This window comes from Mus musculus, chromosome 14 (assembly GCF_000001635.26).
Source record: "Mus musculus strain C57BL/6J chromosome 14, GRCm38.p6 C57BL/6J".
Lineage (NCBI taxonomy): Eukaryota > Metazoa > Chordata > Mammalia > Rodentia > Muridae > Mus > Mus musculus.
Window position 1 is genome coordinate 118,232,472 of NC_000080.6, and position 72,089 is coordinate 118,304,560.

Below are 72,089 nucleotides of genomic sequence, written 5' to 3' on the forward strand. Positions count from 1 at the left end.
GGGGAAACATGTTTAAGACTTTTCTGGAGACTTCTCAACTCTAGGACTTGGGCTTCCCTGAGCTATACACACCCCCGCCGCCCTCGATATAGCCAATCCGTCAGTACACTATCATTTTCTTTCTAAAACTAAAATGCTTTATGAACTTGCTTGTCTCCAGTGGCATCTTGCCTAGAACTGGAGAGCCAGCCCTCTCTTTAGAATCTGTGATACTGAACTGTTTTAAAGCTATTAGCATGACAGAATAAAGCCCCAAGGAGGCCCAAAGTTGTACATTTTTGTTGGCACTGATTATCCTTCCATGTAAATCCTTGGAGTGCAAATAAGGAATACCCTAAAGATATGTGAACAAATTACACTGATTTAAGTGGTAGGGCTGTTCTGCAAACAAGATAAAGTGGTCCGGCAACTTTCCTCTCTGAAAATGTTACTGGAAACTGGTGGAGTGTTTTGAGCAGTCTAGATGTTTTTAAATGGGCTCTCTTCTACTGGTTCATGAATGCCACTCCCCCCCCCCCCAAGATAATGCAACTACTTGGGTTTTTTTCTTTTTTAAAATCTTTCCTATTCACGATTTAAAATGTGATAAATCAGGTTTTTGGCTCTGAATAACAATGGCTTGATTTAGATTCCCTAGTAAATCTATTCAAAAGTGAAACAAAGACTGCCTTTAGAGGATACCTTACACTTCACCTGGGCCAGGCCCCGTAAGGGCAATTCAGATAAAAATCTTGTTAGGAACTCAACAAGAAATAGAGGATTTTCTCTTTTCCCTGGTTCAGGCTTTATTTAACTCTTTGTTCAAAAAAAATGAACGGAGTGATAGTAGGGTTCTAATTTACAGATATAGCTTAGACGCATCTAATATTAAATTAGAAGATCGCACAAGAAAACCATTTACACATAAAAGTTAAAACCAATATTTAAACTTTTAAAACTTTATCTTACATAAAGCCAAAACGAAACTGAATACATGTTAGCAACTTCATTCACAAACATTAGTCAAAATATATACATTTAAAAGGGAACAAAAAGCTATAATTTCAGGAAGGTTTTTTTTTTTTCTAAAATGTGTTTTATAATTTGCAAGTGAATTGCAGGCTGTCTAGAAAATAAGCTAAATGGGAAGGGAGCTCTGAAAAACAGGCCAAAACAGTTCAGCTTGGGAGGAGTACTAGTTGGTGAGAGGCATCTTTCAAAAACAATTCTGTGCTTTCTTTCTGTCCTTTTTTTCCCCAGTTTTGCTAAGTAATAAATATATAATTACGGCCCAGACAAAAAAGTCTGATTTAATATTAGATAAAATTGCGATTCTGAAAGTTCCGCAATTCTTAAAAGTTAACTTTGACATTTGCTCAACATGTATTGAGTCTCAAACCGACTCAAATTTAGGGCAACGAAAATAACACATTTCCCAAGACTCAACGTTTTCACTGACATACACACATTTACAATCTTAAGGTGAACTCAGCCTTGAGGGGAAACAGCTTGTGTACTTTCCACGCGTTCGTAAACTGTGTCACAAGTCCAAGCCAGCGGACTCAGAGACTTCTAGCTGATATTTCAGGGGTAGAATATCGAACTGACAACTTCCACCTCACATGTATTTCTTTGCATTTCTTGTTCTTGGGAAAGAAGTAGAAGAAAAACCAAAAAAGGTCTTGCTTTGATTTGCACATGGGATGAAACAAAAGGAACGGCGGTCATCTCTCATATACAGGCCGGATTCGAGCTGGTCATTCACTGGTCAAGAAGAGATCCGGGCTGTGTTCTGCAGAGGCCTACAGAATTCAACAGTACAATCAGAGTAAGGCTGCCCAGAGCCACCCTACTCTAAAAAGCTAAAGACACGAGTCACCGGCTCTCCCCTTGGCCAGCTATTTCAGACCGAACATCAGAACCGAGCTCATGCAACACGGACCAAGTGGGACCGGGAGGGAGGAAGGATGAGACGCAAAAAGCAAAATCCAACCAACAAAACTGGAAAGCCCAACGTATCGTAAAGCACCGCCCCTCCCCCTCTGTGGGTCAAAACGCAACAGGTTCCGAAGTGCAAAGCAAACACCAACTGCTGGCGCTAACAACCGCTCTCCTTTAAAGTTGGCTGCAGAAGTGCGGCGGCTGGGGAATGATGCTGCGAAATCCACACGCTCTCTCGCCCGCGCCCTCGAAGGCTCGGCCTTTCAAGCCCGGACTGGCATCTCCGCCTCTGCCTGACACCTATACATCTATGTACATACAAACCGGGCCCCCTGTCGCCCGAGGGCGCAGCGGAAGGCCGCGAGTCTCGAACCTATACATATGTACACGTGTGTGCACAGGTCCCCGCGGGGTCATAGCGCGGCAGCGTAGGCCGCGGGGTAGGGGTCCAGCTGAGGCTTGCCCATGCCTGGCAGCAGGATGTAGGCGAGCGGCGGCTGCAGCCCCGGGCTGGGCCACGCGCTGCAGTTGCACGGGATCATGTAGCCGGGGTTGCCGGGACTGGGGTGCGAGTGCGTGTGCCCTCCGGCGGCCGCCGCGGCCGCAGCAGCCGCCGCGGCCGCCCCGTGGAAGGCGCCCGCACCCGCCGTGGGGTACCCCAGCGACGACGCGTACGGCAGGCCGGACGACGACGACGAGATCTCTGCCATCTTGGAGCCCAGGTCGAGCAGTGAGTAGGGGCTGCCAGCGGCGGCGGCGGCAGCGGCGGCGGCGGCAGCGGCCGCAGACTGCGGGAAGAAGACGCGCGCGGCGGCGGCGGCAGCTGCGGCGGCCGCCTTCTCGGGGTTCGCGAGCAGAGACTCGGGGACCAGGCCGCCGCCCGCGCCCGCGTGCAGCCCGGCTCCCGCCTTGAGCGCCGGGTGCTCGGCGTCCGCCACGCTGCCCAGGCCGTAGGGCACGGGGAAGGCGAACTTGTCCTTTTTGAGCAGCGTCTTGGGCTTGCGCCGCGGCCGGTACTTGTAGTCGGGATGCTCCTTCATGTGCATGGCTCGCAGGCGCTTCGCCTCGTCGATGAACGGCCGCTTCTCCGACTCGGTGAGCAGCTTCCACTCGGCGCCCAGGCGCTTGCTGATCTCCGAGTTGTGCATCTTAGGGTTCTCCTGGGCCATCTTCCGCCGCTGAGCCCGCGACCACACCATGAAGGCGTTCATGGGCCGCTTGACGTGGTCCACAGGCTTGGACATGCTGTCGCCGTGCCGCGGCTGCAGCCCGCCGCCGCCGCCACCGGGGCCCTCGGCCTCCGCCCGGAGGAAATCAATGTTGGCTGCCAGAGGGAACCGGCTCAGCGGGCGGCCGTGCGTCCCCGCGTCGTTCCCGCGCGGGAAGAGAGGACCAGACGACCAGCCCTGGGTCGGGGCGCTGCGTCCCGGACCGCTTTGGTCTGTCTGGTCGAGCTCTAAGAAAAAATCCTCTCCGGGACCCTGAAACTTCTCCTCGGTGTCCCCACTCCGCGGTGTCACTCTGCCCTCTGCTTTTTTGTCCTCTGTCCCGTTGCTTTGGCTCGCCAACTCCCTGCAGGTGGCCGCTGCCTGGTTCTGCTCTCCCCTCTCCTCTGTCTTCAGCGCCTTAAAAGCCAAGCAGCCCCGAAAGTTGAGCGGCGGAGGATCCACCAAGTTGAGCCGAGAAGCCCGCCGCCGCGTGCTGCCAAGTGCCAAAGGGGGCTCTCGGCGGCTGGAGTGTTTGGGTTCTCCCCGGTGACTTTCTCATTTGACAGAAGCAGATGGGAGTGGGGGAGGGGTGGCCGCGAAGAGGAAGAGGAGGGGTAGGGTCGGGGCGCGCAGAGCAGGGCGGCGGACAGAAACACAAACACTGCAGCGGCCCGTCTTCTGTGTCGGGGTCAGGGCGCGCTGATGGAACCCCCAATCCTGTAGTTCTGCTGAGGGCTGACGCTGTCCCCGGGCACCTGCCTGGAGAATCTTGCTGCCGGGCTTTGGCACAGGAGAGGAGAGGAAGGAGGCGGGCTGAGGTTTTGAGTTAGCCTGAGTCGCCGGGCCTCAGTGGAGACTGTCCGGGTTCTCCGACTCGCTGCTGCAGGCTGTCCCCGGGGCCATGCTTGCTCCGCTGGCTCCCAGCTTCCCCGGGCGCACTGAAGGTCTCGGGCTCCCGGAGCACTCCAGAAGCGGAGGGCTGCTCGGTGCGGCGCGGCCGGCCAGGCCCGGGCGCCTTCTCCCAGCTCCGGTCGCAGCAGCCAGACACTTGCAACTAACTTCTCCCAAGTTTCCGGCCCGGGCTCAGCCGCGCCCCTCTCGGTGAGCGCGCCTCCGAGCGTGCGCCCGCGTGGGTGCCGCGCCCGCGAGCCCCTGGGTCCCGGCTACTCCGGGCGCCGCAGGCTGGAAGGATGCAGGGATCCAGGTCCTGGAGGAGGACGGGGATTAAAGAAAACGTGCTATATCACCTCAGATCGCAGGTCTGCTCTGGGGCTGCTCCTGCTTTCCCAGCTCCGGGCCCAGGCTTTCGCTCCGCCGCTTCCGAGGCGACTGCAGCCCGGCTCAGGTGAGTGTCGCCACCTGCGAGTGTTGGCGCCGGCAGCGGGCGCTGGGTGTGCATGTCCAGCCGCGGCCGTGTGTGAGTGTGTGTGTATATCCTGGGAGTGCGGAGGAGGAGCCGGGGAGTCCAGGAGGGAGGAGGGACCAGCGGAGCCTCCTCCCGTCCCCCCTCCCAACACTCCTCCTCCTACTCTTTTTTCACTTTGAGTGCAGGTTTAGGCGAGTGGAGTGTCCGCCGCGCGCCGCGGAGTCTGCGCACTGTTTGGAGCTTGGTGTCGCCGGCGGCTCCCCTGTTCTGCCCAGCGCTGCTGGTGCTCTGCTGGCTGCTCTTCCGGGAGGATGAAAGCGGTACACCAGAGGAAAAGAGCTTCAGAAACTGGCGAGGAAGAGGGTTGAGCCTGGGGGTGGGAGTGGGGGAAGAGTCTTTGAAAGTGTTTGAGACTGTTCCGAATGGCAAGAAAGTACTCATTTTCCTTGGAGGGCCAGGTGTGACTCGCAACAGACGCCTCCGGCAGTTTCTTGCCTCATGGTTGCACTCAGAGGTAGTGGAGTGGAAAGTAGCCCAGGATGGACAGAACATTTTTGGCAAGCCTTTGGAAAAGGAATGAGCCTAGGTTGAGCCCGCATCCCCTTCTGAATACACAGCTTTTTTAAACAGTTGTCTTCTGTCTTGTTTTGCCTTCTTTTAATTCTGGTCGTCAGAGCTATCTCTGTGTTGTTTCTTTAACGTTTGCAGTCTCTCAACGATAGGGCAAAGCTGCTTCAAATCAAAAGCATAAATCATTTCTCTAAATAAAAATTTTAAAAATGTTCTACTCTGACAGTTTTTATGCTGTTGAGCCAGTTTTCTTGCTTGGTAGTTAGAGCTATTATAATTGACGCTATACACAATCAAAAATCAAATAGCACCCCCGAATATTCCTGGGGAACCCCCCTCCTCAGGGACTTTGTGTTTCAGGCAGATTACTTGTCTTCCTTTGGCTGTTTGCAAGTAACACATTCGTATACACGGTTAGCTTTTTTTAAAATGTCTTTTTGCAATTTATGTCCAGTTTGTACACACACGGGACCTTTGAACCATTGATTTGTAATCAGGGCATTAACATGAATTGGTTTGCACTCCTATTTATTTAAGAATTGGGCTTGTTTTGTTGCTCATTTAAATTGAAGAAGGCGATGGCTTTTGAAATGTTTGTTGTGATAACAGACATGCCAGTCAGCAGTGGCATGTTAAGTGGGTTTCTGTTTTCCTTAGCTGTCATGTTTGTAAATGCTTATTTTGTATTGTTTTTGCTCTCCTGTTGCTAAAACAATTGAACTGATTCCTCTAGAATCATAATTCTTTACCTCACTTTTGTAGACACTGTCATTCAGACTCTGGGTGGTGCGATGCTAAGACTCTGGCAAGTGTAATTACATAGACTAGGATATTAAATACACTGTTTCATGATGATAAACTACAAAATTACTGTCTCTGAGCTTTCAACCTACCAACTTGCATAATAGTTTTGAGACAAAATATTACCCACTGTCACACAAAGAACATATATATGGGAACACAATATATGAAAACTGTTATTCACTAATTCTGAATAAAGTTGAGTCTAGTAATGAAAATTATCTTGACATAAAAAGATTGAAGGCTGAAGAAATCAATTTATGTTGGTAATTTAAATAATTTATGCGCTTCAAATTTATCTTATAAACATGCAATAAATTATGATTGCATAGAAATGTTTGTATATATGACTGAAATCTATGCTTATGTATGCTATAAGTTGTCAAAAATCAAATACATAAAACTTTTGTGAATAACCCCAGTATAAACTATGTAACATTGCCCTTTTAGCAAGTGAGCCAAGTTAGAAAACTCAGTAGAAAGCAGAGACATCATAAAAAGAAAATAATTGTGTGTGCGACCTGTGTTCATGAAACAAAACTTAGCACAGTTCAAAATGGGCGATGCTTTGGTTTATCACTTCTGGATTTTTGGGGGGGTGGGGGGTCAGTATTCTTGTCCTGAGACCTTCACATCTGAAGAAAAGAGCATCCTCAATAATTGTGAGATAAAAGAAAATAGTTTCCCTGTTACCCATCAACCTCCAGACCCCTCTGGCATGAGCCCAGCAGAGCTTTTAATAAGGGAAAGCCCCAAACCTTTGTGTGTGTGTGTGTGTGTGTGTGTGTGTGTGTGTGTGTGTGTGTGTGTGTGTGCAAATGTAAATTCAGTTTTCATTTGCTCCCCTGTTATGTTCAGATCGGTAGAATGGCACATGCTTAAACAACTAGGGTGCAGTCCCTTCTGAATGATGAATATGTAGGTTATAGGAAAGGGAATGGCCCATATGAGGAATAGGTAAAAGACAAGGAAATGATAGAGACTTGTCAGTGCGATGGGTCCTGTCGACTCTTAGGAAGCACGCAGAGAGCAGACCACCTGGTTAGTTTCACCAGGAGACTCTGCTTTCTTTAGGGACACGGTAGTGCCCGAGCCACAGAAGTATCCAGTGGGAAACAGAGCAGACTTGCATGGAAAGTCTGTGGGTGTCCTGATACTGCCCTCCCCCGCCTCATAGCCTCCTTCATAATTGCTCTCCTTTCCCAGTCCCGAAAGCTTCACTAGGAGGCAGCAATGATGCTGGCAGGAGTCGAAAAGTACCTGGCAGCATCAAACCAGGCAGATCCACTTTCTTCTTCTCAAAGGCATAGGGAGGTCCAGGTCCCAGTGTGAACCTAGACGCCTCCCCCTCCCCCCCCCCATCTTTTCAACGTTCTCCTCCCCACTTCCTCCTCCTGCTTCTTCCTCCTCCATCTCCTCCTCTCCTTTCCTTTTGCTCCATCCTCACTCTGTATGATATTTTAATCTACAGGTTTCAGGAACCCAACCTTCAGGATACTTTCAACACTTAGAGGCCAAGCCTCATGGTGGGATCCACGTGGAATCGGGGCGTCTAAAACTATCCTTAAGAGAACCTTGGGGTCCAGCTCTTCAGCAGGTGCTAGGAAAGAGTCATCTTTCGCTCGAAATGCAATGCAGCTTGTTTGACCTGCTAAGAAGGGAATGATGACAGCAGCCAACCTTATTTAGGCTTTAGTGACAGCTCTGCTTTCCCAGTCTTTTATCCTACGGGGGGGGGGGGGGGGGCAGGGCGATACAGGTTCCAAATGGATTAAACAGGCAAGAAAAGTGAGTTACATCAGAGGGTACAAATATAGGCTTTCGTATCATTTTGAGATTTCAGTCCCCGATTTTCATCGTTTCTGCTGTGCTTACAAAGCTAAGGTTGTACTGATGAGGTTGTACAAGGAGGTTGGCACTGGCTAGAAGAGCTTTCCCTAATGACTACACTAGAAACACCAAAATTGTCTCTTTCTGACTCTTCGGCCCCACCCAAGGCCCTCAGCCCTACCCCCGCCAGGAAAACCTTTCTAAATTTAAGAGAGGCAGTTGCACAAAATCCCAATTTTAAGCTTCAAGAACCCTGCAAAAATAGCAGAAAGCTTTAATCTCTGTAGATAAGTGCTTTTAAGGGGGTAGATGGGGAGGGTTGAGGGTTGGTTGCTAGGCTGAGGCAAATCCAGAACCACAATCCTGTCATGTGACTCGTGACGTTGGCAGGGCGGGGCCACTCATCAGTTACATCAGCAGCGCGGTCTGTTTATTAGGAGAAGAACAAATCTGAGAGGATTCCTCCTGGATGCCCTTCCTTCTGACTGGGGACCTGTCTGTGGATGCCTTGGGGTTCATTCAGAGAGTAGTTTTCTTATTTCCCAGCTGCTAGGACTTAGTTCTTAGCCCTCTCTGCGCTTTTTGAGAAGTACTATAGAGTAAGAGTCACACCCCAGTTTATGGATTGGAAAGGCGCCTTAGAGTAGGTGATTCCTCAGTAGTCGTCCTATGGCAGGCAACAGAAGGACATCAGCTGCGCAGTCACTGCTGGGTGACTCAGTGTGCAGACCCTCCTGCATTCCTGTGACTGACTTAGGGCCGGTCCTCTGAGGGTCCATCTTCACAGCCCGATGTAGCTCTCTCCTGAGAGGCTCTGCCAGTGCCTGACAAACACAGAAGTGGATGCTTACAGCCATCCACTGGGCAGAGCACAGGGTCTCCAATGAAGGAGCTAGAGAAAGTACCCAAGGAGCAGAAGGGGTTTGCAGCCCCATAGGAGGAACAACAATATGAACCAACCGGTACTCCCAGAGCTCCCAGGAACTAAACTGCCAATCAAAGAAAACACATGATGGGACTCATGGCTCTAGCTGCATATGTAGCAGAGGATGGCCTAGTTGGTCATCAATGGTAGGAGAGGCCCTTGGTCCTGTGAAGGCTCTATGCCCCAGTATAGGGGACTGCCAGGGCCAGGAAGCGGAAGTGGGTGGGTTGGTGAATGGAGGAGGGGGGAAGGGGTAGGGGGCTTTTTGGAGGGGAAACCAGGAAAGAGATTAACATTTGAAATGTAAATAAAGAAAATATCTAATAAAAAATCTGATGTATCCTTAAAAATGATTGTTTTAATGTTCTAACTTGTGAAATTTTTATCAGAAAACTTTCATATATATTATCTATTGACTTCTTCCAGCTAATCATGCTGTTTGGATACATTGGTTTTACTGTGCATCCCTGCAGTTCACTCATCTTAGCTGGAAAGATTGTGCAAACGTGCCGCAGACTATTGCTTCCTTCCTTGTTGATGAGACATTTCCTGTCTTGTTTCCTTCTGTTTGCACAAAGTATGAAGGCTGTGAAGTGGGAAATTCACTTCATGCTATGTCTCTTTTCTAAGTGGGTCCTTTAGTGTTGTAGTTTATAGATATGTGTATGAATGTACATATGTATATATATGCATATATGTCTATTATATATAATTGTATATTATTTATATATATGACTATTGTCCTGTGTTCATTGTCTGTGGGATGTTTGATATACATAAATCAATTTCAACATCTCTCAGATGTTTGGTCTTGTAGAAATTATTCTTCCACTACCAGAATCCACCTGAAATTGATATTTGTAGATACCATGAGGTTCATTTATTTCCATATAGATCCTCAAGCTCAGAACTATTAGCTGCAAAGACTGTGCCAGTGCGCTATTCATTAGTGCTACCGAGCCCCAACTGAAATCGGTTTTTATGCTTTCTGTTTTTCATTGTAAGCTATTGCTTTGTTGTATGTCTGTTTTTTGTTTTTTTTTTTTTTTCATTATCTGGTATGGCAAATCCTCTCGTTATTCAAGAGTATTTTGAATACTCTCAGCCTTTGTATTTCTACTCACATTTTAGGACAGATATTTTATTTACAGGTATTCTTTAAGATCCCAACTATTTTTGAAAGCTTTTAAAATTAAAATTTCTATATGCCTGTATATTGAGAACTGGATATTTGTAATATTGGTCTTCTAATCCATGAGCCTAGTGTCTTTTCATTAATTTTTCACTTGATGAGATCTTTGGTATATGTGTGTGCGTGTGTATTTGGGTACAGTATCTATTATTTTATCTATTATTTGTTGGTTTTTAGTGTTTTTAACCCCCCTGTTATTTTTTAAGTTAGCATACATTGCATTTTCATATATTTTAAAATATTTAACATGTTTGAAAAGTATTTACTTGCTAAGATAAATAGTATATTGTAAGATGCTATCTTTAAAAACTGATGTATTTTAGGGACTTAATTTTCTGCTTATTGTCAGTATTTAGAAATCATTTGATTTTTTTTTATGTTGACTTTTAAATAGCAACCATGTGACACAGATGGAAAATTCATTCGTTTACCTACTGAGTTTTGAGACAGAGTCACTGTTTTTCCCAGGCTGATCTCCAACCAGAGACTGGTTTGTCTCAGCCTACGCCGCTGCACATAGCTTGAAACCCTTTAAATGATTTGTTTTAGCTTTTCTACATTAAAAGCATCTATAGATCCTGGGAGTTTTCATCTTCTTTCTGTCTCTGTGTACTTTATTTCACTTTTACTACACTGTCTACTCACTATTACTGATCAGAATTTAGGAAATAAAGAAACTTAGAAAGAAGGAATGACTTCATGAGTCTTTTGTTTCTTTGTTTCTGTTTGTTTCCAGAACTTGGGACTTTGAACAATCCAGTTATCCCTGGCTTTATGCCACAGAACCACACACACCTACACATTTTCCCATGGTTCTTCCTGGATATCATTTTCTTAGTTTAGATGCTGGCCAACCAAAACATCCATTCTTTATCCCTAAAGTAAGAACACTAACTCCTTTCTTTATTCCTCCCTCTGATATGCCTAAATTTTTGCCCATGAAGTTGGTTGCTTGGTTTTCTTCAATTTTTCTTAGACCATTGTGATATCAAATCTTACACGAGAAACCATAGCCACTCTTCCTGCACCAGTATGGAAACTCCAGGGCTTAAGAGAGTCCCCTTTCATTCCTTGCTTGGTCTCGCTCCAATGCCCCAAGTCTTGGAGGACAGGCCAGAGCCATAGATAGACAATGTACACACATGAACATCAGATACTGAAAACTGTCAGCTTAGACATACCTGTGACTTCAGACCAGCTACCCCTGACAAGTGACTGGGTCAAGAAAAGGGAAGCTGATAATTATCAAGAGGATAATCACTTTACAGGGTCCACACCTACTTCAGAATGCTTGCTTCACTCAGGTTTTTGTTTAGTTCATGTTTGTTTCCTTTCTTTATAGTCAGAACAAAAGAGTCAGAAAAAGTAAAGCCCCAATTCCTTCTCATTTCTCTTGCATGAGAGGACCATAGGCAGGAATTCGAATGTACTAAAAATTAGTGTTTGGTCTGATAGTGTCTGTACCTAATCAGTTCAGCTGCCTGAAAATTTGACTTATGACCTCAGTGGGCTTATCCCCTCTGGGTATTTGTAGAGATACATTGTATTTGAATGCTTTGTTGGCAGCAAATATTTCTACACACTTACTTCCTAGTTGACCTATCCTCTTGATAATTATCAGCTTCCCTTTTCCTGATCCAGTCACTTGTCAGGGGTGGCTGGACTGTAGTCACAGGCATGTCTAAGCCGTCAGTTTTCAGTATCTGATGTTCATGTGTGTACATTGTTTATTTATGGCTGTCTGATACTGTTATGATAAAATTCATCGTTGTTTATGCACTTAAAACAAAAAAGGCCCTCATTGTATCACAGGGCTTGCATTTTAAGTGAAATTCTCTCTTTGCTATGGGGATACTTGGGAGAGACTTGGGAGTCTGGGAACACCTGGACGAGAAAGTTCTATCAGATGCATTCACTTGCCACAGCTTCAAGTAACTCTTTTTTTTTTTTTTTTAATGACTCCACCAGGCTCAGTTAACTACTCACTGTTTAATCTTCGTATCCCAGCTCAACTACTATTCTAGTGCCAGTAGCTCTTGGTTATGGCTATTAACCCCTATTGTTTCCTCATTCAACTTTAAACACCCAAGGGCAAGGACTATATCTTTTTGATCTTTCTACCTCAGCACTTTGAGAGGTTCTTGGAATCAAATAGGTGCTTAATAAATGGTTGACGAATGAGTGAATCAGACATTGCTCTAAGTATGCACAGGCAAGAAGAAAAAAAAACAGGGTGAGGATTTAACCCCATAATTCACATCCAAGATTTCTAAACTAACCTAAGAGTATTAGACATGACAAGACTTAATGTACTCCCAAATAAAAAATCCACATCTTAAGCGCTGTCATCAAGGCATATCAAGCAAGGGCTGGAGAGATGGCTCCGAAGTTAAGAGCATTTATTTGTTGCTCTTGCAGAAGACCTGTGTTAGGTTCTTAGCATCCACACAGCAGCTCACAACAGTCTGTAACTGCAGTCCCAGAGTATCAGGTACTATATTCTGAACTCCCTGAGCACCTGTTCACATGCGGGGTGCATATACTGACAAGTAGACACATGTATTTACGTCTAAATAAAAAATAAATAAAAATAAAGACTTACCAATTGTAGTTTACCATTTCCTTTCTCCATGAACAATTTGGAAGTTATTGAACTTCTTAATTAAAACTTCTTTACTTTAACATTTATGTCTTTATTGTGTATGTATATGTGTATGTATGTGTGTTGGCAGGTAGCAGTGACATTTGTATGGAGGTCAGAAAATGGGTTCTCTCCTTCTACAATGTGAATGCCAAAGGTAGAAATAGGGCCTCAGGCCTTGGTAAGCAAGTGTCCCTGGCATCACCTTGGCACTTAAGTCTGCCATTTTAAGCTGTTACTAAGGGCAGGCTGGCTACAAAATAACATTTATTAAATTTGAATTATAAACATTGGATGGGTCTGTTTTTAATAGTTTCTTGACTATAAAGAAATTTATAATGTGAGTAAGTCATGCTTTTGCATTTTTTATAAAATGGATGGAGTGCCTAAAAGATTGTTGATTATCAACATTCTTGTTGGACTTATTCTTTTAAAAAAATTATTCTTGGAATACTTTAATTGTGAATGATGCAACTTTTACCTTTAAAATTCTTTGGAGCTGAGGCAGTGAAAATTCAGGGATCTCCCAGACATGTCAAGGTAAGCCCTTTCCCAAACTTCTGTTTGATCGCTTTCATTCTGAAGAAGGCATTTTCTTCATCTCTTTTAACTATGCTGATTTATTTATGTAAGTTTAGCAGCATCAATTGTGAGAAAAATTTCCCCCCACATATTCACAGTTGATTCCTCAAACTGTATGTACCAGAGGATGAGGCGACCTTCAGTTCTTCCTGCCTCTGCCCACCGAGGGCTAGGACTGAGAGCATGCAGCTTTTGAATCTGACTTACCTGCTGCTGGGAATTCAAATCTAGGCATTTGCACACTAGACAAGCGACTTCCCAACTCAGGTACAACTCTGGTCCTTGTTTGTTTTGGTTTTGAGACAAGTTCTCATTACATATTCATAACTGACCTAAAACTCAGAGAGCCTCCTGCCTCTGCATCTGTAGTGGTTTTCAAAGAAGGCATGTGCCACCACATACTGGTTCCAATCTTTTCCCTTTCTTTTCCCTTTCCCTTTCTTTCTTTCTTTCTTTCTTTCTTTCTTTCTTTCTTTCTTTCTTTCTTTCTTTCTTTCTTTCTTTCTTCCTTCCTTCCTTCCCTCCCTCCCTCCCTCCCTCCCTCCCTCCCTCCCTCCCTCCCTCCCTCTCTCTCTCTCTCTCTCTCTTTCTTTCTTTCTTTCTTTCTCCTTCCTTCTTTCTTTCTCTCCCTCCCTCCCTCCCTCCCTCCTTCCCTTCCCCCTCCCTCCCTTCTCCCTCCCTCTCTCCCTCCCTCCTCCCTCCCTCCCTTCTTTCTTTCTTTCTTTCTTTCTTTCTTTCTTTCTTTCTTTCTTTCTGTAAGTCTTATTTCTTAGGCAAGAAGACATCTGGGATGTTGGCTGGGTGACTGGCACTCTATTTGGGACCCTGAGACAGCACTCTGTTTGGGTGATGATCAGACAGGCAAATTTTGCATGAGGCGAAGGGAAATAGAACATCTCCTAGGAGCTGTCACGCTGTAGGAGTTTTGTAGAGTTCTGAGTCCACCCGGGCTTGTGATGACAGGGCAGTGCTCATCTCTGTGCTTCTTTGATTTTATGCTACAGAAGAAATGGAACTTTGTTTTCAGCCAGATGTGCAAATGTGCTCAATGTTCCAGACTTTGGAGGAGATTGGGGAAGGAAGCATGTCCTCTGTTAGCCCCTCATGAGAACTAAAGTCTGATAATTAGTTCACCCCAGAATCTGGTTGCCCTTGGTGACCTGCTTGACCAGTATGGTGCTGCAGAAGTGCCATTCTGGGATCTCTAAGTGTAGCTGTACTACAAGGCTTTGTAGCTTCTAGCTGCAGTCTCTGGAAGCCCTGGGCTGCTGTATGGAATTCGTGGCTATTTTGAGACTGCCCAAATAAGACTGTCATGCTTATCCAAACCTTTGGGCCATCCCACCTGGGGTATCAGTCATAAAACTGATCCTTTCTTGGAGCCTTCAAAATGGTTCCTGCACCAGAAAATTCCACCAAATGACTTTTGTCATGATGTGTGAGACTGAAGAACCACCCCACTGAGCCCTATCTGATTTCTAAAAATCATGGGCATAGGAAACTTCATGTTTTGTTAAGTCACTGTATGTTGGAACAGTTTGTTATGGAGCAATGGATAAGTAGGGCAGCCTTCATCAGAAATCCAGCATCATCAGCATCAGCCGACCAAGCTAACCTACTAGTTTACAAGTGGGCTTTTGATGAGGAATCTAACTCCTTTTGTCACCAGAGAACCGATCTTTACAATTAGTAACATTGTTACACAGGCTGTAGAATTTATAAGAGAAGACTTTTAATCCAAAGTAACAATTGCAAAAACCCTGTACTCCTTACCCCACCCCCATCCCCATTTTTGAATTAACCATGGGCAGTGTTTGTGGCAGCAGAAGGGAAATCCAGCCATCACCCTAATAGCTGGAGCTTTCTTGGAGTGTTTTCTGTTTCATGTTAATGGCCTTTCCCTTCCAATCCTAAAATATTTAAGCTTTAGTTAACCACCATCTATATAGGAATAAGTTCTGTTGCCTAGATTTTCTGAAGGCAGCAAACTCATTCTCCACTAGAGGTTTTTTTTTTTTATATACCTATATATATTTTTAAAATCCATAAATAAGGAGCTGGAGAGATAACTCAGTGGTTTGAGAGCCCTGGCTACCCTTGCAGAGGGCTTTGGCTTGGTTCCCAGCATCCACAGGGAAGCTCCCAATTGTCTGTAACTCCAATTCTAGGGGTTCTGACATGCTCTTCTGGCTTCCCCTGAGGACACCAGGCACGCAGCAGTGAACGAACACATAAGCAGACTATTCATGTAACATTACATCTTAAAAAGTTAAACTGCTACATAGTTCAAACCTGAAGTATTAAATTATCTCAATGAAAAAAGGTAAACACATGGAATCTAATGCATCCTCGATAATATTTCTCTGCAGTCTGGAAGATTCTGGAGTCACTCATCACAGCCCTCATTATAGAGCTTAGGTTAAGGCTCCCTCCTCTTATTCTTTTTAATCCCTTAATTTCTAATTTCAAAGTGTATGTGAGTAAGTTATACTCATTTTTGACTGAGAAAATGATGTGAGCTTACTCAGGGCCCAATTACACATCTAACAATGATAGTGTTTCAAAAAAAAGGGGGGGGGGAAATAGAAACAGACATGGCTACAGGATACAAAGTTTCACCCCCAAATTAACATATGGCAATACATTTGGATGACGGCTCTTTGGTAGGGTTCCATTTCCTTCACCATAGCCATGGGCTTCTGCTTTCATCTCTTTTTGGGCATACCTTAAGGAAAATATTAGTAATGTCTGTAGAGATGGATTAATACATTCCATTACCGACTGGACTCCTACTCAATCTCATGAATCAGTGGTTTTGTGGTTTCTGAAATCAACAGGGCCCATCAATTAAAACACATACTGCAATTAATGTTTTTAATTGTAAACACTGACTAGGGTGCTGCCCTAGAGAAGAAGCAATATGTGTTAAAGGGGCAGGTTGGAGCAGCGTCGTAGACGGAGCGCCACATGGAAAACCGGAGCGTGCTGTGTTTGCCTTCTCTGTTTGCTACGGATTAGCTGCCGACTCAGCTTCGAGAGTTACAGTCTGGTGAAGATGATAATGATGATAGATCTTTCAGCTAATGTGAAGTTGTAAACATGAAGGTGGCGACGCAGACGAAGGTTGAGAATTTCCGCTTCTGATAAGACATCTGTGAACTTCCTAAAGGTGACTGGAGACAGGTGAATCTGGTTCGCTTGGGCAGCGGGCATGATGGCGGAGCATTCTGACTGGGAGGGAGAAACTGCCTCTTATCCAGACAACTACAACTGGGACTTAAGTTTTTATTTAAGAACACATCTGAGACTTGCTTCCTCTGCCTTCCATAGTAACTTAGGACCTCAACATACTTCTCTTTTACTAGTTCCAGAGCTAATTAGCAAGACCAACCTCCTTCTATGAGAAGGATTTCGTTCCATCACGTCCTTACCAAGATGCCTTCAGGAGAGGTGGTCCTGTGATGGAGAGCGGGTATTATTCTCCCAGAGGAGCCAAACTGACTCCAACATGGTTGTCGGGCACCTCACAGCAGCTGACAGCTCTGCTCCATGAGTATCTGGTGCCTCTGGCTTTAACAGGCACCTGCACACACAGTTTAAAAATAATAAAAATGAATGTTCGAAAAAGATAATTTATATGAATAATGCAATTCGCTCATCCAACTCAATGTTTTTGCTTTGTTTGGTTTTTAGTTTAGTCAGAGAATGGTGTGACCACCACGGCAGTAAATTTTAGAACATTTTGACGCTACAAAAAGAAACACCGTCTTTGTTAGCTGTGGTTCTCCATTACTTCCAAGTTGTCCCTCCCTCCACTCAGCTGGCAACCACTAATGTGCTTTCTGTCTCTATAGCCTTGCCTGCTCTGGGCATCTCATTTGAACCAGATCGTAGGATATGGTTATGCGATGAGAGGCCTCCTTTGTATAGCACAGTGCTTCAAGGTTCATCCAAGTTGCATCGTGCAACAGTGGTTCATGCAGTTTTATTAGTGAATAGTATTCCATTGTATGCACACTCACATTTCACATAATGATCCATGAGCTGATGAACAGCTGGAAAATGCTCACAGTAGTGCCCATCTTAACTCAACTGATTAGTTATTTCCCGAAATGACCTTATTAGTGTAGATTCCTATTAGCAGGAGGAAGCGTCTAACTCATCCCACATTGTCAGGGTCATTAGAGAAACAGACCCATGAGGAGTTGGCTTGTGTAACTAAGAAGACTGGGAAGTTCCAATGTGTATTATTGACATGCTGGAGAGAGAACCAAGAAAGCCAGATGAAGAATTAAATGTGAGTCTGAAGGCTTAAGGCACGAGGGTGGAAATCCTAGTCCAAGTCCATCTATGAGGGCCTGAGAAGCAGGGACTCCTAGTTGTGAAGGCAGGGGAGGATGGATGGCCCAGCTCAATCAGAAGAAACATCCTTTCTGCCATTTTATTCTATTTGGGCCCTCAACAGGTTGAGTGATGCCTGCCCATTGGACATGGCAATCTTCTCTTACACTCAGTCCTTGATTCAAGTGCTATTCTCTCTTCCAGAAACACACACACACACACACACACACACACACACACACACTTTTAGTAGCTATCTAGCCATCCCTACCCAGTCAGATTGACACATAATATTAACATTCACTGGATGTGCCTTTTTTACTAAAACGGATCTACCAGGGGTTATCTGGTGTTTTGTTATTTTGTTTCCATTTGAGAGATGACTCACAAGACTCTACTTTTCCCTGTGTGTTTCTTGTACTCTTTAGGAAATCGTCTACTCTGATTCTTTGTCCATCTTTATTGGGTCATTTACCTTTTAGTACTAAGTCCTAAGAGTTGTTTGGAGTAAGTGTGGACCCTCCAACTTAGTCTTCCCAGGTTTGTTGTAGCTCTGTTTTGTTGCTTATATTGTCACATTCATTTTAGATCAGCCTGTTCATATTTACTTAAAAAGACACTGGAATTCTCACATGTATTATGTTCAATTATAGATCAATTTTGAAAGTATTGCAATATTAAGAATACTATATCTTTTGAAACATGGACTTTTCCCAAGATGCTATAGTTTCCAATGAAGTTACACTTCTTTTGTTAGGGTTATTCCTAAGCGTCTCTCTCTCTCTCTCTCTCTCTCTCTCTCTCTCTCTCTCTCTCTCTCTCTCTCTGATACATGTTTAATCCCAGCATTTTGGAGGCAGAAGTAGGTGAGTTCAAGGCCCCCATGGTCAATAAGGCCAGTCAAGGCTACTTAGTGAGGCCCTGTCTCAAAACAAACAAACAAGACCTTGATGAGGTGTTTAATTGTGCCAAATGGATTTTGCATTTGTTTGGATAGCAGTCTGACTTGGGTCTCTTATCGCCAAACCTTTCATTTGCAGAACCGAAGCAACCTTGCAATCTCAGCGTAAATGTCTACTGGTAACTAGATCTAATCTAGTTACACTTTCCTGGGCTCAGTTCAGTTTCCCTGTAAGTTCTGGACTCTCAGGGCCATGTTTATAGCTGTGAATGTCTGCAGTTAATGTGATTCATGAATCTGAGCAGGAGGAACATTGTCCCCTCAGACTTCCCTCAACGTTTATGTGATCAGTAGGCTGCTTGGGTCTGGATCCCATGTAGTGCTAAGACGATAGGAGCCGACCATCTTCCAAGATCATGTGGACCAATTCCTGAAAGCAAATCTTTTTTTTTTTTTTTTTTTTTTTTTAATGCATGTGCATACGCCTAGCTCTGATCCCCAGAGTCCCAGCTATACACAGAACCACTATAGCTCTGACAAGCTTGCTTAAGGATTCTGTTAACTTTGTTGGGTCAGCCTTTAATTGTTTTCTTGTCTCAGCTAAGTGATCTAATGAACTGGAGCACAATTCTAAGACTATCTTTATAATTCTTTAATTAAAAAAACCTATTATCATTAGTTTGGTGATAATGTTTCCTTTTAATTAACTGTTTTTAATAGTTCTAGTGATTTCTTTTGTTCCCAGTACAGATCAAGGTTTGGTGGTTTTGTTGATATTTTTAAAGAATCAAAGTATGGTTGATAATTTCTATTTTTTGGTGATCTATTTCCTTCACTTCCACCGTGAAGTTTCTTTTCTTCTGATTTCTTTAGGATTGTGCTTTGTTTTATGTCTCTTTCCTAGGTTGTTGGTAGAACGTTGGGCTATCAGTTTGAGATCTACAATCTGCCTTCTACCAGTTTTGCTCGAAGTGTGACCTGACCACAAACTATATTTGATTCAATTTTCCGTACTATAGATTGCAGTCTAATTCTGTATTCCCTTCTTTTCTGTCATTGGAACAAAACACTCATGACCTGCCTGGTGGTGTGGTGCAGGCCTTTCATCTCAGCACTGGGATAGTAAGACTCTGTCTCAAAGCAGAAACAAAATCAAACCAAACCAACAACAAAATGCAGACGAGACAAAAAAAGCTCCCCGCAGCGAAGGCAACTTGTGGAAGAGTTTGCTGAAGCTGATGGTTCCAGACAGTTAGAGCCACGATGGCAGAGTTGGGCAGAAACTAGAGGCTCTTGTTTTAAACTGTGAGCATGAGGAAGAGAGGGCCAACAGGGAGAGGAGGGAGGCTTCCATACCTCAGAGCCCAGCACCAGGGACACACTTCCTCTAGCCCTCCACCAAGGTCACATGACCTAAACCTACCCTTATAGTATTATCAACTGGGGATCAAATATTCTAACATCTGCAACCATGGGAGATATTCTCAAGCTGACCAAACGATTCTTTGTGGATTCTCAAAAGAAACTTTTGTTGTTGTTGGGGTGTTTTGTTTTGGTGTGTTTTGGTTTCTCAAGACTGGGTCTCTCTATGCATAACCTTGGCTGTCATGGCAATACCTTTGTAGACCAGGCTGACCTTGAGCTCAGAGATCCTCCTGCCTCGGCCTCCTGAGTGCTAGAATTAAAGGCGTGTGCCACCGCTGCCTGGCTTTGTTATTGATTTCTAATTTTACTTCCTCCTGGTCTGAGAATATAATCTGTACAATTTTGAGCTTTTTAAGTTTACTGTTGCTTCTTTTGTGAGCTAACACATGCAATATCCTAGAGAATGTTCTTATGTGATGAATGTGAATTCTGCTCTTGTAAGTGGGATATTCTACAGGTACCCGTTACCTTTGTTTACTTACAGTGTTGTTCAAGGTTATATTTCCTTGTTTGTTTGTTTTGTGGTTAGACTTAGGCCTTTACATTCTTTGTCTGGCATGTCAGGCGTCTCAGTAGCTTTGGATCTGATTTGTTGGAGTGCTGTGATCATTTGAGGAGGCGTAGCCCATGTTTTCCCTACATATTTCTTATGTTTTGTGTCACAATTGGCACACACAATATGTTGGAAATGCCTTCCAGTTTGCTCAGGGGTCTTCTTACAGAACAGCACACACCTGAAGGCAGAATCCCCAGTTCCAGTCAGAGGAGAAATTACTGTGCTGTAACAAGAACGACGGCAAGCCTGAACTGACAAGAAACACAGCTGAGATCAGCCTCCACCAACATGGCCACAGAAAAGAAAATGGCAAAAATGGTTTAACTTAAAATATGAAGATAAAAACTAATTGTGGTATGTCAATTATGCTAAGAGCCCACATTTCTTGAAGGATGGAATCTCTGATGTCACTTGCCATGAGTCATACATTGGGTCTGTACCTACTCTAGGAAAACACTAGTTTTAACACTGTCCTTTGGTTGTTCCTCCAATGTCCTTGCTAATCTGACTTCTTCTGTTGGTATCATACTCTCATGTTGGGCTCTGCCATTTGTGGACATGAAGCTTGACTGTTTAGACAAACAAGTAAACCAGGATATAGATTGCTCTGCGGTATGATACAGATATGTGTCTGTCCCTTTGCAGTCATCATCGTGTTTGAAGCCAGGCTCACACACATGTTTCCTCCCGGCTCTTCTTACCTGCCCCAACCTTCCGTTATCTCCTCTCTTTCCGGCTGGAATCACTCTTAGACTTTTGCTTTCTGCGACTTCTTTATTCCTAATTGCTATGCCTTAAATCTCCATTGTTTTTGAGATGCCCTCAGGCTTGAACTTTCTCAAGCTCTGCTTGTAGGTCACTAGTCCCCTAGGGGAACATTCCAGAGACTTCCGTGTGTTTTGTTTTTAGTTTTTAACATCTGCTTTTCCCCCAAGCAACATTCCTTTGTCACTCCTAAGGCCTTGCAATAAAGGACAAAGGCTCACTTCTTAGGACTCCTCCACCTCAGGGGATCTGAGGTAGCTCCTGTGGTATTCTCACCTATGTCTCTAGTGTGGACTTTGCAGCTAGGCCAATGGTAGCCATGGGCTCTGAGCCTTCTGAGTCTGCCGTGGAACCCTCATCCTATGTGTGCTGACTGATAGAGAAAGAGTCTCCAGGTCTCTCTGCACTTCCTCAGAGTTTACTCTCCCATGGTGGAAGGGACATGCCATGGCGGCCTCTCTTACAGAGGCACCAGAGCCCTTCACTGGCAGATGAGAGCAGGAATCCTTCATTTTCTTCATAACCACAGGTAACAAAGGCTGTGAAGTCACAGAGCTGAACTGACACCAACTTTTGCTCTTCTGACCTAGAGTTGGCGATGTTCCTTAAGTAAACGTTTCTCAATTTGTTTACTGTCATTAAAAGACTTTCTAGAGACTTTAAAGTGTCCTGCTTCTCTTTCAGATGCTCGCGGAACTCCCTCACAAGGTCTTCCCACAGTGGTCTTGTTAGCTCTATGGAACCAAATCAACACAAGAAAACCAAGGCTCTGGGTCCAGCCTGCCTGAGTCCTGAGCAGAAGGTAATATTTGCCATCTGGCCACCTCAAGGTAGTGGCTAAGAAGGGGTAGCTGTGTTTATGTAAATCTATCTCACAGAGTCTGTTTTCACCCATGGGGAGAAAGGTTAAATAAATAACAACAGAGACTATAATTCCTATGGCATGAAAAAACACACAGAGGAAATGGAGACCTTATTGTAGGTAAGAAAATGCCGCCGAAAGAGTAAGAATAATGCAATTGCACTAAGTGAGAGCTGACTGAAGAAGGAACATTTGTCTATGGAAAGCTGACATATAATTTATAAATTCTATTGGAACTCAAATTATCAGTTGATGTAATTATTTTCTTGGCGCTGGTGTAATCTATCAGTGCCCATGTAATTACATGGAATCATAAAGATTCATATTTCAGAATTAGAGCTAGGTTCAGATCTACCTCATCCTTTCTTCCCTCCCTCTCTTATTTGTTGGGTTGAGAACACATTGTTACTGGAAGTTTTGTGACTGGTGTCTCGAACAAAGTCATCTGTTTATTAGTACTCGAGGGAGACAGGATTTGTTCATCTGTAAAGAAGCTCTTTTGAGCTCTGAAGTTCCGCTATTCCACACATTCTGGTTGAGGCAATCATTCTTCAAATAACTCAACATCTATTCACTGATTATCTAGGTGTGACGTGCCGAGTTATAAAGAGTAAGTATGGTAGACACTATGCTTCTGTGAGATGAACAGACATTTTAGCACTTCTGCTGAGACGGGGAGGGCGGGTGATTAAGTCGGGTCCCTCCTCACCTCTGGAGGAGAGGCAAGCATTTCTGAGAAGTGCTTCTAACGGAATGACGTCCATGCTTACATCAATTCCTTCCAGTCATAAGAAAACAAAAAAGGCCAAGTAACATAAATAATGCAAACTTATTTTTTATAGTTCTGGTAGCGCTTAACCTTGGTTTCCAAGTTGAGTCTGATCATTACTGCCCCAGGAGGAGGAAGGACACCGCGCACATGGAGAAAGCCTTTGAGGAACTATTGCCTCCTGTTGACCAAGTGTAACAAGGATCCCATATAACAAAGGATTCTGGGAAGTGGCATCCTTAGAGGCCTAGTCCCAGCATCGTAGGAAGGACCTGGAGCTGAAATGTGTTGGGAACCCATGACCCTGTAACCTCGTTCCCCCAGAATCCATAGAGGTCTCTGTTCCTTACAGCCCAGATTTTGTCTCAGCGTTAGGAAGAATCTTCCCTTGGCTTTTAAGAACTTTCAAATCTTTCCCCAATTCCTTTAAGTAATCTACAATAAATGCCGATGTCCATTAGAATCAATAATCCACAACAAAACAACTAAACCCGAAATCCCACATCGTTCTCTTCTAATTGAGAACAGGCTTCTTAGAAGGAGAAGACTAAAGATTTACATTCCCTCCTTTTACAGACACGGGAAGTGAGAATAGCAGAGTGGCTGCCCTCTGGAACTAAACAGACCTCTAACTGTGGCCACAGTGGTGAACACTGACTGTTACGTTCAGCCAGGGCGCCCAGTGGTGTGCTCAGAGGATCCCTGGGTCCTGAGGGGATGTGACCTTGACTGACAAAGGTGGCCACATGATGTGAGGAGTCTATGGGTGCTGAGGTGAGGACAGGACCCTAGTTCAACGCCATCACAGCAGTCCTAAGAAGGACACAGGAGGGTAGGACTCCGAGATATGAACACAGATGCAGGAGCTGGAGTGATGGAAGGCCAAGAGTCAGGAAATGTGCATGGCTCGTGGAAACTGGAGGAGGCCGCAAATCAGGCTCTCCCCTAGAGCATCCAGAGGGAAAGGACTTGCTGGCACAATGCCAGCAGTTTCATTATAGAAGCTCTTTCAACATATAGAAATCATGTTTAACTCTTGTGTTGAATTGCTCTCCAGAAAGGTAAAAATCCTAACGGTAAAGCACTATCCAATATCTTCAAGTCACCATTTGTGGCAACCTGCCGTGCCAATAGTCGTAAACACGCACTGATCACTCACCATGTATGGTGGTCTGCCTAGGAGCGGCTCCTGTAGGCTCCTGTATTTGAATGCTTGGTCATTAGGGCATGTTGTTGCTTGACTGGATTAGGAGGTGTGGTCTTGTTAGAGGAAGTGTGTCACGTGTTCAAGCCTGGTCCAGCATCTCTGTTCCTGCTGTGGATCTATGCAGACGTGGATACAGCACCATATCTGCCTGTGTGACACCATGCTTCGTGCCATGGTGACAAGGGACTAAGCCTCTGAACCTGTAAGTGTTCCAGTTAAGTGGTGTACTTTATGGGAGTTGCAGTGGTCACGGTGTCCCTTCTCAGCAACAGAACACAGTCGGCTAAGACACCCCAGTTGAACTTTTCCCCTTGGCCGGGGCTGTACGAGGACTGTGCTTTTAATAACTGACTCACTCAGAATTCAATGAAAAAACGAGATATTGTTTTCATTATACAAATGAGTGAAAGTAAGTTCAAAGAGGTGAAATGAGTGTAATTTATGTACTGACATGAACTTGAGTGGAGGCAAACCTCTGCTGAATAGCATTTGTTAGTTTAAAATTTTTAAGAATGAGGAACAAGAGAAGTATAGCTTAGTGGTACAGTCCTCAACTGGCTTGCATGACATCCTGGGTTCTACAAACAAACCAAGAGACTCATGATGAGTGTTTGATGCTTAATAAGCAGAAAATACACTAATTAAAGAGAACGAAACAAGCACTAATGATTTTTAAGCCCATGCTGCAAAACTAGGAGGAGGCAGAGCTTCTGATGTGGACACAGGGACACGAAGTCACGGAGCACAACCCGGACGAGCGTGGGAGCCACAGCTCTGTGTTCTGCTTGAAGTCATTTTGTTTCCTGATGTGCTCCACCTCCAAGGATGTGGAGTTCAGCTTATGGAATTCGTTTGAATCACAAATTCAAGCAACTTCTTCAAATACTGTTCACTCTTCTCAGAAAGCCACTGCATGTTTTCACCTGACAGAGACAAACCCCACCCCTCCGCTTTCTGTAAAGCATGCGTTGCTCTAGGTATCGGAGAAGCACCAATCAGAGGTCTCCAGAGATGCTGAGCACCAATCAGAGGTCTCCAGAGATGCTGAACAAAGATTCTTCATTCAGCCAGGGTCCACAGCATGGTAGGTGACAGGACAAAACCTTCCAGAGAGGGAGGAGGAACTCGAAAAGGCAAACACACATACACATATGGACACACACACCTGCGTATACACACACTTGCACACATGCATGTGCGTGCATACACATGCTTGTACACACAGAAAAGCAAATCAAGAGTAGTAGTGAGAACGACTGTGCACCTTTCAACACTGCTAACATTTAGAAGGTGAGCAGTTGTCAAGGGCTGGGGAAAACAAGGCTCTAGACATCCCATTCTTCCTAATGAGAGTTAATGGATTCAACTCCTGTGAAAGCTTTTGTAAGTATCGATGAACTTTGACACCTATCATGGGACTTGGAAGTTTCTCTTTCTGGTTTCCCCCCACAATTACACACACACACACACACACACACACACACACACACACACACACACACACACACACATACACGCGTGTGCCTAGCAGAAATACTGTGTATTCCTGATAGTTTTCTTCATAATAATTTAGAGAAGAAACTACTCAAATGTCTGTGAACCTCAGGGTGAAAAAAAAAGCACAGTATGGTTTATTTCTTTTTTAAAAAAGTGGAATTCTACACAGCAATAAACACCTTTGAACATTGACGTTGAGTTTGCAGCAGCAATCTGAGTGACTGTCACAGAATTCTTGAGCAGGTATGTCGAGCCGTGTGAGAATTCAGAATCTCAATGTTTCCATTTAATTTCCTATGTGCAAATTTGCAAAGCTAACATCTAGTGTTAGAAGTCAAAAGAAAGGGAGCAAACGGATGCTGGTTAGCAGGATTCAATGGAGGTGTTTAGGGAGCTGGGGTTGGTAACATTCCATTTCTTCAGCTCTATGTTAATTAAATAAATGAGCTTATTAGTTTACAACTCAATGAGTTATACGACGAAGAGCCATGTCCTTTTGCTGGACGCTTTAAGGAAAAAGTTAAGAAAAAGTAACTCGGAATGTTATAAAATGCAATACAGCTTTTGGTGGGATGGGGGGCAAGGACTAAAACCATTTGTACCATCCAGAAACTTCCATCATCCCTGAAGCTACTGTGTAAACTCTGCAGTATAAGTAACAGTGCTTTTAGAATATTTCAGCAGGAACTGAGTCAGAAAAGGTACCAAAAGCTGGACAAAAATTTCCCCATGAGCAACATGTGGTGAGGGGGTGTAGTGTTTGAAGCGAGCCATGCTGTGCTGATGGGCATGCATCAAACTGCACAGGAACCTCAGTCATTATAACACTCACGGCGGCTGGAATTCCCATCAAGTGATCTGTGAGGGAATTTCCAGGTGGCCATGACGTGACAGAGCAGAATGACGGGCTACACGGGCTAAAGGTGGATATCCTGGGACTCAGACCCACAGTGGTGTAGAAGGTGTTATCATTTAAGTCTGAGCAGTCCTCACAGGCTCATGGCTTGAAGGACAAATTTAAAGATTGTAGTGGTGCAGGAGGTGAGGCAGGGGTTGACAGAAGAAAGGTCCACTGGGTGAACCTTTCAACATTACATCCACTCCTGGTTTTGGTCTGCTCCCTCTGTGTGGGCTGCCAGCGGCCCTCGGCTATCACTATCCATTGATCCACCCTACCTTCTCTACCATGGTGGACTGGACTCCCTCTGAAACAATAAGCCAAAATAATCTCCCGTCCATCAGGTTATCTCTATCAGGTGTTTGGTGCTGGCAATACAAAAGCCAGCAATGCAGACAATACAGAGGGCAAAAAGACTGGACAGATGACAGGTGCCTAAGCTCAAGGGAGAAGCCACAGATGGGGAGAGAGAGTTTTGAGGTTAAGGGGTGCTTTAAGAGCAGAATGGGGTATAGATTATGGAGCTGCTCTGGCCAGTAGTTTGGGATTGAGCAAGGACCAGTGAGCAGGGACCCTTGAGTAGACAGAGAGTCAGGCTTAGGGTTTGTTTTAGTGTCCTGAACTGTGCTGAACCATCTAGAAGCATCAGCATGCAGCACTGTGAGAGTCTGGGTACTGGGAAACAAGCCTTACTCTTCCATGACTCATAGAGAGCCCTGAGCTGCAGGGCTGGAAGGGACGCAGGAAGTTGTCCCTGGAGGTGCGGGTGTCTGATGCAGAGGACTTTACACTCTCCTTCTCATGGGAAGGGCTGGGTTTTGTGCTTGATTACAGAATGTCACAGCACATCTGGCTATTGATGAGAGCATTTTGAAAGCTTTTGGCTTCTCTGTAAAGTATTATGGAAAAAATCCTGTTGCCATATGTAATACGTTTTGTTATGATAATTGTGACATCTGAACCAATTATCTTCCTTGTATTTCCTAGATGGTTTTCACATCTCTGAATGTTAAGTACCTCAAAGTTTAGGCAAACAACCCAGATGTGTCTCGACTTAAGATAAAAATGGTTGATTTGTCCCAACAGCTAACAGGGTCCTTTGTCGCCAGCTCTTCTTGGTCCTTTAATTCCAACAGGAGATTCAGAGCTGGCACAGAATCCAAGAGGAAGCATGCCTAGTGTTAGGAGACATTCCATTTTCTGCCCTGGCTTCTGTTCCAACTGATACTCAGAATCATCTGTGGCAATGCAATCACCCCTGCCTGCTAGGAAATGAGTTTGTGTCTACCCTATCCCTGTGTTGAAGTTGTCCCCCCAGGGTGGTGGCCTTTGGAGGTGGGCCATGGGACATTATTAGGCTTAGATGAGGTCATAAGGTTGGTTCTTCTGGGGTGGCTGCGTAAGAAGGGACTAGAATTTGACTCTTCTCTGCCTTGTGAGAATATATGAGATTGTCAGCAACTAATATAACCCAGGAAGACACACAAACTCAAGTCAAGATTGAGAAAGGGGGAAAAATACATTCATAAAGAAATGACTGGGACATTTCTCCTAAGATGATATCTTCTCCTCAAATAACATGGTTGTTTTGGCTTTTGGAGACGGGGCATGGCGTACTCTAGGCAGGTGTCAAACTTGGTCTGCACCCAAGGATGACTAAAATCATGATCCACCTGTCTGGACCGCCCAAGCTCTGGCTCCAAAATTACTTTTCAGGCTTTTCTGAACTTTGAGAAGTATTTTCCATGATCAAATCGTATTTTCTGCGCCATCAGTCATACAGGGAAAGGTTAAGAGAGCCTGGGCAAGGGGGATTGATTGTTCAGGTTTTGAGTTAGCTTTGCTCTGGCTAAGCTCATGCTGAAAGCTGATTGGTAATGAAGCATGCTGGAAGGTGGTTTAGATACAGGGAGAGACGTCCCTTCTGTTGGGAAGGAAATCTTGCTCTCTGGCACAATTTGGCCTGTGGGATGCCAGGTGGTTATCGTAAAGTCTGACTGCCCATATAGTGTGTCTTCCTCATGCATTCTATCAACCATCAGTTTTCCACCATGAGCTGAGACCAGCAGGAGGTCCTTGCAGGAGCCATCTTAATTTGTAGGACCACACACCAAAGTAGAAACCTTTCTTATCAATTGTCTGGTCTGTTGCAGAGGCAGAAAACAGATGAATATGGTGATTGATGAAAACACAAAGAGGAAGCCAAGTGGTGGCAATGGGTGAACAGTGAGAAAACCAGTGGAGACCTGAGAGACGAAAGGAGCTTGTCACTCATGGGGACACTGTCTGACACCATGGACAGACAACGGAAGATCACAGGGCCACCGAAGGTCAGCAAGAGCGCCTCGAAAGATCACCAACGAAAGTTCATAGCCCCCATTGCTGGGTCTCATCAAAGTGTTTCTTTACCTGGCTAAAGCCACGTGAGGCTTTCCTTTCTCTTCATCTCCATTTCCAAGTCCATCATTTTCATTAGCTCTGCTTTTCATTAACCAAATAAAAAAAATTCAGTGTCTCCATTAGTGACAGGGCCCTTTCATTTCTTAGGTCATGTTAAAAACGTGACCTTGACTGTATTTTATTAGTGCTGTTCACAGCACATAATAGGCAAATGCTGAACAGCGACCTTTTGATGTTCTACATTGTATTCAAGTGCTTTTACCCTGTGTGAGACACACAGACAGACACACATACATGCATGCAGACCCACAGACTTGCAAGCCAAATGCAAGCCATTTTCACTTTTATGTACATAAAGACCTTGATCTCCCACTGTTTTAAACATGAACTATTCCTTTTTTAGTTATAATCCACACTTTCTTCTTTATATGAAATTAAATAATTTGTGTAAACTATAAATAGCAATCACACAGTTTGAATGGAGCCCTGGTTTTTCTAAAGAGCATTTGTATATGCTTGAGCTATGCGTGAGCCAGTTTTCAATGCCCCTGTGTTACGGAAGGATTAAATTATAGCTTTCCAGTAGATTAGGTTTCTTTGTGTTATTGTATTTACACATCTGGTTGGTCCTTTATGCGTTTTCTCCATCCCATCTTATAACATGATTAGGACATAACTCCTTCTCCATTGTACTTATAAGAGCCCATTGCAGTATGGATTTTAAAAGAAAAATTGAATACCTAAACCCAATTGTTGCATTGTAATTCTGACTATGGAGCTATCTACGTACAGTGAGCTTTTAAAAGAAAGTGCAATTAAAGGCAGATTGCCATGAACAAAGAACTGTATTCTACCAACAGCAATAAGTAAACTTCGCCCACTCATGACCCGAGGTAGACCGTCTTCCAGCTTTTCTCTAGGACAACGTGGACAACCCTCCCAAATGTTAGTACAATGTGTGACACAGCAGGACATTCATAGATTCCTCCTTTTGGCTTCACAAGCCAATTCTTTTGTGTTCTGAAATTATGGGCACAAAATCCTTGAATGTGCTGTTTGGCAAAAAATAAAAATAAAAATAAATAGAAGTTGAGTATGCTCTTTTTGTTTGTTGAGGACTCTGCAATATTAAAGTGTAATATTTAGTCTTAGCACTAAGCAATAAGATGTTATTCGGTGGATAATAGCCTTTCCCAGTTCCCAGCTTCTGTCTTTTGAGTTAAGGACTTAAGTTTAAGTTTAGGGTAAATTTGTATAGAAGTGAGGGTTCCAGGGAATCTTTTCCAGGCAGTTTTATAGCCCTGGCTGTGGAAATAGTTCGGATGCCAACTGAGAACCTAAGCTGGGAGAATGTAGGCAGCAGTAAACATTTAGCTACAAGGAAGACTCCCGGAAGTTGGTTCTGTTTGAAAGTCTCACCATTCCTCATTTGAAAGTGGTAAATACAATCACAAAAGGTGGCTTCCGCTCTTCTTCAGGGATTTTTACTCCTGTGATTATTTCCCTTCCCGGTTTTGTCAGGGGCAAGGATCTCACAGCCCGTACCAGGCCAGCTTAGAGCATTGGACAAGCAGGCGTGATGGGCGTGGCTGGCCATCTAGAGCATTGAACAAACGGGCTGATGGGCGTGGCTTAAAACATTTTTTATTTATTAGAAGCGCTGCGAGTCAAACCCAAGGTCTCCTGCATGGTAGGTAAGAGCTGTACCAGCGGGCTATAGCTACAGGTTTAAAAACATTGTTTACTTTGAAGCGGAGTGTCACTGAGATTAGTCAGGCTGGCCTTGAACTTACTCTGTAGGCCAGGCTGGCCTTGGACGTGACATTCTTGTGCCTCCTAGGAAACTGATTTTCAAGACTTGTGTATCCGGCCCTGTTAAAAGTACCCATTTAGTTCTGTCTATGGACTTGCTGAGCCAAGCTTTCCCTGGTCCTCACTCATCATAAATACTCGGCGGATGAATTATTGCCTAAGACCAAGACGAGAACCTGGAGGACCTCAGATGTCACCAAAAACAAATTCGGTTTGAAGACTGGAAGTGACCTAAAATGTAGAACTAACAGACTTTCACTTTCCAGTAGCAAGATTCAGGCGTCCCAGGGGCTTTGAGTCCCACTTCAGGAGGGCTCACATTCTTGGAATATGGCCTGCAGTGTCTCACTTTGCTTTTTCTAGCTGCAAAATCTGGAGAATCCCAGTTAGGGCTGGCAAGAAAAAAGTTTAGTATTCAACTATCCATTTATTTTATGCCTGTTCAGTTTTTCTGGTATGTCTTTTCCCATTTCTTTCCTTTCTCATCAACCCCTTTCCCACCAGCCCCTTTCCCATCAACCCCTTCCCCATCAATCCTTTTCCCAGCAGCCCCTTTCCCATCAGCCCTTTCCCACCCTGTCTCTCTAACAGCTCTGTGGCAGAGTTTCTCACTTACGAGAATGTGCATCCAACCATGACCGGCAGAGTCCATAGTATTGTTCTCAGTGTGAAAAACCTACATGGGTACTAGGGACTGTCAGTATTACCATTTATCATTAGACCCAGAGCTTTATGAGTAGCAAAGATGTACATTCATTTTAACCTTAAGCCTCAAGTCTGATTCTTGTGTGTGGGAAGCCAGCAATGGGAGAGTCGTGTGATTGAGAGATACATTTCAATTAATTCTTCCACCAATGCCCTATCTCTTCTGCATCAGAACCTTTTATAGTGTTAAAATTAACAATTATGCAGACGACGGCTGGCTAAATCCACCAGGGGACCAAAGAGCTTCAGATAACATGACACACACAGATTATTCAAGAGAACAATTCATGGAAGAAAAGTTATCTGTGTTAGGAATGACATTGGAAGAGCCAAATAGGAGTCAATGGGAAGAACTGGCACTTAGTACCATTGTCCATTTCAATTTTCTTTTAAAAAATGTGTCATAATATACATTTTTAAAATTAATTATCCATTAGCTGCAAGATAAATGTCTCTTCCTGTGCTAAGGAAATAGTGGCCTTGGAGGAGACAGACTCCTTTATGCAGAGAGCTCTACTAAAGAGAGTTGCTCCCAAATGAGGTAGGAGCATAGTGAAGAGTGACAGGCAAGCCTATGTTGACCAGCTCGAGAAGAAGTCCTGATGATGAGTCCACTTGTCAGCGGTAGCAGTGGAGGGATGAAGGCCAAGAGCACTGTCTCCAGGGTACAGAGATGACAAAGCAGCGAGATGCCCAGAAGAAAGCCCCATGGATGCTGGCTCTGCAGATCACCAAGTGCTGCTTCAGGCTCCTCCATTCTCTCCACCAAAGCCTAACAGAAGCATTCTTACTGTGGATTCTCAGCACATTCTTCAGCCTCATGAAAGATTTCTCTCTCTTTGTTTTTAGTAACTATGTCACTCTTGATGAAGATAGCACATGCATGCTCACACACACTGTGGGAACACCTGAGTTTTAGGACTGACTGCCAAATGCTGTGGCCTCACAAGTTTTAAATATTTAACTTTTTGCATAAAGATATTCTTAATGTATTTCATCTTAAAAAAAGTCACATCTGTGCAGCCTCATTTTGCCTTTCATGGCTGTAGGTTTTGAGTAGAAACTTCACTCACAGTTAACAGGAACACTTGGCTTGCGTGCTCCAGGTGTAGAACAGGACCGGTTAAAAGCTTTACCAAGCACTGGCGGTGACAAAACTGCATAGAACTTTCATTGCTTTAACACAATTCATTCCTGCCCCCACCTTGCATACTCTGCACACAGGAGAAATAAAAATCAAGAAAGAAGAAAAATGGTATCTTTGGACGTGGTTCAATAACTGCATCATACAGTAGTGAACTTATTATTATTCACAAGTCTTTCGTGAAGTCTGGATTATGCCATCCTCCATGTTGCTTGAATGAAGAACACTCAGGTAAACATTGTTTCCTTTTGCCACTGTGCCATTGTGTCTAAACCCTTTCACAGTGACACACAATGTTTCATTGTTTGCTACCCTGAGGATATTAATTATGATTTTGTTTGGATGCTTTGTTCCCTAGGAAGATGTAAATTGGTACTATCAAAGATTGGCAATCAGTATTGATGCAAACATGTTTGTGTAAAGACATTTTTATTAAATGTGAAAATTTATTAATACACTTAATACATAGACCTAACCATTCTGAAGCCAACATCATGAAGATGTTGACAGTTTGTCACGTGGTGGGTAATCAACTTAGACATAAGAGCATTTGTCCCAGAATGGAACCCACTCCTTGAGATGGCTCGCAGGTAAGAACACTTGCTATTTGACCACTCAAGTTTAACTTTCTGGAACCAACATACTGGAAGGAAAGAACCAACTCCCATAAGCTGTGCTCTGAGGGAAAGAGTACACACACACACACACACACACACACACAAAAATGTAATAACAATGAAATGTAACTCCACCAACATTTAAGTGAAGAGAAACTGGGGGAAAATATCAAAATTGCTGAGCTGCCCCTATAGATTTACTACACTGGACATTTCATGGAAATGGAATCACTGGGTGCAGTTTCTATATGTGGCTTCTCCAACTGGGCACTGTTGTTTGTGTGTGCAGCCTGGATGAAGGCGGGAAGGAGGGCAGAGCTCACTCTCAGGAGACTGTCATGGTAGAGCCACCTTCCTGGATAAGGGCACAATGTGCACATATGAGCCACACCTCTGTGTCCTCCTGAGTCTGTCTCCAGTTTTCCTAATGTACTGTTTATGGACAGGAAAAAGGGACCCCTCTTGTCACTGTCAGGATACTCTACTCGAACAAACCAGAGCTGGGGCCTCAGTTCATATCTCACATGCTTCCATCTTTATGTTCATGATTTTTGCACTCTTTTTTCTCTCTTTTAATATCCAAGGGAGGAACTGGTGGTAGATATGAACATCTGTAGACATGTCTGGTGTCAGACAAATTTATAAAAATTAAATTAAGATGACACTGTTTCAAGCATTTGTATCAATCTTTCCAGTTAACATCAGAGCAAGTATATTTCCCCACATTTTGAAGTAATTTCGTTAAGACATGATTTTTAATATCAGCATAGAGGCCTGGCATGGTGGTCACACCTTTCATCCAAGTACTCCAGAAGCAGGAGTTGGCAGATCTCTGGGAGTTTGAGGCCAGCCTGGTTTATATAGCAAGTCCCAGTCCAGTCGAATCTATACTGTGAGACCTTGTCTCAAAAGAAATTCTGTGTGTGAACTGTGGCTCATTTCTGTTGTTTTCTGGTTTGCTTTCACTATTAATTACTACTACTTCTGCTGCTACTACCTACTACTGCCACTCCCCTAAACCAATAACATTTCTAACTCTATTCCAAATACTTATCATTATGCCCATGGGTTGATTTCATTCTTATTTCTCAACAAAGCTTATTTTTCTAGCAAATGGACACCATTACAAGAAGCTACAACTGGTCTACCTGCAGAGAATAATTGATCATGGAATGCCCAGTCCCTGTTGCTACATCCACAACACAACTGCTGCATCAAAGGCTCAGGAAACATGGAAGAGGGTGTAGAAAGAGTTAAGAAGGTCAAGACATCTGCTGGGAAATTCAGATTTCTACTTAGGATAAGGAAGCTGCTTCCAGAAATTCTCAGCAATTTGATATCGTAAACAAAACCTTAACAGTGACAAACCAGTTAACATGCCTTCGTGCATGGGAATTTCTCAGAAGGCCATACAACTGGATGAAGAACTATAGGAAACTAATGATTGCTAAGAGTGGGGGAGCCAGCCTTCCCTAAGAATGAGACCCCTAAGTGATTATCCAATAACCTGCTCATCAGCTCTAAAAACATACATATGTATATGATCAACATTATACAACAGCAGGTTACATGTCTATATTAAATGTATGCACACATGTGATAATTATAATTAAAGCAAACTATAGAGATAATAATGAAAGTAGGAAGAAGGCTTGGGAGTAGAGGAAGAGGAAGCGGGAGGAAGATGCTGAGTGTGGTGGAAGGAGACTGGAGAGGATCCGAGTAACTTACATACGTATATAAAATGTCACGATGAAGCCTGAGACTGGAGAGGACCCAGGTAAATTATGTACACATAGAAGATCTGACAACGGAAAACTGAAGGAGGGAACTCAAGTGAGCAGCAGCCTCATGATGGAAGAAATTGACAGGATGATAGTTCAAATGCGCTTAAAGGATAGCAAAACTGTATTAATTTCAAAGACGGAGTTGACCGATGTGCAGTTCCAGAAGCTAAGAAAGCACTTCGAGACAGACTGTTACCCTAATGAGGAAACTCTGCAGGCCTTCGCTGAGGAACTCAAACTACAGAAAGATGTCATCAGATCCTGGTTCATCACTCAGCGTCGAAGAATGATGAGGTACAGATGGTTTTTCACGAGCTACTACAGGGATTGGAAAACGTCCTGTGAGTACTCTACAACAAGAAGATTCGACAGGCAGAAGAACTCCAAGGAGTGCTCCCAGAATGACCCTGGACTCCCCGAAGAGTTGGAAGCCTTGAAGAGGCTCAAGCTCTCTTCTGGGTACCAAAGCAGAGATGGCATGTCACAAGATTTCTGACTTTTCAACTTCTTTGTGGGGGCAGGCGTCTGTCTATGGGAGAAGGTACATTAATAATAAATCTTGCATTCATAGAGTTGAAAAAAAAAAAAAAAGAAGATCTGACAACGAAGCCTGTCAGTTTGTACAATTAAAACATGCTCATCAGCCGGGCAGTGGTGGAACTTGCCTTTAATCCCAGCACTCGGGAGGCAGAGGCAGGTGGATTTCTGAGTTCAGGGCCAGCCTGGTCTACAGAGTGAGTTCCAGGACAGCCAGGGCTACACAGAGAAACCCTGTCTTGAACGCCCCTCACCCCCACGCCCAAATGCTCATCAAAGTGAAAAAGGTAAAGAACACTTGTATGTGAATTGTGACTTGTTTCTGTTTCTTGTTTTTCTCTATTTAAATTTATGTCATTTCAAAAATACATCATATAAGCTGTTAGATGATATTTTGAAAGCACGTAGACACAAATTACTGGAAGACACAGCTAAGAGAACTGGTAAGCCAAGACAACCTTTATCTTAGGGATATGTATACATATTGCTCAGTTACCTCTAAAATATGATGCAGATTTATACTTAGGTCAGCTTTGATTGAGAATGTTCATGTCTCTGTTTTTGTATGTACTTGTAACAATTACAATACTTTTGTAATTGTTGACATTTTTAGCTACTTCATAAGCAAAAGTAGCGCCTTTGCTGTTGAGAAACACTATTTGCAGGTTCAGGCCATGTGTCTGTCCTGTGTGGGAACTGGTTACCCCATGTCTCTCTTTACCTTTGCGCATCTTTAGAAGTTCTTTGATAAATCTTAAATATTAAATTAAAAATTTGTACACCTATTATAGTGAAAATGAATAATTTTCTGGATCTCTAGGCAATTTTTTCAGCTCATATGAGATTGGCTTCAGATGTTATCATGAAATAGTCATGTAGGCATTTAGCATGGCCCAGACGTCACGTACATTAGTCACCCTCGATGTGTGTGTGAGCTTCCCTGCCAGTCCTGTATTGAAGGGCTCCTGTTTCTCCCCCAAGGCCATGTCCTTCTTGTCCAAGACTATTAATCATGTTCCCTTTTAAACTCTAACACCTTGCACAGGTCTTGTACAGTCAACCTTAGAAAACCATATGATAATTTGACAACTGGAAGAATTAAAAAAAAAATCTCAACGCCATGGAGATGGTTCTGTTGGCAGAATGCTCACCACAGAAGCATGGGGACCTGAATAATTCCAGGAATCTACATAGACATTTAGGTATGATGGCTGCAGCTTGTACTCTTAGAGCTGGGAGGTGAGACAGGTGGCTCCCCAGAGGTTCACTGGTGAGCCAGCCTAGCCCATTAGTAAGCTAATGCTAGGGGCACCAATGAAAAACCCTGTCCAAGAAAGTGGGCGGAGTTGTCTCAATGGGTAAAGTACCTGTTCTGCAAACATGAGAACGTACATTTGACCTCCAAACTCATATGAAAGCTACCTGTGAGGGCGTGTTCCTATAACAGCAGGGGCTCAGGCAGAGTCACGTGGATCTCTGACTCCCATTGACCAGATAACTTACATGTTTCAGGTTTAGTGAGACACCAAAACACCAACACCCACCCCAAACACATCCATACACACACATATACAGACTTACACACATGCACACACATACTCACACACACATACACTAACACACACACATACACACACTCACACATACATACAGAGGCGCACATTCACATACACCCTCCCTCAAACACATACACTCACACACTCACATATACACTCACATATACACACACAGAGACACACATTCACACCCACCCTCCCCCAAACAAACACACACTCACACACTAAAACACACACATACACTCACACACACACTAAAACACACACACATACACACACTCACACACACATACTCACACACCCTCCCCCAAACACACACACACACACACACACACACACACACACACACACACACACACACAGTGGATGCCGTCCTGAGGACCATCACCCAATGTTGTCCTCTGGTTCTCACTTATGTGTAAACACATGAACCTGCATGTACATGAACGAACAGAGAGAATAAATACACCATGTGCCTTGGAAAGCCACTATCTTACATGTATGTATTCAAATACAGTTTCTGTCAGCAAATATCACTGATTCTGCTGTCCACCTTTTCTTTTTGGAGTTACCTCTAGATTCTTGAGACAGGTATCTGACTGGGCATCCTGTAGTTTATTTACCTGCAGGTTGATTTGAGCCAGGCAAGATGGCACACTCTTTAATTCCAGCACTGAGCAGACAGAGGCAGGCAGATCTCTGTGAGTCTGAGGCCTGCCTGGTTTGCACGGTGAGTTTCAGCCCAATCAGGGCTGCATATACAAAATCTGAAAAAACAAACTAAAATCCCATCCCTCCTTCCTCCTCCCGTTTCTTCTCTTCCTCACCTCTCCTAGTTTCTCTTCTCTCACTCAGTATACCTGGCTCTCACTGGGTAGTGAACAACCGTGAACTTCTCACCCTCTGCATCCTCTGCTCCTTGTCCCCCTCAGCAAGGAGATTAGACGTGTGGGCCACATAGCAAGGCTATGTGGTGTTGAGGGGCGGGGGTGTGAAACCCAAAGCAAACTCTGTCAACTGTGCTCCTCCACAGTCCCCTCTCATCATTCCCTCCCAGGCTGCAGGGAGTTCCTGTCTCAGCTCTCAGGACAGTTAGTGTGTGCAGTGTGTTTATGGACTCCTTGAGCAAGCTTTCCCTTAACCTATTTGCAGAAATGGCAGTGGCAAGCCAGGCACACTGTAGGCTCTTCTGGTCTTACCCTGGTAACACTGGTGGGACACTCATTCCCTTTTAGACAGTGTCCACTCATCTGGCCTTTACTCATTCATTCATTCATTCATTCAATTCTCCCCATCCCCCCTTATTTTCAGTGAAGGATGCTTTAGATAACATTCTCCTTTGTAGAAACCATATGCTATCTTTTCCAGAGTAATATTTATTACTTTCACTGCTATTTTCTTGGTCATGCCAAACTGTCTTTTGTTTTTCAATTTCTTACAAAACACATCTTATTAATTCTGCCTGCTATCCTGTCCCTTCCTCCATCCCATATTTTTCCTCCTGTGGTTTTTTTGGGTGTGTGTTCCTTATTGGGGGTTTTATTAAAGATTTTCTCAGTAGGCCTTTCGAGCCAGCCCCGTGAGCCTGCCTGGGCTGCGATGTAACCTGTGTCCTTTATGGCTGCATAAGCAGACACTACTCCCCATGGAAACACACTGGCAGAGGAACGTGCACGAGTGCGTGAGTGCGTGCGTGCGTGCGTGCGTGCGTGTGTGTGTGTGTGTGTGTGTGTGTGTGTGGTTTTCTGTGTCAACTTTAATCTCTTGCTGGCTCTAAAAGTCAAACCAAATCAAATAAAACCATAAGCCGTCCAAACCCTGACAGGCATTCCCAGGGCAGTTTTTTCTTGCTTCAATTCTGATTTATATCCCACCTCCTTACTGCAGTCAAGTGTCTTCTGTTACTTTTACTGACACAAAACTATCTTTTTGTTGCTGAACCACATCTGAAACATGGCTTAGGTGACTGCATCAGTGCAATGCACTTCTTATACCTCGGTAGAGTTTGAATTATGGTCTCCAACTTTTCAGAGCCATAGTTTTGTTCTTGAGGCCAGGGAACGGAATTCTGACTTATTAGGACTGTCTCTCCAAAGTACTTACCTTTCTCTCTGAACACTGTATCCAAAATCAATGCCTGTACCTCTGCTGGTTGTATGAACCACCCAGTAGACTCTCTGCTTCTTGGGGTTCATGCTATGAAGAGTCTTACAGAAAGTGCTCAATAAATGCTTGCTGAGGTGAACACATCTAAGCCTGTCCCACACCTGTTGCAATGACAGCATGCTCATCCCCACTCTTGCGTCTTTGTTACCATGGCAGGTAACATTTTCTTGTGTCATTGTTACCATGGCAGGTAACATTTTCTTGTGTCATTGTTACCATGGCAGGTAACATTTTCTTGTGTCATTGTTACCAAGGCAGGTAACATTTGCTAGCACTGCTGTGGTCCAGGAACTAACTCTTTTGAGACATTATCTGCATATAGCAGCTGGATAAAACTTTTTTATTTTTTAAATAACTTACTTAGAATTTCTGGATCCCATTGTAACAGGACTGTAAAAGCTTTGTCCTGCACACTTCAGGGTTTTCCATTCTTCTGAGGCTGTTGCAAAGTTTCTGGGGGTGCAACAGAGACCCCACTGCAGTGCAGCATAACTCCCCTCCAGCTTAAAAAATTTGTTTAATTTTTGAGATTTTATTTCACTCTCCCTTTCCTCTTCCTCTTGCCAAAATCTCTCATTCCTAGCTCTTTCCCCAATGAATGGCCTCTTTTCTGTAAGTTGTTATAGTGTACATGCAAGTGTGTGGTGTGGTGTGTGTGTGTGTGTTTTATTTTCTGGAGTTACCTGTAGACTCTTGAGACATGTATCTGACTGGGTATCCTGTAATTTATTCAATTGCAGGATGATTTGAGCCAGGCAAGGCGGCACACTACTTTAGTCCCAGCACTGGGGAGACAGAGGCAGGCAGCTCTCTGTGAGTCAGAGGCTAGCCTGGCTTACACAGACTCATCATTGAGGATGTCAGGGCAAGAACTCAAACAGGGCAGGAACCTGGAGGCAGGAGCTGATGCAGAAGCTATGGAGGGAGGGTGCTGCTTCCTGGCTTGCTCCTCTTGAATTGCTCAGCCTGCTCTCTTATAGAACCCAGGACCACCAGCCTACGGATGGCACTACCCACAATGGGATGGATTCTTTCCCATCAATCACTAATTAAGAAAATGCCCTACAGACTTTCCTGGAAACATTTTCTCAAAGGGAGCTCCCTCCTCTCATATGCCTCTAGCTTGTGACGAGTTGACAAGAAATTAGCCAGCCCATATAGAGATATGTGGAGCAAAAGTAGCATTCTGAATGACTATGTGGCAAATGCCGAATGTCAAACACACTGCTAAACTAATCAGAGCAATCATTTACTCTTTGGAATCTTATCACACGAGAAAAAGTCATGTCCATTTTTAAAGTTACCTATAGCAGAATGTGTTCTTAAGTAACCCAGGTTGGTGACAGAGGGCTTGGGGTGTGATGGTTCTGTTGTTTACACAGGTCATTATTTCCAATTACCTCCCACTATACCTTATAGATCCTCACTGGCATGGCTTGCATCTATTCATTGTTTTAAGCACTGCAGCTTACACTGCAAATATTCAATATGATAGTCTTTGTGGCAAATGTTTCATCAGTGCCTGGCTATTTGAGTATATGAAAACATTCAGAAGGTTGGCTATCATTCTGTGTGAATTGTTTCAATGTTATCTTCCACCTAACCGTAGCTTGCTCGCACCCATGAGCTTGTTTGCTTGGGAGGTAAGCAAACACTCCCAGCAGAGGTTCAGGAAAATGCTTGTGCAGTGGGACTGGTTCTGCAATGCTCCTAGCCACCTTGGTTCAAGAAGCCCTCGCCCCAGTAAGAACCAAGTGAGTGGAGCTGAATCTTATTCTAGCAAAGAACCAGACCATAGTGCCAAGTGTCATCTGCCAGCAAGGAATCATGGGTAGTCACATCCAGCTGAGCCTCTAGTGTGATCAGAGTGCTTATCTGAGGTTAGGCAATGTTCAGAGCCCTCAGAGATCATAAACCCTTACTCACTCAGTACCCCAAGGTGTGGTGTTGAGGTTTGTTCTGTTGCTATGGATTGTAGTGCTGAATTTTATACCCAAAGGTCTGGCCTAAGAGTGACTTTTCGGGTTTATAAGCTTTTGTTGTGCAAATCTTTTTTCTTGCTTTAAAACTTTTGGTTAAATAAAATTGGCTACAGCCAATTACTGGAGAGATTAGAGGTTGGTGGGTTGGGAGAGAGAGACCAGGAGGAGGAAGAGGAGGAGGGGAGAATGTGGCCAGGAGAAAGAGCAAGTATCTGGGGCACACCACAGGGGAGATAGCCAGGCCAGCAGTTAGAAGAGTAGATTAGCTACCCACCAATCATTGTCAAAACCAAATAAATAGCCAGAGTCTGAGTCTCATTTATTTGTAAGTTAGTTGGGAATAAGCTTAAATAGAATGTCTACATTTTGGGACTGTTTCTCAGAGTATAGGCTAGCAGAAAAAGGCTCCTCCTTCCTGGCTATATGGAGGGTTAGAAAGTCACAGCATCTTAATGACTAGCATGGCTTTACCAAGAATGTTTGGTTTGGTCTTTGGGTGCTGGTCTTCTGTGTCATCCCTAGGCAGGTGTCTATAAGAATCTGGATAAACCAATTCAAAACACCTACTTAGCATTTATGTAGTGCTTATCACAGAATAGCACTGTATATTTACAGTATATTATTTATCATTTATTCAACATGACTTTCAATGCCTACTATAAATTATTTTAAATTTTAAGTAAATTTATTTAGAAATAGGGATATTGTCTTGGTGAGACTCTTTTAAAAGAAGAAACCCTCATATTCCCCCAGAGAACTGCATGGAAGCCCTGGATATCTGAAGTGCATTAATTGGCATTAAGATTTTATAATTATTCCATAACTCATGTTGTGAGGGAGAAAACAGAGACAATTCTGGGTCCAGTTTTTAATCATCCCTAAAAATATTCATATGTTGACTGTATACTGGTCTGGGTCTAAGACCATGTGCAGACATGGGGTGACACCAACATTGTAGCACAAAATCACCTATTTGTGTATTTGTGTGTGTGTGTGTGTGTGTGTGTGTGTGTGTGTGTGTGTGTGTACAAATGCATGTGTGCATCATGTCTATGTATCCCAGCCAACTTCCCCTTTCAGGCATTATTTGATACAAATCGCTACTGTCTATGTGGCAGTTATGAGAGTACCTCTACCTTATCTAGGCCTGATGCACATATAAATTAGAGCTATTCTTATGGCTAAGTAGGGTTGCATACAGAAGTTCCTGGTGTCATGGGCTATATCGCCTTAGGCAATGAGGGGCCTGGCCCATACCATACCAATCCCATCCTTCTCTCTATAAAGAATCCCAAAGAGAGAGTTCACAGCACTTTAGTCACCCAGTGGTATTTCCTGGCCAGTGGAGGTCTCTCAGATGGCTCTTGTCCCAGAGCCACTTTATATATTGTTAAAGGAAACCTGATCTTACACTTTTCCTGGAAAGAAATATGCACTTCAGATATCCAGGATTTCCATGCAGTTCTCTGGGGGAATATGAGGGTTTCTTCTTTTAAAAGAGTCTCACCAAGACAATATCCCTTTTTCTAAGAAATCAACAACACCCATGGCCATTAAAACTAGGGAGTTTAAACTCCCTAGAGACCATTTAGTAAGTATCTTCCAGGTTCGAAATGCAAATCTTTCTGTCTCTCGTGAGAAGGGCATTGATCAGTGGGTAGTCACCCTCTTTTAGAGCTAAGTTATAATTTGAACTCAATCATAACTTCCAGAAGAGCACATTCTTTGGAACTGCACAGACAGCTTCTGCGCGTCTTCTTCACCTTTTGAAATGATACAATTACCTATGGACCTGCTTAGTCTGCTTCTCAAACCGTTCATTCAACTGCTTTGATCCTTGCACTTTGGGGCTTGGTTTTCTAAGAGAAATACACGTGTTCAGCTTGTTCTCAGACAGAGGGAGGCAGAAATCAGGGCTTTAGAGAGGTGCTTTGCGTATCTGAACGTTTTTATGTTTCAAAAATATATTCTCACAGCTGCAAATCACATGGAAGGGTCCCTTTCGCTTATTTGCCGTGGGCAGACACACTCTGAGACTCACATGTGCGTTTCCACAATGACAGTGAGTGTGGGCTCGATGCAGTTGTTTGTTTCAGATGGGATTTCTCTCTTCTACCACTGTTTAAATGCTTTGTGATGGACTTTTTACTTAATATCTGGGTGTCTATGTGTGTGTGTGTCCGAGAACGCATGCCTTCACCATGGTGCATGTCAGAAGTCAACTTGCTGGAGTCAGTTCTCTGGCCATTCTGAGGCTAGAGTCAGACCCCCTGGCTTGCCAGCAAGTCCCTCTACCTGCCGAGCCATCTCAGGGTCTCAACTTTCTGTCCTGTTGTAGCTGAGTATAATGGCACTTTTGTTTTAAAGTTTGAGTCATGAAAACATTTATTTTTACATTTTGTTGTTGTTTAAAATATAAATGTTTAAAACTACAAATTTTTGTGAGATTACACTGGAAACATGCTCAAATTGATAGGTGCATTTACTCCTGGCCTTATATGGAAAGATTTGGTCCTCTTTTCATTTTCAACTTGTGTACCCCTTAATGATAGCAGCTTTGGAGGGAAACACAAGGACGGAATCTGAAATTGTGCTTATGTCTACAGTCAGGAGTGTCAGAGGGGAGACAGTGTACACTCTTGCTGTTCCTGGCCCCTGCTTCTGTAAAATCCCAAAGGTCCATCAAGCAGGAGCACAAGGAGCCTGGCATTCTCTTTGGCCAATGTTCATTTGAGAAACCAGTAAATGCTGAGCTGAAACACAATGGACAGGCAGAGGGGAGGGATTCATGAAAAACTAACAAAGCACTTAAGAGGAAACAAAGATGATATAGGAAATGTTTGAAGTGAAAAATAGATGCCTGAATATGATGCATGCAAAAGAGAAAAAAGATGCCCACAAAAGAGGTCTTAAAGAACCGAAAAAGCCCTGGAGATGAAATGTTATATAAATATTGCTAGTCAGTTATAATCAACCATGGAAAAGCCATATGTTTGTGACTGAAAGAGCTGAAAAAAGGCAAAACGGCCTCCTCAGTACTGGATAAAGGGAATGGGAGAAAGGGTATTTATTAATTGAGGGAAGGGATGTGGGGGAGGGGTGCTATTTAGGACAGCTGAAGCAAAGTCCAAGGGAATAGTGGAGAGCACATGAATGCTGAGAAAGTAAAAGATAGATCAAAGGCCTCAAGTACAGATTTGCTTCATAAAGGAGTTATGCTGGCGTTGAACAGGAACTAATCATATTTAACAATTACAGCAAAATTCAGTGACGCATATACACACAAGAAGATATGAATGTGTAAAAGGTAAGCAATAACACTGGTGGCAGGTAGAGGAACCCGAATTAAATCGTACATATCAGTCTTCCCGGGTTTGTTTGTTGTTGAAATGTTCAGTAGTCTAGCTGCCTGCTAAGTTACCCAGGCTCATGATCCTTGTGCTAGGCACACATTCAACCTTCCGCAGGAGATGCTGTACAAATTAGCTGTAACAGTCAACGTCATATAACTTCGTATGACCTGAGAAGAAAGTCTCAGTGAGGTATTATCCAGGTCAGGTTGGCATTGAGCATGCCCAGGGGAGACTGTCTTCATTATAAATTGATGTAGGAAAGACGTCGTCCACTGTGGGCAGCACCATTCTCTGGCCAGGGGTTCCTGAATAGACTAAAGGAGAAACCTAGCTATAAGCAAGCGAGATGCATGTGTTTATTCTTTCTCTGCTCTCTTCTCTGGGATGATGTCTTCTGCTGATGTCAGCCATTATATTTCCAGTATCAAATATAACATATCACATTCTTCATAATTCAACTGTCTACTATGAGCTTGTACTTTCCTAGATCGGAGTCACACCAGTAAGGCAAATAAGTCCTTGTCTGCAGGAGTACCCGATAGTAAGGAGAGCCTCAGAGAGACAGCCCAGGGGTGAACACCCTGTCTCCTGATGGAAGTTTCTGCTGCTGCTGTTGATCTGCAGCCCAGACCCAGGGTGGGGATTTTTCACTCTGTGTGATTGCCTGTTCCTTCTTGTCAATTATACATTCATGGAAAGATAATCCCCTGGCCTTAAACAGACATGCATGTACAAAGATAAAATACTTAAAAGTAGAAGCCACTAGGTTGCAAGGAGGCTCTGGCAGTCCCTTTACTTTTTTCCTTCATCCAAACACACAGGGCACAGGTCTGCTACTTAAACATTATTATTTTTTCTTTTTTTAAAGATTTATTTACTTGTTTTATGTATGTGAGTACACTGTAGTTGTGCAGGTGGTTGTGAGCCTTCATGTGGTTGTTATTGAAGTTTTAGGACCTCTGCTCACTCCGGTCAACCCCGCTCGCTCAGTCCCTGCTTGCTTTCATTTATTATTTTACATAAGTACACTGTAGCTGTCTTCTGACACACCAGAAGAGGGCGTCAGATCTCATTACGGGTGGTTGTGAGGCACCACGTGGTTGCTGGGATTTGAACTTAGGACCTTCAGAAGAGCAGTCAGTGTTCTTACCCACTGAGCCATCTCACCATCCCCCTACTTAAACATTATTAACATTGTCTGTCTTCTCTGCAATAAACTGAAGTTGGGTGATCTGTCCACAAATGCAAGTCAGAGAAAAAACTCTAGTTTCAACTCCCTGAGCCCAGTATCTTCATATTCAAAGTTTCTGATTTGTTGTTTTGTTTTTTGCTTTGTATTTCAACTAGCACAGTAGGGCCCCCTCCCCTCAAAAGGAGGGTGTTTCTCCTGAAATAAGTCAAGAAGTATGAAGCAGTACAAAGGGGGTGTGTCTTCTGCTGTAAAAGCCAATAATCAGGGCTGAAGAGACAACTCAACAGGTACAGTGCTTGTTGCACAACATGAGGGCCAGAGGTCAGACTCCCAGTACACACAGAATAAGAGTCTAGTGGGCGTGGTAGCACACATAGAGAGGAGATAGGAGAATCCCTATAACAGGCAGGCTGGCTTTGGGAATCAGTGTCCTTTGAGTTTGAATAGGAGACCATGCCTCAGTAATAAGGTGGAGAGCAATTGAGAAAGACACATAAAGTCAAGCTTAGGCCTCCACATGGACCCACAAATGTGAGCATGCCTACAAGCATGTACCACATACACATACACATGCAAGAAGTTAAGCAAAGGGTGCAAATCTTAGGACAACACTCTATCCCACACCTAAAGGATCTATCGTCTAGCATAGACTGGACCCTAAGCTCCTTGCTCTAAGAAACATGTATTTCTTTGGTTTCCTTGTAGGACAAGATAAAGTTCTTGGGGGCTCGAGGAGGGTAGTCAGTTCAATTTCCTGTCAGTACTAAGTGAACAATTTAAGGTTAAAAACTTCATTTTTAAACCATCTAAAAGTAAACTAACCAAACCTTACACTGTACTCTTCATACTTTGGCCTCTCTGACATTGCTTTAAGGTCAGAGGAGAACTTGTGCTTCTATGCCAGGGCTGGGAAGGGCCTCCTCACATGCTACCAGTCTGGTCTCTCTCTTGGTCACTGCACTTGTCAAGCGTGGACTCTCATGTGGTCCCAGGGCTAGGCTGAAGGGCTGCAAAGATATTACCATCAGACATCTTGCCTGGGGAGTCCTTGAAAGAGTCAGCTCAAGAAATTCTGAAGGTTAGAGAGGCATTCGGCACGGCTTTTTCTGACAGCGGATGCCTAATATCTGTGAACCAAATGAGGTTTGATAGGGAACTCTGGGTAACTTGGGAGACTCCCCATGCTGGCATCCAGCCTGCTCTATGACATCATAGCCTACTCTATGACATCACAGACCTTCGCATCCATCTGCCCCAAGGGAGTGATTTTGAGGTTCAGCATGTTTAGGTTCTGCTCCAAGTGTCTTTCCTGAGCAGAACACAGCCTGTTGCATTCAGCTCAGAAGCCATACTCTTAGGTTCGTGGTCCACCCCAAGCCTGCTAAGCTTCCTGGAGTTGGCTACATAATAGTTGCCTCCATGAGGTCAGAGGTCATCCTGCAGCTGGGACAAAGATTCATTTGCACTCAATCTACGCCTTTTCTTCAATTCCTGCTTTGAGTTCCTGCCCTGACAGTGTGTGACCTGCGGGTTGTAAGCCAAATAAACCCTTTCCTCCCTAAGTTGCCTTTGGTCATGGTCTTTATCACAGCAATAGAAACCTTAAGGACAGGGGCTAAGAAGCAATCCTTCATTGTTTAGAAGCATACCTTGTTACCATTCCTGTGACCGAGCTGCCTGACAGGGTTTGTGTGCCCAGGTGTGCAGATGATACATAAAGGTATATTCACATAGAACTGAATTGCTTGTGGCTGTTTGTGGATCCTTGTTCTGATCAGAGCCCTTTCTTTCCCCTTACTCCTGGGGATGGGTTGGCTATCTTCAAGCCCTAAGGACTTTGAACTAAGCTTGGTGACGGTGACGCCATCTTTAAAAACATGAAGCACAGCTGTGACACAATTGTAATAAGATTTGGTGGAGATGAATTTGGTGATGATCCGGCCGACGAGGCAGACAGAAGGAAGGTGGAAGAAGGCGCCATGACCGAAGCAAGTCAGCAGAAAATGTTTATTTGGATGACAGTCTATTCACAGGGATAAGAGCCTGCGATGGTGAGGAGATGGGTTGTCCCATCTCCAACTGCAAACTGGCAGCATAGAGAGTAACACAGGAAACAGCACTCACCCCTGGGGACATGCTTTCTCCAGCAAGGCTATGTAGTGCCTACACCTCAGCGAATAGGGCTGCCAACTGGGACCAAGTATCCAAAGGCCTGAGCCTTATGGGGGACATCTCCTTCATCTCAGTAAGAACATAACAGAGAAGTCTTAGGGTCTGGGCTTAAGAGGCTTCAGAGAGAACCCAAGGACTCTGTCAGGAACCAGGGATGGTCCACACGTGGGAACAGCAATGCAAGATGAAAGCTCTAATTGGCAAAGAAGAAGCCACTGTTTATACTGCCAGGATAGACGGTGCTTTTTTTGTGTGTGGCTTCAATACTCTGTTTTATCCTGATCGGTCACAGGTGATCTCACATGAACCAGGTGTCCTGTGGAGAAGTCTGTGGTCAGCAGAAGCATGACATGGCACCAAGTGCATGGAGGCCCAGCTCGAGCATCACAGGAGCTCAGCAGACACCACCAGGCTCTCCCCCGCCCCTACTAGCTGCAGCTCTGCAGCTCTTTCATAGTAGGGCCACTGTCAAATTTGGCCCATTCTGCTTTTTAGTAATTAGCAATGTGTAGCTGCTACTCTTAATAAATGTGGGTGGTTTTGGTGTGGTGGTGGTGGTAGTGTTGGTTTGCTTGTTTGAGGATCCACTATGTGCTGAGGACAAAACAGCAACCTAAAAAACTGTAGATATTCTTAAAATTAGAACCAGGGAGGCTAGAAGAAGAAAAGAAATGCACTAATTTTTTTTTTTAATTCCCAAGTTTTAATCACAAAATGTGAGAACAACTATGAGAGAAAAGTCATTGTGTTCTCAGAAGACACAGCCATAGAGCAAGCATTGTATCTGAACAGAAACTCAAAGCCACCAGCAATAGCTGGGTAAAATGGTGACAGGTGGGAACAGCATTCTAAAGAGACTGAATATGGCATGCAAAGGACCCAAGGCAGAGACACTCTGCATTAATAAAGACAAGGCCAGCATGGTTAGCTCCTACTCATCTCAGAGCTATTTCTACCTCTCCTCCTAAATGGAACAATATCCGTGTTGGTCCTCAGCATTTTTAGCAGAGTTTAAAAGACAGGTTGTTGGAAGCTTTCTGGCGTGAGCTGAAGAACGCTGTTACTATGTCTCTAAGTGAGAACGTGGCTTGCAGAGGATCTTACACCCAGGGAGTTGTGGGTACCTTAACTCTGCAGTTGGATCCACTAATTTATGTGTCTTAAAATCGTGTGCTTCTCTCCTTAAATCTCACCTCTGATGGGGGAAGCCTCGGGAGATGGCTCAGTTGGTAGGGGGCATGCTGTCCAAGCATGAAGACCTGAGTTGGATCTCCAGAACACACATTAAAACAAAAACAAACACGGCCATGCTAGTACCTCTGCTCTGGGAGCCAGGAGGCAGATAGCTGGGCTCGCTGGCAAGGCAGTCGCAGTGAAGCTGTCAGTTCCAGGCCAAGAGAGGCTCTGTCTCAAGATGAAACCAAGTAAAGCCACACCAGAAACTGAGGGAGGCAGAGAAGACGCACAGGATGGAGACCTCTGGTATGTTCCTACACATTCACACTCTCACACAACTACATACACTCTCTCTCTCTCTCACATACAACCACATACACTCAACAGATACACACTCACATGCATATTTAGTCACAAACACATTCACAAACACAGGCACATGCTTGCACTCACACAGTCACACACATAAACCAATGCTAACACACGCTAACACACTCATACAAAAACACACACTAACACTCAGGCATACACGCTCTCCACACACACTCACAAACACACATGCATATGACATACACATACATTCAGATTTACACTCATAGACATTTATAAATTCACACACACAATAGCACACACGGTCATACACTCTCAAACACACACATATATACACATTCACATTCTCACATACATGTACATACACTGTAATAACAGGTTTTATCCATTATATACTCACACTAACACATTCACATACATACATACATACATACATACATATGTTCATACATGCACATATCCACACATACCCACAGTCACACACATGTACACACTCACACATGTACATTCACACTCACACCCAAATACAGACAGACACACATCCATACTTATACATATTCACATAACCACACATACCTACACATACCCTTTCCTACACTCACATAATTACCACTCACCCCACCCCACATGCATGTGCATGAATACACACACACACACACACACACACACACACACACACACACACACACCGTCTTACTCTGGCTGTGGGTCCTATGACATTCCACTTTACAAGCTGGTTTAGCACCCTGTCCTTAGAAGGTTTCACTGGTTTAAACTTTCTTGAGTAATGTTTGGCCACATCCACAGCACTGCACCAGAACCCCTAAAATAGCAGGTCTCCAGAGGTTAAGGTTGTAGCAAGACTCAGCATCACTTCCTCAAAGAGAGAAGAAATGAAGTAAATTTTGACCTTGTCATCAAATGACTCAAAGTGAGTTTCTCCTGCGTGATCAAAATCTTCTTTATTTTACTCCGGAGTCTAAGAAATGAGGTTTATTTTTATAAGAAAGTTGAAGATTACAAGACAACATTCCTGTTGTTACAATCAAATGGTTTAATTGTAATCCCGTTTCTAATTGACGTCTCCATGGGGACGGGCTAAGGAGGCGGCAGCTTTTATCTTTCCAGGGCAGCCCCATGCAAGGCTGGCGTGGGCACAGCTTACCCAACTTAACCTCGCGTTTCCTCATCTGTAAAATGGGGATAATAATACGTACCTCTCTCACCGGGTGTCGTGAGTATTAATTAGTGTTTGTTGAGGGCTCTGAGATCTTCAGATGAAAGGCCCGAGGAAACCTAGGATAAAGTATGATTATGCATGGCCTCCTGCCTCCCACTTTCGCCCAACCGGGATTCCCAATTACAGCCGGCTCAGAGCGGGTGACGCGGCATTCAGACAGGACAAGGCAGGTTTTATTGGTCCACGAGGACACACCTATCCAAGGGAATTCGTTTTGTGAAAACGGTCATTCTGCCAAGGACTTTTATTCTAGGCAGTTGTAGCTGTTAATGGTTAATAGTTAGATACGGAGCCTGGAAAGGCGGGTTTCACGTTTCAGTGGGGAAGGCAAGGCCATGAGCTTACAACCAAGGAACTTAGGCGGGTGGCCTGGGAGAACTTACAACTCATAAAATGAAATTATATTATATGGAAGACTGCTTCAGTTTCTGAGAAACCAGCCGGAGACAGAAGACAATACTGCCTGCGTAATTAGGAAAGGAAGAAGCAACTCCCACCTATAATTTTCTGGATTCCAATTTCAAAGGATTTGTAACTTGCAAAAAATTAATTCTCACATTAGAACCACATTTCATACCTGGCAGCCAATTAAGCCAATGGATGACTTTTTTTTTTCTTTTTTAAAAACCTCTTTTGTGGATTACTATTGACGACCTAGGACTTGAGAATTAGCAAGCTAGTGGTTGATCTCTGAGGGTGGGTGGGCACACTGCTTACCAGGAGAGAGCTGGTTAAAATAACAGATGGTCTTTGGGAATTAAACAATTAAATTGTCCTGTTCTGGGTTTATTTGATGATCTATTAACACACTAAGTATTTTTACTGGTTCACAAGAACTGGTCTTTACTGGAAAGCAGAAGTTTCCAAAGCTCCCTGAGTAACTGGCAAGAGCTGATGTAAGAGTCAGGGGACATGTTTATATTTCACAAGTACAGATGTCTTCCTAAGACACAAAAGAAAGTCCATTTAGAGCCCATTCACTCACCATGGAAGAGTTGTATTCCCGCTACCCCCTCCCCAGTTCTTAAATTTAAAAAAGACAGAAAAGTATTGAGAATTTTACCCATTTTATTCATTGACAGCAACAAACTGTTCTCTTTTGAAGCTGAGGTTATACATCTTCATGGCGTGGATTTCTACCACATTTATGAAGACTGTGTGAGCTAATTTGAATTCACTGATAATGTAGATGCAGAGACAGGTTAAAAGCTCACATTCTTTAGCAAAGTTTGTGAGGTAGATTTGATGCATAAACAAGTGGAAGGCCTTGCTTTACTTGAGGGCTAAGTTTGTCCAAGGCCTAAGCAAGCAGCCTGTGGCGTTGCTGGCATCCATGGTACATGCCAGTTACTAATGATTCTTATCTTCTATTAACACACTTACCAATTGCACTTTAACGGAGCTCATTATTCTAACTGTAATTTTGATATGTTTGCTTGCTAGAGCACCTACCTATGTGTGTGGTGGGGTTTTTTTGTTTGTTTGTTTGGTTGGTTGGTTTTTTTATTTTTTTTATTTTTTGGTTTTTTGAGACAGGGTTTCGCTGTATAGCCCTGGCTGACCTAGAACTCACCAGGCTGGCCTTGAACTCAGAAATCTGCCTGCCTCTGCCTCCCGAGTGCCAAGATCAAAGGTGTGTGCCACCACGCCTGGCGTTTTTTAATTTACAGATTTAAGTAATCAAATGAGCCTTCTACTGTGTTTGTTTGGTTATTTTCAAAGCGTTTATTCAGTCATTCAATGACACTACATCTCTGAGAACACCATTGATCCAAACAGGAGGAGCAGGGAAGGCAGAAAATGACTATACAATTTTTTTGTTGTCTGCTGACACAGGGAGACAAAGGTCGCTTATTTTTGCGAATTCGGGAAGATTGTAAGGCAGAAAAGGTGATGAGATGTTTTAAGTCTCATGACATCACGAGGAGCTGTTGGGAAGTGGGCAAGAAGAAAGAGGGTGGAGGAAGTGGAGTTTCTCCTGGAAAGCTCTGTGGGGTGTGGGCAGAGCTGGGAGTGGACTCATGATAAGTGGGTCTTCTTTGATGCCATTCAATGTCTGGAGGGTTTTGGTGGTAGGGTGTGGCTAAGAGCTAGGAACTGACATGTTTTCCTGTGTCTGCTTTCCTCGTCCTCGTGGTCTGGCTTGTCATCAGGACCACTGAACAACAGGAACAAAAGCAAAAGCCCTTTCTTTACTTAATGGGAGTTAAAATATTTAGCTATTAAGAATGGAGACTCGGCCTCCAAACGCTGACACCATTGCATACACTAGCAAGATTTTGCTGAAAGGACCCTGATATAGCTGTCTCTTGTGAGGCTATGCTGGGGCCTAGCAAACACAGAAGTGGATGCTCACAGTCAGCTATTGGATGGATCACAGGGCCTCCAATGGAGGAGCTAGAGAAAGTGCCCAAGGAGCTAAAGGGGTCTGCAACCCTATAGGTGGAACAACATTAAGAACTAACCAGTACCCCCTGGAGCTTGTGTCTCTAGCTGCATATGTATCAGAAGATGGCCTAGTCAGCCATTATTGGAAAGAGAGGCCCATTGGTCTTGCAAACTTTATATGCCTCAGTACAGGGGAACGCCAGGGCCAAGAAGTGGGAATGGGTGGGTAGGGGAGGGGAGGGTATGGGGGACTTTTGGGATAGCATTGGAAATGTAAATAAAGAAAATACCTAATTAAAAATATCCACTTAAAAAAAAAAGAATGGAGACTTGGCCAGGAGCAGTGTCGCATCCCACGTCCTCAGCACTCAGGAGGCAGAGACAGGAGAATGTCTGTGAGTTCGAGGACAGCCTGGTCTACAACGGGAGTCCAAAAACCCCATCTCAAACAAACAGACAGACAGATAGACAGACAGACAGACAGATAAAAATGAGTAAAGAATGAAGGCTCAGACTGGGCCTGGTGGTACACACCTTTAATCCTAGCACTAGGGAGGCAGAAGCACAAATATCTCTAGGAGACTGAGGCAAGCCTTGTCTACAGGGTTCCACGACAACTACGTAGTGAGACTTTGTCTCAAAAAGATCACATAAAAAGATAGTTTCCCTCATACCTTCATTACAATAAAAGTTTGCCTACCATGAAGAAACTTTTTTTCTAGTCTCTATGCAAATGCAACAAAAATAAACACAAATTCTGTTTCTTTCCCTTTTGTAACTTAAGGAAACATTTATATCTATAACTATCTACCTTGGTTTTTTAAGTTATCAATAATAGTAATTATAGATGTGGAAATATTGCAATGTTTCCATTCATGGTATGCTGTGCAGTCCTCAAGTTAGAGCAGTTGGCATATCTCTCACATTAAACTGTCATCGTTTCTTAATCATGCTGTCCTCGTAGTGCAACAGAACATAAACCTCCTCCTCCCATCTGGCTGTAAGATTGCTGGTGTTGTACCCAGCATCTCCCAGATCCCACTGTACCCAGCATCTCCCTGTACCCAGCATCTCCCAGCATCTCCCTTTACCCAGCATCTCCCAGCATCTCCCTGTACCCAGCATCTCCCTGTACCCAGCATCTCCCAGATCCCACTGTACCCAGCATCTCCCTGTACCCAGCATCTCCCAGATCCCACTGTACCCAGCATCTCCCAGATCCCACTGTACCCAGCATCTCCCTGTACCCAGCATCTCCCAGATCCCACTGTACCCAGCATCTCCCTGTACCCAGCATCTCCCAGATACCCACTTCTCTTCCCAGCTCCCAACAACCTCAATTCAAGCCTCACCTTGGATGAGATCCAAGAAGTCAAGGTGTCAAGAGAGAATTGAGCCCTGTACGGTGACTTCTCCTTCTTAGGGTCTGCACAGGAAGTAAACCGGGCAGAGCAGGCTTCATCTGTATGGAGTTCCTCCGTGGTCCTGATTATGTGTAACTAGATGGAAACCACTGCCCTGGGAGACTCATGGGAAGAATGTGAGTTTAGAATCAGTAGAAGGGGAAGGGAGGCCACACTTCAGTGACATTTCGGATCTGTAGTGAGGGGAATGCATGCTGCAGTTAGGGAAAATGAAATTCCTTAATTTTCAATGTAAGTGTTTTCTATCGTTGGTTAGTTGGGTTTCACCATTGCAACCCTCCTCTCTCCTAAGGAGGAAATGATTGGAATTATCCAGGGAGAGTCAGCTGCACAGAGAACAATGTAGGCAGGAGAAGGTTTCTATTTGCACACACACACACACACACACACACACACACACACACACACACACACACACACAGAGGAGGGTACAAGTTTGGTCCTGTTAAAGAGGAGCACAAGAAGGCGCCCTGTGTTCTTCAGAGGACTGTGAAGAAGCACACAGTTGGTCAGCAAGCTGGCAATCCTTCTGGAAGACAATCACAGTGAGGGTGACAAACTCCCAACCTTGAGGTTTCCTGGGTGAACCACTTCCCACAGAGGCTAGTGGGTTAGGACCATGTCTCAGAGTGTCACACACTCCTTACAAGAAGATGCACAGGTGGAGACAACCTTAAAGCATGGACTCAGGACAAGACCTGGTCCTGAAACCCCCTGCAATCCCTTGTCACCTTGACATATAACACCAGACAGAGAGAAAAAGACAAGAAGAAGCCTTAAGATCTGAAGGAAGAAAAAGTAGAGTTTATTCGAAGTCACCTTGAACAACACTTAAATTAGTAACTCAGGATGTGTTTGTCTGTGTTGATACTGAAAAGGAAATACTGGGAGAAAAGGCGACTTTTTTCTTTATATATCTAACAATTATATTTACAGTTTTACTATGGCATTGCTTAACATTTTTATAGTGTATCTGATTTCATACTTCTCTACAGACCAGTCTATTTAAAACTGACTAAGAGAGTTTCACCCAAGGCCAGAAGAGGCCATTAAAATACTCAGGTATTTTGCTGAGTGAGGCGGCTCAGAGGGCAGGGAAGCTTGGCCTGATGGCCTGAGCTCCAGCTAGAATCCACAACGTGGAAGGAGAGAGCTGACTCCCATGAGGTGACCTCTGACCTCCCCAGGTGCGTGTATACACAACAATAAATGTAACAATATTTTAGTGAGGTAGACTTACACAGTTCCTATTCCCACATTCTTTATCCAGTTAACCGAAGTATGAAACGGTAGTTTAAATACAAGCAAAATATTTTTGTATGGTCTAGGCAAGCAGTTCTCGACTTGTGGGTCACCACCCCTCTGGGTGCTTGCATATCAGATATTCACTCCATGATTCCTAAGTCATTGACTGCAGCAACGTTATAGTTATGAAGCAGCAACTAAATAACTTTATGGTTGGGGTGTGTGTGGCTACACTGTATCGAAGGATCCCAGCCTTAGGAAGGCTCAGAACCGCTGCTCTAGAGTTTCTCTGTAATTCAACTGTGTTATTGAAAGAGCCCGAAATCAATTGTGTAATCACAAAATCCATGTGGTTCTTGGCTAAGTAGTTTAATTGCAGAGCATTTTATTATGTGCAACTGTAAGATTCTGCAGTATTTAATTTGCTTGCTGTTGCTCTCCAATAAACACTCTTAATAACAGCACAAGCCCGAACTCTTGGAGAGGCCAAAGGCTTTAAACCAGGAGACACCGGGTGTTACTGCAGCAATAAAACACACTCCTATTGACTCCCAGGTCACATGTTACCTTAAAAAGAAAATAATTGAAAAAGGAAAAGAAAATCATTTAAGGAAAAGACCTTAAATGGTAAAGAGCTACCTAAAACATTGCCAGCAAAAGCATCAACAAGTTTCTCCATGGAAGAAAAGGAAAGAGACGAGAGCCAGTTTTTAGGTCTGTTTGACATGGATATTCTGTGTTGACATTCACAGGTTTTGAGTTCTCTCCTGCAGAAATTTGCTTTTATTCCTTAAACCTCTTGCCCTGGTATCAGCTTGGCCTTCAGCTTCCATCCCTGTCACAGACCTGGCCTGCCTTGCTGTCAGCGGTTAATGCCGAGGGCCGCTGCAAGGGTGTCTCGCTAAGTGAGAGGCCTCCTTAGAGACTTCTCTGCAGTGGGTAGCTTTAGAGACCTCTCTTATCAGTTAACACAATGACTTTATCTGCTGTGTCCTACTCGGGGAAATGTTTAAGTAAAGATGGGGAGAAGACCGTGTAGAAGAGCCCAGCACTTGGTATCAATAGATCCACCTCAAGCAGGAGCACGCGCCCAGCTGCTCATGGGAATGGATGAAGAATTCGCCAAAGGTCCTTATGTGAGAACACATGTTACAGCGAACACATCAGCGTGGACTAAGGTGCCAGGCAATATTACATGCTTCTGGGTAGAGTCCTGTTTAAGCACTGCTCGCCTGGGACCCAGGGCTTTGCTTGTGCCAGGGAACCAGTCCCACTGAGCTGTACCCCAGCCTTGACGATGGGGACTCTGATAGAATTTTTACCCCGAATCGCACTTTGGTTCACATGTTACGAAGCCACTGCAAGATTTTCTAACTGACGGGAAACCTGCCAATTTTTCCTTCCTGTTTTCTAGCTCAGCCGTGTGATGGCAGAAAACCCTTTACTTTGCCTTTTCATCTAAAATTTGGGAATTCATTGGAACAAAGGATTCTGAAGGGTTTCTTAAAACACCCCGTGGGCCACAGGTGCCAGGAGCATTTGTTACAATGTGCACTGCCAGACTTTACTTCTGGCTTTCAGACCCAGCCGGTCTGAAGCGAGGCTAAAGGCTGTATTTCTACATGTTCCCAGGGAGACCTCCCTAGGCCACAATCTAGTCTAGGATTTTTGGCTTTCGTGTGATTCTCTGGTTTTAGTGTGTCTCAACTGAATTTTTCTGTTTCATTCTGAGATTTTCCCAGGATCGGTGCTTAGAGAATTTATCTGCTGTCTCTAACGCCAGCAAAGCCCGTCCTCGGGGGGTCACATGAGAGCAACAGGGTCTCCCTTCCACGCAGGGATGTGTGGCTTATCTTCCTTTCTGGATCCGTGACTCACTAAGGTTTGAGTGTGAAGAGCCGCCCACGGGCTCACGTGTTTACACACTTGTTCCTCGGCTGGTGGCATTGAGAGATAGACACTTTGGTATGTGGGGCCCACCTGCTGGAAGTGTGTTATTAGTGGTGCACCCTTGAAGATCATCTGCCTCCTGCTACCATCTATTAAGTGTTCTTCCTATCTGCCAGGCTATGCATAACCTCTATATGTATGATTCCATCTCACCCCAGAATCAGGGGACCTACGGGGTAGGAAGTGCAGGCTATGAAACCATAAGCCAAAGTACCCTGACCCCTGATTTTCACTATCATGTATTCTATCATCGCAGTGTAAATCTGACACCTCATTGGTTAACCACTATGTGATTACGAAATTACCTAGGTCTGTTCCGCTAAGACTTCGAGTTCCTCTCTGCCCTTGCCCATCCTGGCTGGCCTTTGTGGGTGTGCTAGATAGTTTTACATCAGCTTGATACAAGCTAGAGTCACCTGAGAGAAGAGGACCTTGATTGAGAAAAAGCCTCCATAACATCTGGCTGTAAGCCGATATGTAAGGTATTTTCTTAATTAGTGATTGACTGCGGAGGGTTGGGTGGGAAGACAGGAGTGGGTGGGTGGGTGGGGGAGAGGGGGTGGGGTAGGGGGTTTCCAAAGGGGGGCCTGAAAAGGGGAAACATTTGAAATGTAAATAAAAGAAAATAGCCAATAAGAGAGAGAGAGAGAGAGAGAGAGAGAGAGAGAGAGAGAGAGAGAGAGAGGAAGGAAGGAAGGAAGGAAGGAAGGAAGGAAGGAAGGAAGGAAGGAAGGAAGGAAGGAAGGAAGGAGACTGAAAAAGCCATGAGAAGCAAAGGCGGTAAGCAACATCACTCCAGGGCCTCTTCATCAGCTCCTGCCTCCAGGTTCCTGCCTCGTTTGAGTTCCTGTCTTGGCTTCCTTTTATAGACTGTGGTTCAGGATATGTGAAGGGAAACAAACCCTCTCCTCCCCGAGTTGCTCTGGTCATGGTGGTCCCGGTGATAGTAACCCTACCTAAGACAGTAGCAGAGCAAGAGGAACGCTTTCTTGGCACATGAAATTCAGTAGGATTGTTGGTTAGGGCAAGGGCCTACTGGTTAGACTATGGAGCTGTGTAATCTAGCAGGTTCTAAAATTTCGGCTGTGAGGCCATCCTATAGGCAGGCTTTGATGTATTTATGGAGGGCAGAGACTGTGTAATGACCCCTTATGCGTGCTGTAGATGAGAAGATCAGTATTCTTTGTCTCCCTGTTCATTTTTCTGATTTATATCCATCTACTCTATGTAAATTTCTCCCAGATCCAGCTGTAACTTCCTTCATGTATTCAGGACATGAATGGTCTTTGGCTCTACACACTGGTGGGCTAGGGAATCTTGATCCCCTGCTCATGACCTTGTCTTAGTCCTGGTGACATGGCTTAGGTTAGAGAGCCTGTCTTGAACTCTGGGTGAATTGGGGGCAGAGGGGCCTCCTTACTCTTTGCAATGTGTGCACATCTGCAGAGATTTCTGGGCAGCCAACATCTGGCAGCATCTTCCATGATCACTTTATACTCTTCCTTCCCAAGTCTTCATTTAAGGCAAATATTGATCAACAAGAAACCTACTGGATTCCTGATACTGAAATTTCATATTAACAGTTGGCATTTGAGTGGCAGCTAGGGGAATAGCCTTCTATTGAGGAGTCAGTTCAGACACCATCTGCTCTGGGACAGCCCAGTTTTACTCAGCAGCACCGCAGTGGAGAGGCTGCTGTGGGGGCTGTCAGGGATGGAAGTGAGTTCTCTCTTAGACTTCTCAGCTGGCTTAACTTCCATCAGTTTTGTATGACAGGTTTTTATACAGGTTTCTTTCAAAGCTTTTTAGCAGCTTTAAAAACCACAGCTGGAAAAACACCAGCAGTTTAAGGTCCTATTGAGCAATTGTGAAGATAGAGATATGTGAACTAGCCTGTGGTCATGGTGCTCTGCTCAACAAAGGGGAAGGCGCAACTTCTGTGAGGTCAGGATATTGCTTCCTCCTCCACCTGTCCTCAGTATGTCAGTAGCATGATTAACACTCGGCTTCAAGTGCTCACATTATTATTTATTATTAACATCATCTGAACTTTATTCTAGAGTAGCTGACAAAAGAGGAGAGTCGGATGCAGAGACTCAGAAGGTCAGAAGGAATTTTACACACACAGGCTCAGCCATTTTCAAGTGTACAGTCCAGGGGCCTTTGGTACATGTGCCATGTGGCTGTGTCACTTCTTCTGGATCTCAGAGCCATTTACCTAGCCAGGAATGTAATCCTACACATATGAACTAATGATTCAACAGCTGGAATGTAATCTTACACACACGAACTAATGATTCTACAGTTTCATTTCCTTTGCCTCATCTAGATCCTGGGGGGCTACACATTTATTCTATGTGTCTGTGCCCTGGATGGTTCTAAATCCTTGATATAAATGATGGTTTTTCTCACCTAGAACAGCATCTTCAAAGTTTATACACACACACACTTAGGTATATATTTTAATTGTATATATCTTGTATACATTGATATATATATATATATATATAATTGTTCATGTCTTTTTTCTTTTTCTTTTTCACATCTTTTTTTTGTACTTTTTATTAGGTATTTTCCTCATTTACATTTCCAATGCTATCCCAAAAGTCCCCCATACCCTCCCACCCACTCCCCTACCCACCCACTCCCACTTTTTGGCCCTGGCATTCCCCTGTACTGGGGCATATAAAGTTTGCAAGTCCAATGGGCCTCTCTTTCCAGTGATGGCCGACTAGGTCATCTTTTGATACATATGCAGCTAGAGTCAAGAGCTCCAGGGTACTGGTTAGTTCATATTGTTGTTCTACCTATAGGGTTGCAGATCCCTTTAGCTCCTTGGGTACTTTCTCTAGCTCCTCCATTGGGGGCCTTGTGATCCATCCAATAGCTGACTGTGAGGATCCACTTATGTGTTTGCTAGGCCCCGCACATCTCTTTTGTATTGCAGTTTCTATATTATTATTTTGGCTTCAGCAACACCCCACTCTTGTTCCTGGAAGTGTTTCTTTGTTATTGAGTACAAAGAGTAAGATTAAATAATGATAACAGCTGACTGCAACCATGGCCTCCTTTGGAACCAACTAGTGGCCATTACTTAGCGTCACAGGGACTACTTTGGCTCTGGCTGAATGAGTCTCTTTATCTTTGTGTGTCTCAGTTTCCTTTGCTATAAATTAGGCTTGATGACTGCTTGCTCCCAATCTCACGCCGAGTCATGAGCTCTCAGACGTCAGATACCACGCATCGTACCTAAGTACAGGCAGCATTGTAATAAGCAGCCTCTGGTTTGTTTTTTCCTAATTACCTTTTCAAGCATCGGCAAACATCAGTACATTTTCCCAGGCATGCTGAGTGCACCACTTTTCCTTTGCAGAACACGTCTTACTCTACGTCACAGTACAGGTCTTTTCAAAGACGACCTGAAAAGGTCGTCTTCTTCTTCTTCTTCTTCTTCTTCTTCTTCTTCTTCTTCTTCTTCTTCTTCTTCTTCTTCTTCTTCTTCTTCCTTCAGTGCTTTGTCTGTTATTCTATTTCAGAAGGGATAAAGAGTGTTTGAGGTTATTGGGAACCCACTCCATGCTAAGCTGGGGACTTTTGGTTCCATGACCTCATATGACCCTGACGGCAGACATATGACACAGATGCCACTAGAATTTTAAGTATGAAATAACAGAGATCTAATGAAATTGTGTCCCAAAGCCAGGCTCTGAGAGGGTGGATCCAGCCATTCAGACTCTGAGCACCTGAAAGGCCTCGACTGGAAGAGGCAATCACAGAACTTGAAAGGGGAGCCCTGAAATTCATATACACTTTCTAATTTAGAACGTTAAGATGAAGTTACAGTGGACTACAGTGGACCTGAGTCTAATAATTTAAATATGAAAAAGGAGAGGTGGTTTTCAATGCAAAAATACAGAGAGATCCCTCTGTGAGAAGACTGAAGCAGAGGCTGGCGTGGTTCAGCTGAAAGACAGGAACCCTCTGCAGTGGTTCTCAACCTTCCTAATTCTGCAAACCTTTAATATAGCTTCTCACATTGTGGTGACCCCACCTCCTGCCATAAAATCATTTTATTGTTACTTCATAACTATGATTTTGCTACTTCTATGAAGCATAATGTAAATAATATTTTTTTGTGAACTAAAATGTTGACAAAGGGGTCTCGACCCACAGGTTGAGAAGCATTACCCCGGGGCATCCAGCAATCACTAGAACTAGGCAGTGATGTAAGAAACGCCCACCAGAGCCTCCATGGGGAGCAAGGCACTGCTGATGCCTCGATTACAGACTCCCACCCTGCCTCCAAAGTGATAAGCCAATAAATGCCTACCACTTGAAGTCACCTAGCCAGTGGTATGGCAGGCAGCCTTTGGGAGCCAATGCCCCACCCTCCCATTTATAACATAGTGTGTACTCTCCCCGACTACAATCTTCCTTCAGAGTTGTATTCCATGACAGAGCCTTCTCAGCGAATCTGTACAAATAGTTAAAGTAGGATGGAAATCTTGTGAAAAAAGTCACTGGGTCTGTGTGTCCTTGTAACCACATGGCTGTCGGGTTCTCAAGAAGTGAGGATGTAAGTAGAGGGGAGTCAGGGCTGGCATAGGCACGGGGCAGCATTTGTGTAAGCAATGGGGTGGATCAAATGATGTATGTGTACGTAACGAAAGGGGCAGATTAAAGCCTAGGAGTGATGACCAGCAAGGTAAAAACGACCAGGGTTTCAGGTTTGTTCAACAAAGGGATAGAGAAGCCTGGGGAGGCGGGGACTCAAGGAACAAATCAAAAAGCAAGAAAACATCCTGAACTTAAAATATATTTTGAATTTAATTTCTTTTGAGACAACACTTCATTTAGCCCTGGCTTGTCTTGAACTTGCTATGTAGTCAAGAATGAGCCTCAAGTCCTGATCCTACCTGCAGTTCCTCAGTGCTGTGATTACAGGGCATACATAGGCCACCACGTCTTAAGGTGATAAGTAAGCATACAGAGTAATGGATTTTATTATGATGTTCTCTGCATCATAATATCTGGGATCGTTCACGCCCCTGCTCCCTTCTTCAACCTCTATCTTCTCTTCAGTTTTTAGCAAGACTGATCTTCTGGTTAGTGGATCTAGAAACTAACTGGATGTTCTATCTCTGGAACAAGTACAGCTATTCACTGAAGGCAACGCTGATAGAAAGTTTTTGGTTTTGTTTTTTAAGTAATGTAGAGTAGGGGGGTTCTGAGTGATCTCTTCTGTTTTATTTATCAGTCTATCCTTCACTGCTAAAACTTACAGGGAGGAGAGTCATCATAGTTTATCCTTCAAAGACGCCTACTTTCTAGAGGGCCAGTGAAGGGACCAGAGAAACGATGACTGACGTTTGGCTCCAATTCCAGTCCAAATTCTCTATCAACTGTCTTTTGATCTTGGCTGAGGTTCCCCTTGATAGATGTGAGTCTCAGTTTTCTCCTCTATGTCGTACAAGTACCACGTAATGATGACAGTTGAATACCTGTATATGTGAAAATGCCGTATAGGTACCTTGTAATGATCACAGTTGGATACCTGTACGTGTGAAGATGCCCTTTCACCCAGTTAAGTGAAAGAAGCAAGCAGGTTGCTACAGGGATTTGAGGGATTCGGACAGGAGCCAGGTCAGGAGGCAGGGTGAGTGCGCTTTTTATTCTGAGTGCAATTAATAGTGTCAGGTGAGGTTTCATGAAAGCCGAAATTCATACATCAAATGAATTCCACTATTAATTGATGATATCCCAAATTCGTTACATGCACATGGATCTTAATGAGGCATCGTGTATCCTAGGTGTTTTGAATTAGAAGCTGATATAAGACATAAAGAGACTCTTGAAGCTGGAGAGATAGTGCAGCTGTTAAGAATGTCTTTGATCTGAGTTTGACTCCAAGCACTTGGATCTGCAAGCTCACACTGCCTGCAACTCCAGCTCCAGGGAACAAAGCCCTCTTCTGGCACCCACATGTGTATGCAACACACACACACACACACACGTGCACACAGCACACACACATACACACATATTCACTCACTCACACACACATACACACACGTGCACACAGCACTCACACATATAGACATTCACTCACACACACATACCACTTGTACACACACATGCACACACACACACAAACACACACACACATGCACACAGCACTCACACACATATGCACTCACACATGTACCACTTGTAACACACATACAATACACACACATGCACGCACATACCACTCACACACATACACATATATATACACGCACAGACAGCATTCACATTTGTGAATGCAAAAGAAAAAAATCTTTTAAAAATGATATTCTTAAAGAAAGACACTAATGCATTATCATTCAAAACCTCTGATATAAATGAAAGGTGTTTTTCAAAAACAGTGAGAACGGAGAAGCTCAGCAGCCATCGAGAAGACACAGGACTGGCTTCATCCTCTCTTTGCACACATACGTGCATTTCAGATGTCTAGAAAACACTTCCCCATCACACGAGCCCAACCTTCTCCCTGCTTCCTTGGTTTTTGGTGGTTTGTTGGATTCCACTTTGATTTGTTGTGGTTTGTCTGAGGGTTTTCGATGTCAGAGGATCATCATAAGAAATAGCCACGTAGCCACCTTGGCACAATGTTTCCCCGACACTGTCCTGTTCCTAGCCTATCCATGGAAACATATCTTTTGATGACCCTCAGGAAACTCTTCATGAAAAGATTCCCAGGGCTTTGTAAAAAAAAAAAATCTTCTCATTTACAAGAACACACCAGGGAAAAAAATACCAGATCAAGTTTTTCCTTCAAGTCAAACCAATGTGGCAATTGATTATGGGTTGAGTCTTGGCAGAATTATCTTTATGGGCAATGTTTTGTCTTCAGCAATGGCATATAACATGATGCCTGAATCCTACAGAACTGGTGGCCATTTCCTTTGCTGGTTTGGAGTCTCAATGAGGTCATGTAATATCGTGGCTTGCAGAGCTGCTGACAGGAGACCTGGGGACTGCCACAACACCCATTTGTGCAACTTGATCTTAAACTTGTTCCTTTTGTGTGACTATTGACAGTTGGCTGGCCTGCTTTCTGGGGACTGAGAATACTCACCTCACAGGGATGTTGCCTGTCATTAGTGATTGAAGAGCGTTCAGATCCACGGATGAAAGGCAGGAGATAAGTACAGTCTTGTGATTGTTAGTTAAGCACGTCGTTGTTGTTGTGATTGCTGGCTGTCATTAGTGCTTTATTGGCCCTCTCTCTAATGACCATGCCCAGGATGCAGAGGCTTCTTAAGCCCAGGACTCTCCGACCTCCATCAGGCTGCTTATCCATGGCTTTGTTCAGTTTGTCCAGGACTTACGCTAGCTGAATTATGAGGGCTTAGTGAAAACAGTTTGTTCAGGGTTGAAGGGTAAACCATTTCAGCTTCTGTGAGCAAGTTGCAAGGTAACTCTCAAAAAAAAGGAAGGAAAGAAAAGAAAGAAGGATAAAAAGAAGAAAAGAGAGTTCCATTTCTTACGTCTCTCCTGTCACTCTCCTGAGACCAAACATTTTCATTCTCAGCCACTTATCCATCTTGTAAGGAGGACACTCGCACTGGTGAGTTCTGGTGACAGTTTGCAGGGTTGACCCCGGCTCTCTAGACATGAATATATCTAATTCGGTGGAGTCTGTTACTAGGGAAGTTATCAGTTTCAACCATTTCTGCACACACACACCCTACTCTTTCTTTTTGAACAGGTATTTACTGTGTATCCCTGGCTGGCCTAGAACTCACATTGAGCCACCTGCCTCTGCCTCCCAAGTGATGGGATTAAAGGCAAGCATCTGTTCTACCATGTCCAACTCAGGCTACTGATCAGCAAATAGTGTGTGTACATGTATTTCCCACCCTCAGTGATTCTCAGCCTAGTTAGACAGAAAAGCCAACTAAAATAACTTATAAAGGGGCCAGCAAGATAGTTTAGTGGATAAAGGTTCGTGCTACAAAACTTGAAGACCTGAATCAAATTCCTGGAATCCACACTGTAGACGGAGATAACTGACCCCTGCAGGTTCACCTGGGACCTCCACATGTGCTATGATATGTGTGTGTGCATGCACATACATAAAAACGAAGTTAAACAAAGGAATGGAAAAAAAAAGTGCTTCACTATGTTCACAGCAACCTTATTCACAATAGCCAGAAACTGGAAAGAACCCAGATGTCTCTCAACCGAAGAATGGATACAGAAAATGTGGTTCATTGTCACAATGGAGTACTATTCAACTATTAAACACGAGCTCATCATGAATTTTTCAGGCTAATGGATGGAACTGGAAAATGTCATCCTGAGTGAGGTAAGCCAGACCCAAAAGGACATGCATGGTATGTACTCACTAATAAGTGGATATTAGCCATAAAATACAGAATACCCATGATATACCCCACAGACTGTAAGAAGTTAAAAAGAAGGAAGGCCCAAGTGAGGATGCTTGAATCCCACTTAGAAGGGGGAACAAAATAATCATGGGAGGCGGAGGGAGGGAGGGACCTGAGTGGCAGAGCAGATGGAGAGGGGGAAAAGGTGAGCAGTATCAGATATAAAAGGAGACAAGCAAGAAGTCCAGAGGGCCAGGAGAATGAATGGAAATATTCTGTTGCTGGGGTAGGGGCCAGGGTTGGGGGAAACTCTAGAAAATCCCAGAGACCTGGGATTTGAGAGGCACCTGGGACTCAGTGTAAGTAGCCTTAGCTGAAATGTCCAACAGTGAGGAGATGGCACCTGAAGATTCCATCTCCAGTAGTTAGACAGGACCCCCATGGAGGAATGGGCACATCAACCCACCTTCAAAATTTTGACCCAGAATTGTTCCTTTGTAAAAGAAATGCAAAGACAAAAATGGAGCAGAGACTGAAGGAATGGCCCACAAGCGACTGGCCCAACTTGGGATCCATCCCATGGGCGGGCACCTAACCCTGACGCCATTACTAATGACACGTTGGGCTTACGGACGACAGCCTAGCAAGACCGTCCTCTGAGGGGCTCTACCAGCAGCTGACTGAGACTGATACAGATGCTTACAGCCAACTGCATGAGTGTTCTGCCTGCATGTATGTCTGTGCATCACTTGCATGCCTGGTGCCCAAGGAGGCCAAAAGAAGCCACCAGGTCCCCTGGGACCAAAGTTACAGATGTTGTGAGCTGACATACATATTCTGGGAATGGAACTTGGGTCCTCTGGAAGAGGCCATCTTTTCTACATACAGGTTGGTGCTTTAGTTTGCATTCTGGATTCTCTACAAACGCTCATGTGTGCAGTGGTTTGTGGGCCAGCCAATGGTGCTTTCAAGGTGGTAAACTCTCCAGGAAGTAGGACTTAGTAGAAGGAAGTCACCGGGGACATAACCTGGAAGGGACTATTGGTGTCACAATCCTGTCCTGTCTCTGTTCCCTTCTGGCTGTAGTGATATAGGCAGCTCTTCTCCTACAGTTCACTCCTGCCATGATGTTCTTCTCCATCACCACAGACTAAAAAGCAGCAGTCTGTTGACTTTTGGGTTGACTGTCTCAAGGATTTTGGCATAGGCGGAGAAAGCTGACTTACAGAGCACCTACGCATTCAACAGTTTAATTTTCACCACGACCCCGTGAAGTAATTACTACTCTTATCCCACAGATGAGGAAATTATGACATAGGGAATGAAATAAATTGCCTGAGACATTATAGAGCCAAGGTTTGAACTTAGACCACGGGGGATGGGGTAGAGAATTGGGACCCTAAACATTCTACCTGGGAATGGTGCTATTTATACCAAAAACTGCTTGACAATATTCCTCAGAAAGATGCACATGGAATTCCAATACGATCAGTAATGTTGAATGTGTGCTCAAAAGAGCCCCACTTTCCACAGTGACCAGCAGTTCTACCACTAAGTATATCCCCAAAGGACACACAGAGAAGTGTTCATGACAGCCTCATGTACTACAGCAAGAACATGAAAATCCAAAGTGTGCATCAACCAACAAAGGGTGAACCTGTGCTGTGTGCTCACAATGAGATATCACCCAGCTTTAGAAGTAATGCAGGAGTCTGCCCATAAAGTGTCACAGGTGTCGATGCTGTGTCACACGTGTGTCGATTGGTGCCAGTGAGGAGAGAGGCTATGTAGTTCTACACTCAGTGTTCTAACATATGAACATCTGGATGGTCTAACATTTCCTGAAAAATGTGAACCTGAGTCAACCACCAGTCAAGCATCATATATGCCAACAGCTATGGCTCCCAGGACCAGGAGCAAGCCTGAGACTAGAAGAACCCCACCTGGGACTGAGGGCCCTGGGTGGGGCTGAGCTGGAGACAGATGAACCTCACCTGAGGCCACTAGGGCATTTGGGGCAAGGAACAAGCCGAAGATGACCACCATACAGGCACCATGGAGCCTAGGCAGGGAGCTTGAGAGATGGTCAATAGTCGAGTGCTAAACAGTTGGGTGCTATGCAGTCAGGTGCTGCACGGGTCTGGGGAGGGCAGACCACACCCGAGATGACCCCTGACCTGCTTCATCATTCAAGAATGGGGCATAACACTCGTGAGACCACTCCTGAGATGACCCCACACAGTCAGAGACCCCAGATGCCACTTAAAGGAGCAAGTCAGTAGTAGAAAAATGGAAGACGATGAGAATCAAAAGGAAGTGGACACAATGAAGAGAGGCCGAGCTGGCAGTGAGGAACAGCCTGATGTGAGTAGCCAGTGATGCCACCAGGGACCATGGTGGGGTCCAGGCCTGTGCTGGATCTGTGGCTCTGCAGTAGCAGGGCATCTGTTACCCAGAATCAGGAGGATATCCTGATCGGGGCTGCTGCTCTGGGATGTGCTGATGTCTGAGGGCTGTGCAGAACTGACTCCAGTCCACTCCTGGGTATCACGGGAGAGCTGGCCCTGAGGCAGGAGAATGGGCGCGCCGACCCTGCTTCTAGCCTGCTGCCGTACAGAGTGGGCCCTGCACACTGTGGGAGTTGCAGATGAACTGGCCCTGAGGATGTGAAGTTTGGGAGACCTGGCCCTAACACTCATGTCCTTTGCAGTCGTGTGGCTGAGGGAAAGATACCTTCCTCTTTTCTTACCCTTACCAGTTGCAGCAGGCAAGGAACCTCGTTTTGGGGCCATGACAGCAGGAGAGCTGTCCCTGCCCCTCACCAGCCACAGCATTCAGGAGAGCAGGTCCGGCACCTTACCTGGGCAGCACAGTAAAGATGATCCTAGTGGTGGGGGTGGCCCAAGGGTGTGTGTGTGGGAGAGCTGGCCCTGCCATTATCTGCCATGTGGTGAAACGATCAAGGGAGAGATGCCCCCCGCCCCCCCCAGCCCCAGCCCCCTGCCACCTATGACAGGCAGAAGTGGTGGCTCTGAAGTCATCAGAGCAGGAGAGCTGGCTGCTTCCTCAACTGCTGCAGAGCTCAGCAGAGCGGGTCCTGCATCGCCCCTGGGCAGCACAGTAGCTCAGACAAGGGAGAGATGCCTCCTCCGGGGCACAGTGTGACACACTACAGCTTCCATATGGAAGGTTTTTTTCCCCCTGTTGAGGAAAGTGGTTGCAAGGATGGAGGGCAGGGACAAGGATTGTGGAAGATGAGCAGGATTGGGGTACATGAAGAGAGAGACTCACAAAGAACCAATAAAAGGTTTTTAAAAAGTAACAAAATATACTATGCTACACCATAGATAGACCTTGAAAGCATGCTAGGTGTGGTAAGCCAGACTCCCAAGCTATGTGCTATTCCATTTAAAGGAGATATCCAACATAGGCAAATTCATTGAAATAGAGAAAAAATTAGTGACTGCTTAATCTATTTTCTGGTACTAGGAACGGGGAAGAAATAAGAGCAGCTACTGATGGGTCTGGGGTATCTTTGTGGAATGACTGAGTGGTCTGCAGGTAAATCTGGTCACAATTGCATGGCACTAGAAACGAACAAGGAGGTACTAAATGTGAATTTTATACACTGGAAATGAAGTAAGAGGTACTGAGTAGGACTCTCTGAAATCTGAATTTTATAATATGTTGATTTCACCTCTCTGTCTTTCTGTCTCTCTGTCTCTGTCTCTATCTCTGTCTCTCTGTCTCTGTCTCTGTCTCTCTCTCTCTCTCTCTCACACACACACACACACACACAATGTTTTCTATTTGATTCCATACACTATCACTGTGAAGATCAGAATGATTTCAGGCATAATAAACAAACAAAATCAATCTACACTCAGTCCCCCGTGAAAGGCTGGACTGCCACTGCATTAAATGGCCGAAGGACCAAAGTTAAAGCACCCAGCTGCTGCACAGGTTGTTGTGTTTTAAGACTCCAGACCTAAAGCATCAGCCACCGCAGCCTGTTCCCTTGCATGTGATGAATGGTCTCATGGTCTGTCTTCTGCCTTGATCAAAGTTGGGCTCAATCGTAACAGTGACTGGAGTGCTCTACCCAAGCCTTCCTTGATGGGCTCCAATTGGAAATGCTTTACTTGACCTTTTATTAGCCATGATCCCCAACAAATTTGTGCCAAATCACACTGAAGAAATGTTCTCGTATCCTTTGTGAGTGCAGAGAAGATAACGGGATATAATTATTTTAAAGCAATCACATCGTGACCTTCAGAGCTATTTGCAAAGGTCGTATTCTCTTCACACACCCTTGATTTCCTTTCACCATTTCCTTTTGTCCTGCCAGACATAAATTTAGCGGAGGAAGAAGAGAGAGACAGAGAGAGTATTTTTCCCCCTGTGGATGAAAGCTGAGGAAGATAGTTCAAAGTCCCCGTAGGCGCTCAGAGGGCTGTGGGCTATGATAGGCTATTTTCTACCATTTAGATTCTGCTTTATCACCACCCGCTTTCTTCATTATTCCCCACTTATCACAGGCAGCATCGCTACAGAGCCCAAATAGAGCGTTGTAATTACCCGGCTGCCACCCGATAGCACCTCCTCTATCATCTTTATCTCACTGGGCCGTGCTGTTTCATCGTGGATAAAACTTGCCCGTGGCAATGTCTGTGATAGTGCATCTCAGAGATACATTTAAAGTTTACTCATTTATCGCGGGGAAGCGCCGAACCCAGGCAATTATTACACTCCCAGGCTTGGTTTCTCACTAAGGTTGCTTTAATTCCCTTTGTATCAGCTGGTCTTTCCTTTCGTTCTCAGAAGCGCTAGGGTCATGACTGGCTACTGAAGTGAAGTTTTAAGGAAATGGTGGAGAATGAAGAATAAAAGGTGCCTGAGAACATGTGTGCATGTGTATGCACGTGTGTAAGTGTGCATGTGTGTGTATGAAGGTGTATGTATGTGTGTATATGTGTGCATAAATGTGTGTGCATGTATATATGTGTACATATATGTGTGTGCATGTGTGTATATATATGTGTATATATATGTGTGTACACATGTGTATGTGTGTATGCACACGTGTAAGTGTGCATGTGTGTGTATGAATGTATATGTATGTGTGTATACGTATGTATATATATGTGTGTATAAGCGTACGTGCATGTGTATGTATATATGTATGTGTGATTATGAATGTGTGTGCATGTATATGTATAAATGTGTATGTATATGTGTATATGTGTGTATGCATGTGTGTGCAAGTGCACATACACACATATACATACGTGCATGCTGGCCACTCCATTCAAGCTTTCTTCTTGCTATACACACCAATTTGCAGCAGGGCATTCATGAGGCAGCTGATAGTGGCAGAAGATGTTGCCTGTGTAGCATGTCCTTAGGATTTGTCACATCCTGTTCTGGATGCTCTGGACATGTCAGACCTAGAGTGCAGAAAAGTTGATACCTAAAAGAACATGGGCCATGTAAACTGCCCTTCTTTAGCATGCTGCATAAGCTTTTTCTTATTTCACAAGTAAATGGCACCGGTGTGTGCTCACATGTAAAGATGAGCGGACAACATAGGAGAAATGGTTCCCTCTCCCTCCTGTGGACCCCAGGGATTGAACTCGAGTCCTCAGGCTTGGCCGAAAGCACCGTAACCTTCTGAGCCATATTACCGACCCCTCAGAGAAAGTAGATGAGCTACGCCAGGAAGAAAAGTTGTGTGGAGGAGGGACTCCTGAAGAACAAGGATGAATTTCATCTGATCCATTTTTTTCTGGCATTTTAATCTTTACTTTTTGACTTGGTTCGAGTAGCTGGCTTTGTACAATGTTGTACTGGCATCTTATATACATTCCAGGTATAATAAAATACAACAACAACAAACCAAAAGTCTTCCAAGTTCTGTGTTCTCAGTCGAGTGCTAGCTTTTTAATGGAAAGGCTGTGTGTTTATGTGTATTACCTTTGAAGAAACAGCCCATTAAACTGTCCATAGCGTGACCAAAATGTAGTTAGTAGTGGGGCATTTTATTTTATCATACCGCTTGGAGTTAAAAACTGGCATGGCGGCAGAAGGTTGTCGCAGCGGATAATCACCTCCTGGGAAGGACCAGGGGATGCAGGAATGAGGTTGGGTGGCCAGGTTTGGCCTCGAGGGCGGTACCTGCCCTGGCTAAGCCTTGGTTTTCTCACCTTGGTTTTCCCTTAGCTAAGGGAAAGCTAAGATCACACAATGCCAGCCATTCAGCAGGGCGTGTGACGATCTATGCTC

General features: G+C 44.3%; 2 protein-coding genes, 1 long non-coding RNA gene and 2 other non-coding genes across 6 annotated transcripts; 4 read left to right on the forward strand and 1 right to left on the reverse strand.

Moving 5' to 3' along the window:
- Nucleotides 1–761: 761 nt before the first annotated feature.
- On the reverse strand, nucleotides 762–4,559 carry Sox21 (SRY (sex determining region Y)-box 21). Its single transcript, NM_177753.3, has one exon. It carries the CDS (start codon nucleotides 3,162–3,164, stop codon nucleotides 2,334–2,336), a length of 831 nt encoding a protein of 276 aa, NP_808421.1. The 5' UTR covers nucleotides 3,165–4,559; the 3' UTR covers nucleotides 762–2,333.
- Gm4675 (predicted gene 4675) lies at nucleotides 3,761–28,728 on the forward strand. 2 transcript variants are annotated; one of them, NR_131969.1, is made up of 3 exons: nucleotides 3,761–4,473; nucleotides 21,708–21,825; nucleotides 28,410–28,728. It is a non-coding gene; the product is annotated as a predicted gene 4675 (long non-coding RNA). The 2 variants fall into 2 exon arrangements; NR_131970.1 differs by lacking the exons at nucleotides 21,708–21,825; nucleotides 28,410–28,728 and adding an exon at nucleotides 4,680–6,288.
- On the forward strand, nucleotides 26,163–26,265 carry Mir6241 (microRNA 6241). The gene has a single exon (NR_105749.1). It is a non-coding gene; the product is annotated as a microRNA 6241 (primary transcript).
- A 5,958-nt stretch (nucleotides 28,729–34,686) lies between the features above and the next one.
- On the forward strand, nucleotides 34,687–35,308 carry Gm9376 (predicted gene 9376). Its single transcript, NM_001101609.1, has one exon. The coding sequence runs from the start codon at nucleotides 34,687–34,689 to the stop codon at nucleotides 35,215–35,217; it is 531 nt and encodes a 176-aa protein (NP_001095079.1). The 3' UTR covers nucleotides 35,218–35,308.
- A 32,210-nt stretch (nucleotides 35,309–67,518) lies between these two features.
- On the forward strand, nucleotides 67,519–67,646 carry Gm23669. Its single transcript, XR_003951305.1, has one exon. It is a non-coding gene; the product is annotated as a small nucleolar RNA SNORA17 (small nucleolar RNA).
- Nucleotides 67,647–72,089: the final 4,443 nt, after the last annotated feature.

Excerpts from the sequence above, each read along its gene's own strand:
- Sox21 (NM_177753.3), bottom strand. The coding sequence starts at position 3,164 with ATGTCCAAGCCTGTGGACCACGTCAAGCGGCCCATGAACGCCTTCATG.
- Gm9376 (NM_001101609.1), top strand. The coding sequence starts at position 34,687 with ATGAAGCCTGAGACTGGAGAGGACCCAGGTAAATTATGTACACATAGA.